Below are 69,310 nucleotides of genomic sequence, written 5' to 3'. Positions count from 1 at the left end.
GTGGCCGGCTGCCTGCTGAAATTCCGCATGCTTCAGGATATCTCCCAGATGCAAGGTGCCCCCACAGGCAACTGTGTCTGGTTTGAGAGTGCCAAGTGCCTCCTGCAAACTGACATCAGGAACCTGGCCTGGTGACTTTTGTTTCTCAGGGGAAAGGGCATGGTTCGTGTCCAGGGCCCGGTGGCCCGGAGTGGCCGGCTGCCTGCTGAAATTCCGCATGCTTCAGGATATCTCCCAGATGCAAGGTGCCCCCACAGGCAACTGTGTCTGGTTTGACAGTGCCAAGTGCCTCCTGCAAACTGAGATCAGGAACCTGGCCTGGTGAGTTTTGTTTCTCAGGGGAAAGGGCATCGTTCGTGTCCAGGGCCCGGTGGCCCGGAGTGGCCGGCTGCCTGCTGAAATTCCGCATGCTTCAGGATATCTCCCAGATGCAAGGAGCACCCACAGGCAACTGTGTCTGGTTTGGCAGTGCCAAGTGCCTCCTGCAAACTGACATCAGGAACCTGGCCTGGTGACTTTTGTTTCTCAGGGGAAAGTCCATGGTTCGTGTCCACAGCCCGGTGGCCCGGAGTGGCCGGCTGCCTGCTGAAATTCCGCATGGTTCAGGATATCTCCCAGATGCAAGGTGCAACCACAGGCAACTGTGTCTGGTTTGACAGTGCCAAGTGCCTCCTGCAAACTGACATCAGGAACCTGGCCTGGTGAGTTTTGTTTCTCAGGGGAAAGGGCATCGTTCCTGTCCAGGGCCCGGTGGCCCGGAGTGGCCGGCTGCCTGCTGAAATTCCGCATGCTTCAGGATATCTCCCAGATGCAAGGTGCCCCCACAGGCAACTGTGTCTGGTTTGAGAGTGCCAAGTGCCTCCTGCAAACTGACATCAGGAACCTGGCCTGGTGAGTTTTGTTTCTCAGGGGAAAGGGCATCGTTCGTGTCCAGGGCCCGGTGGCCCGGAGTGGCCGGCTGCCTGCTGAAATTCCGCATGGTTCAGGATATCTCCCAGATGCAAGGTGCCCCCACAGGCAACTGTGTCTGGTTTGACAGTGCCAAGTGCCTCCTGCAAACTGACATCAGGAACCTGGCCTGGTGACTTTTGTTTCTCAGGGGAAAGGGCATCGTTCGTGTCCAGGGCCCGGTGGCCCGGAGTGGCCGGCTGCCTGCTGAAATTCCGCATGCTTCAGGATATCTCCCAGATGCAAGGTGCACCCACAGGCAACTGTGTCTGGTTTGGCAGTGCCAAGTGCCTCCTGCAAACTGACATCAGGAACCTGGCCTGGTGAGTTTAGTTTCTCAGGGGAAAGGGCATCGTTCGTGTCCAGGGCCCGGTGGCCCGGAGTGGCCGGCTGCCTGCTGAAATTCCGCATGCTTCAGGATATCTCCCAGATGCAAGGTGCACCCACAGGCAACTGTGTCTGGTTTGGCAGTGCCAAGTGCCTCCTGCAAACTGAGATCAGGAACCTGGCCTGGTGACTTTTGTTTCTCAGGGGAAAGTCCATGGTTCGTGTCCACAGCCCGGTGGCCCGGAGTGGCCGGCTGCCTGCTGAAATTCCGCATGGTTCAGGATATCTCCCAGATGCAAGGTGCAACCACAGGCAACTGTGTCTGGTTTGACAGTGCCAAGTGCCTCCTGCAAACTGACATCAGGAACCTGGCCTGGTGAGTTTTGTTTCTCAGGGGAAAGGGCATCGTTCCTGTCCAGGGCCCGGTGGCCCGGAGTGGCCGGCTGCCTGCTGAAATTCCGCATGCTTCAGGATATATCCCAGATGCAAGGTGCCCCCACAGGCAACTGTGTCTGGTTTGAGAGTGCCAAGTGCCTCCTGCAAACTGACATCAGGAACCTGGCCTGGTGAGTTTTGTTTCTCAGGGGAAAGGGCATCGTTCGTGTCCAGGGCCCGGTGGCCCGGAGTGGCCGGCTGCCTGCTGAAATTCCGCATGCTTCAGGATATCTCCCAGATGCAAGGTGCCCCCACAGGCAACTGTGTCTGGTTTGAGAGTGCCAAGTGCCTCCTGCAAACTGACATCAGGAACCTGGCCTGGTGACTTTTGTTTCTCAGGGGAAAGGGCATGGTTCGTGTCCAGGGCCCGGTGGCCCGGAGTGGCCGGCTGCCTGCTGAAATTCCGCATGCTTCAGGATATCTCCCAGATGCAAGGTGCCCCCACAGGCAACTGTGTCTGGTTTGACAGTGCCAAGTGCCTCCTGCAAACTGAGATCAGGAACCTGGCCTGGTGAGTTTTGTTTCTCAGGGGAAAGGGCATCGTTCGTGTCCAGGGCCCGGTGGCCCGGAGTGGCCGGCTGCCTGCTGAAATTCCGCATGCTTCAGGATATCTCCCAGATGCAAGGAGCACCCACAGGCAACTGTGTCTGGTTTGGCAGTGCCAAGTGCCTCCTGCAAACTGAGATCAGGAACCTGGCCTGGTGACTTTTGTTTCTCAGGGGAAAGTCCATGGTTCGTGTACACAGCCCGGTGGCCCGGAGTGGCCGGCTGCCTGCTGAAATTCCGCATGGTTCAGGATATCTCCCAGATGCAAGGTGCAACCACAGGCAACTGTGTCTGGTTTGACAGTGCCAAGTGCCTCCTGCAAACTGACATCAGGAACCTGGCCTGGTGAGTTTTGTTTCTCAGGGGAAAGGGCATCGTTCGTGTCCAGGGCCCGGTGGCCCGGAGTGGCCGGCTGCCTGCTGAAATTCCGCATGCTTCAGGATATCTCCCAGATGCAAGGTGCCCCCACAGGCAACTGTGTCTGGTTTGAGAGTGCCAAGTGCCTCCTGCAAACTGACATCAGGAACCTGGCCTGGTGAGTTTTGTTTCTCAGGGGAAAGGGCATCGTTCGTGTCCAGGGCCCGGTGGCCCGGAGTGGCCGGCTGCCTGCTGAAATTCCGCATGCTTCAGGATATCTCCCAGATGCAAGGTGCCCCCACAGGCAACTGTGTCTGGTTTGACAGTGCCAAGTGCCTCCTGCAAACTGACATCAGGAACCTGGCCTGGTGAGTTTTGTTTCTCAGGGGAAAGGGCATCGTTCGTGTCCAGGGCCCGGTGGCCCGGAGTGGCCGGCTGCCTGCTGAAATTCCGCATGCTTCAGGATATCTCCCAGATGCAAGGTGCACCCACAGGCAACTGTGTCTGGTTTGGCAGTGCCAAGTGCCTCCTGCAAACTGACATCAGGAACCTGGCCTGGTGAGTTTAGTTTCTCAGGGGAAAGGGCATCGTTCGTGTCCAGGGCCCGGTGGCCCAGAGTGGCCGGCTGCCTGCTGAAATTCCGCATTCTTCAGGATATCTCCCAGATGCAAGGTGCCCCCACAGGCAACTGTGTCTGGTTTGAGAGTGCCAAGTGCCTCCTGCAAACTGACATCAGGAACCTGGCCTGGTGAGTTTTGTTTCTCAGGGGAAAGGGCATCGTTCGTGTCCAGGGCCCGGTGGCCCGGAGTGGCCGGCTGCCTGCTGAAATTCCGCATGCTTCAGGATATCTCCCAGATGCAAGGTGCACCCACAGGCAACTGTGTCTGGTTTGGCAGTGCCAAGTGCCTCCTGCAAACTGACATCAGGAACCTGGCCTGGTGAGTTTTGTTTCTCAGGGGAAAGGGCATGGTTCGTGTCCAGGGCCCGGTGGCCCGGAGTGGCCGGCTGCCTGCTGAAATTCCGCATGCTTCAGGATATCTCCCAGATGCAAGGTGCACCCACAGGCAACTGTGTCTGGTTTGACAGTGCCAAGTGCCTCCTGCAAACTGACATCAGGAACCTGGCCTGGTGACTTTTGTTTCTCAGGGGAAAGGGCATCGTTCGTGTCCAGGGCTCGGTGGCCCGGAGTGGCCGGCTGCCTGCTGAAATTCCGCATGCTTCAGGATATCTCCCAGATGCAAGGTGCACCCACAGGCAACTGTGTCTGGTTTGGCAGTGCCAAGTGCCTCCTGCAAACTGACATCAGGAACCTGGCCTGGTGAGTTTTGTTTCTCAGGGGAAAGGGCATGGTTCGTGTCCAGGGCCCGGTGGCCCGGAGTGGCCGGCTGCCTGCTGAAATTCCGCATGGTTCAGGATATCTCCCAGATGCAAGGTGCCCCCACAGGCAACTGTGTCTGGTTTGACAGTGCCAAGTGCCTCCTGCAAACTGACATCAGGAACCTGGCCTGGTGAGTTTAGTTTCTCAGGGGAAAGGCCATCGTTCGTGTCCAGGGCCCGGTGGCCCGGAGTGGCCGGCTGCCTGCTGAAATTCCGCATGCTTCAGGATATCTCCCAGATGCAAGGTGCCCCCACAGGCAACTGTGTCTGGTTTGACAGTGCCAAGTGCCTCCTGCAAACTGACATCAGGAACCTGGCCTGGTGAGTTTTGTTTCTCAGGGGAAAGGGCATCGTTCGTGTCCAGGGCCCGGTGGCCCGGAGTGGCCGGCTGCCTGCTGAAATTCCGCATGCTTCAGGATATCTCCCAGATGCAAGGAGCACCCACAGGCAACTGTGTCTGGTTTGGCAGTGCCAAGTGCCTCCTGCAAACTGACATCAGGAACCTGGCCTGGTGAGTTTAGTTTCTCAGGGCAAAGGCCATCGTTCGTGTCCAGGGCCCGGTGGCCCAGAGTGGCCGGCTGCCTGCTGAAATTCCGCATGCTTCAGGATATCTCCCAGATGCAAGGTGCCCCCACAGGCAACTGTGTCTGGTTTGACAGTGCCAAGTGCCTCCTGCAAACTGACATCAGAACCTGGCCTGGTGAGTTTTATTTCTCAGGGGAAATGGCATCGTTCGTGTCCAGGGCCCGGTGGCCCGGAGTGGCCGGCTGCCTTCTGAAATTCCGCATGCTTCAGGATATCTCCCAGATGCAAGGTGCACCCACAGGCAACTGTGTCTGGTTTGACAGTGCCAAGTGCCTCCTGCAAACTGACATCAGGAACCTGGCCTGGTGACTTTTGTTTCTCAGGGGAAAGGGCATCGTTCGTGTCCAGGGCCCGGTGGCCCGGAGTGGCTGGCTGCCTGCTGAAATTCCGCATGCTTCATGATATCTCCCAGATGCAAGGTGCCCCCACAGGCAACTGTGTCTGGTTTGAGAGTGCCAAGTGCCTCCTGCAAACTGACATCAGGAACCTGGCCTGGTGAGTTTTGTTTCTCAGGGGAAATGGCATCGTTCATGTCCAAGGCCCGGTGGCCCGGAGTGGCCGGCTGCCTGCTGAAATTCCGCATGCTTCAGGATATCTCCCAGATGCAAGGTGCACCCACAGGCAACTGTGTCTGGTTTGGCAGTGCCAAGTGCCTCCTGCAAACTGACATCAGGAACCTGGCCTGGTGACTTTTGTTTCTCAGGGGAAAGGCCATGGTTCGTGTCCACAGCCCGGTGGCCCGGAGTGGCCGGCTGCCTGCTGAAATTCCGCATGGTTCAGGATATCTCCCAGATGCAAGGTGCCCCCACAGGCAACTGTGTCTGGTTTGACAGTGCCAAGTGCCTCCTGCAAACTGAGATCAGGAACCTGGCCTGGTGAGTTTTGTTTCTCAGGGGAAAGGGCATCGTTCGTGTCCAGGGCCCGGTGGCCCGGAGTGGCCGGCTGCCTGCTGAAATTCCGCATGCTTCAGGATATCTCCCAGATGCAAGGTGCCCCCACAGGCAACTGTGTCTGGTTTGAGAGTGCCAAGTGCCTCCTGCAAACTGACATCAGGAACCTGGCCTGGTGAGTTTTGTTTCTCAGGGGAAAGGGCATGGTTCGTGTCCAGGGCCCGGTGGCCCGGAGTGGCCGGCTGCCTGCTGAAATTCCGCATTCTTCAGGATATCTCCCAGATGCAAGGTGCCCCCACAGGCAACTGTGTCTGGTTTGACAGTGCCAAGTGCCTCCTGCAAACTGACATCAGGAACCTGGCCTGGTGAGTTTAGTTTCTCAGGGGAAAGGGCATCGTTCGTGTCCAGGGCCCAGTGGCCCGGAGTGGCCGGCTGCCTGCTGAAATTCCGCATTCTTCAGGATATCTCCCAGATGCAAGGTGCCCCCACAGGCAACTGTGTCTGGTTTGACAGTGCCAAGTGCCTCCTGCAAACTGACATCAGGAACCTGGCCTGGTGAGTTTAGTTTCTCAGGGGAAAGGGCATCGTTCGTGTCCAGGGCCCAGTGGCCCGGAGTGGCCGGCTGCCTGCTGAAATTCCGCATGCTTCAGGATATCTCCCAGATGCAAGGTGCCCCCACAGGCAACTGTGTCTGGTTTGACAGTGCCAAGTGCCTCCTGCAAACTGACATCAGGAACCTGGCCTGGTGAGTTTTGTTTTTCAGGGGAAAGGCCATCGTTTGTGTCCTGGGCCCGGTGGCCCGGAGTGCCGGCTGCCTGCTGAAATTCCGCATGCTTCAGGATATCTCCCATATGCAAGGTGCCCCCACAGGCAACTGTGTCTGGTTTGACAGTGCCAAGTGCCTCCTGCAAACTGACATCAGGAATCTGGCCTGGTGAGTTTTGTTTCTCAGGGGAAAGGGCATGGTTCGTGTCCAGGGCCCGGTGGCCCGGAGTGGCCGGCTGCCTGCTGAAATTCCGCATGCTTCAGGATATCTCCCAGATGCAAGGTGCCCCCACAGGCAACTGTGTCTGGTTTGACAGTGCCAAGTGCCTCCTGCAAACTGACATCAGGAACCTGGCCTGGTGAGTTTTATTTCTCAGGGGAAAGGGCATGGTTCGTGTCCAGGGCCCGGTGGCCCGGAGTGGCCGGCTGCCTGCTGAAATTCCGCATGCTTCAGGATATCTCCCAGATGCAAGGTGCCCCCACAGACAACTGTGTTTGGTTTGAGAGTGCCAAGTGCCTCCTGCAAACTGACATCAGGAACCTGGCCTGGTGAGTTTTGTTTCTCAGGGGAAAGGGCGTCGTTCGTGTCCAGGGCCCGGTGGCCCAGAGTGGCCAGCTGCCTGCTGAAATTCCGCATGCTTCAGGATATCTCCCAGATGCATGGTGCCCCCACAGGCAACTGTGTCTGGTTTGACAGTGCCAAGTGCCTCCTGCAAACTGACATCAGGAACCTGGCCTGGTGAGTTTTGTTTCTCAGGGGAAAGGCCATCGTTTGTGTCCTGGGCCCGGTGGCCCGGAGTGCCCGGCTGCCTGCTGAAATTCCGCATGCTTCAGGATATCTCCCAGATGCAAGGTGCCCCCACAGGCAACTGTGTCTGGTTTGACAGTGCCAAGTGCCTCCTGCAAACTGACATCAGGAACCTGGCCTGGTGAGTTTTGTTTCTCAGGGGAAAGGGCATCGTTCGTGTCCAGGGCCCGGTGGCCCGGAGTGGCCGGCTGCCTGCTGAAATTCCGCATGCTTCAGGATATCTCCCAGATGCAAGGTGCCCCCACAGGCAACTGTGTCTGGTTTGACAGTGCCAAGTGCCTCCTGCAAACTGACATCAGGAACCTGGCCTGGTGAGTTTTATTTCTCAGGGGAAAGGGCATGGTTCGTGTCCAGGGCCCGGTGGCCCGGAGTGGCCAACTGCCTGCTGAAATTCCGCATGCTTCAGGATATCTCCCAGATGCAAGGTGCCCCCACAGGCAACTGTGTCTGGTTTGACAGTGCCAAGTGCCTCCGGCAAACTGACATCAGGAACCTGGCCTGGTGAGTTTTGTTTCTCAGGGGAAAGGGCATCGTTCGTGTCCAGGGCCCGGTGGCCCGGAGTGGCCGGCTGCCTGCTGAAATTCCGCATGCTTCAGGATATCTCCCAGATGCAAGGTGCCCCCACAGGCAACTGTGTCTGGTTTGACAGTGCCAAGTGCCTCCTGCAAACTGACATCAGGAACCTGGCCTGGTGAGTTTTGTTTCTCAGGGGAAAGGGCATCGTTCGTGTCCAGGGCCCGGTGGCCCGGAGTGGCCGGATGCCTGCTGAAATTCCGCATGCTTCAGGATATCTCCCAGATGCAAGGTGCCCCCACAGGCAACTGTGTCTGGTTTGAGAGTGCCAAGTGCCTTCTGCAAACTGACATCAGGAACCTGGCCTGGTGAGTTTTGTTTCTCAGGGGAAAGGGCATCGTTCGTGTCCAGGGCCCGGTGGCCCGGAGTGGCCGGCTGCCTGCTGAAATTCCGCATGCTTCATGATATCTCCCAGATGCAAGGTGCCCCCACAGGCAACTGTGTCTGGTTTGAGAGTGCCAAGTGCCTCCTGCAAACTGACATCAGGAACCTGGCCTGGTGAGTTTTGTTTCTCAGGGGAAAGGGCATCGTTCGTGTCCAGGGCCCGGTGGCCCGGAGTGGCCGGCTGCCTGCTGAAATTCCGCATGGTTCAGGATATCTCCCAGATGCAAGGTGCCCCCACAGGCAACTGTGTCTGGTTTGAGAGTGCCAAGTGCCTCCTGCAAACTGACATCAGAACCTGGTCTAGTGAGTTTTGTTTCTCAGGGGAAAGGGCATCGTTCGTGTCCAGGGCCCGGTGGCCCGGAGTGGCCGGCTGCCTGCTGAAATTCCGCATGCTTCAGGATATCTCCCAGATGCAAGGTGCCCCCACAGGCAACTGTGTCTGGTTTGACAGTGCCAAGTGCCTCCTGCAAACTGACATCAGGAACCTGGCCTGGTGAGTTTTGTTTCTCAGGGGAAAGGGCATCGTTCGTGTCCAGGGCCCGGTGGCCCGGAGTGCCGGCTGCCTGCTGAAATTCCGCATGCTTCAGGATATCTCCCATATGCAAGGTGCCCCCACAGGCAACTGTGTCTGGTTTGACAGTGCCAAGTGCCTCCTGCAAACTGACATCAGGAACCTGGCCTGGTGAGTTTTGTTTCTCAGGGGAAAGGGCATGGTTCGTGTCCAGGGCCCGGTGGCCCGGAGTGGCCGGCTGCCTGCTGAAATTCCGCATGCTTCAGGATATCTCCCAGATGCAAGGTGCCCCCACAGGCAACTGTGTCTGGTTTGACAGTGCCAAGTGCCTCCTGCAAACTGACATCAGGAACCTGGCCTGGTGAGTTTTGTTTCTCAGGGGAAAGGCCATCGTTTGTGTCCTGGGCCCGGTGGCCCGGAGCGCCCGGCTGCCTGCTGAAATTCCGCATGCTTCAGGATATCTCCCAGATGCAAGGTGCCCCCACAGGCAACTGTGTCTGGTTTGACAGTGCCAAGTGCCTCCTGCAAACTGACATCAGGAACCTGGCCTGGTGAGTTTTGTTTCTCAGGGGAAAGGCCATCGTTCGTGTCCAGGGCCCGGTGGCCCGGAGTGGCCGGCTGCCTGCTGAAATTCCGCATGCTTCAGGATATCTCCCAGATGCAAGGTGCCCCCACAGGCAACTGTGTCTGGTTTGACAGTGCCAAGTGCCTCCTGCAAACTGACATCAGGAACCTGGCCTGGTGAGTTTTATTTCTCAGGGGAAAGGGCATGGTTCGTGTCCAGGGCCCGGTGGCCCGGAGTGGCCGACTGCCTGCTGAAATTCCGCATGCTTCAGGATATCTCCCAGATGCAAGGTGCCCCCACAGGCAACTGTGTCTGGTTTGACAGTGCCAAGTGCCTCCGGCAAACTGACATCAGGAACCTGGCCTGGTGAGTTTTGTTTCTCAGGGGAAAGGCCATCGTTCGTGTCCAGGGCCCGGTGGCCCGGAGTGGCCGGCTGCCTGCTGAAATTCCGCATGCTTCAGGATATCTCCCAGATGCAAGGTGCCCCCACAGGCAACTGTGTCTGGTTTGAGAGTGCCAAGTGCCTCCTGCAAACTGACATCAGGAACCTGGCCTGGTGAGTTTTGTTTCTCAGGGGAAAGGGCATCGTTCGTGTCCAGGGCCCGGTGGCCCGGAGTGGCCGGATGCCTGCTGAAATTCCGCATGCTTCAGGATATCTCCCAGATGCAAGGTGCCCCCACAGGCAACTGTGTCTGGTTTGAGAGTGCCAAGTGCCTTCTGCAAACTGACATCAGGAACCTGGCCTGGTGAGTTTTGTTTCTCAGGGGAAAGGGCATCGTTCGTGTCCAGGGCCCGGTGGCCCGGAGTGGCCGGCTGCCTGCTGAAATTCCGCATGCTTCATGATATCTCCCAGATGCAAGGTGCCCCCACAGGCAACTGTGTCTGGTTTGAGAGTGCCAAGTGCCTCCTGCAAACTGACATCAGGAACCTGGCCTGGTGAGTTTTGTTTCTCAGGGGAAAGGGCATCGTTCGTGTCCAGGGCCCGGTGGCCCGGAGTGGCCGGCTGCCTGCTGAAATTCCGCATGCTTCAGGATATCTCCCAGATGCAAGGTGCCCCCACAGGCAACTGTGTCTGGTTTGAGAGTGCCAAGTGCCTCCTGCAAACTGACATCAGAACCTGGTCTAGTGAGTTTTGTTTCTCAGGGGAAAGGGCATCGTTCGTGTCCAGGGCCCGGTGGCCCGGAGTGGCCGGCTGCCTGCTGAAATTCCGCATGCTTCAGGATATCTCCCAGATGCAAGGTGCCCCCACAGGCAACTGTGTCTGGTTTGACAGTGCCAAGTGCCTCCTGCAAACTGACATCAGGAACCTGGCCTGGTGAGTTTTGTTTCTCAGGGGAAAGGCCATCGTTTGTGTCCTGGGCCCGGTGGCCCGGAGTGCCGGCTGCCTGCTGAAATTCCGCATGCTTCAGGATATCTCCCATATGCAAGGTGCCCCCACAGGCAACTGTGTCTGGTTTGACAGTGCCAAGTGCCTCCTGCAAACTGACATCAGGAACCTGGCCTGGTGAGTTTTGTTTCTCAGGGGAAAGGCCATCGTTCGTGTCCAGGGCCCGGTGGCCCGGAGTGGCCGGCTGCCTGCTGAAATTCCGCATGCTTCAGGATATCTCCCAGATGCAAGGTGCCCCCACAGGCAACTGTGTCTGGTTTGACAGTGCCAAGTGCCTCCTGCAAACTGACATCAGGAACCTGGCCTGGTGAGTTTTATTTCTCAGGGGAAAGGGCATGGTTCGTGTCCAGGGCCCGGTGGCCCGGAGTGGCCGGCTGCCTGCTGAAATTCCGCATGCTTCAGGATATCTCCCAGATGCAAGGTGCCCCCACAGACAACTGTGTTTGGTTTGAGAGTGCCAAGTGCCTCCTGCAAACTGACATCAGGAACCTGGCCTGGTGAGTTTTGTTTCTCAGGGGAAAGGGCGTCGTTCGTGTCCAGGGCCCGGTGGCCCAGAGTGGCCAGCTGCCTGCTGAAATTCCGCATGCTTCAGGATATCTCCCAGATGCATGGTGCCCCCACAGGCAACTGTGTCTGGTTTGACAGTGCCAAGTGCCTCCTGCAAACTGACATCAGGAACCTGGCCTGGTGAGTTTTGTTTCTCAGGGGAAAGGCCATCGTTTGTGTCCTGGGCCCGGTGGCCCGGAGTGGCCGGCTGCCTGCTGAAATTCCGCATGCTTCAGGATATCTCCCAGATGCAAGGTGCCCCCACAGGCAACTGTGTCTGGTTTGACAGTGCCAAGTGCCTCCTGCAAACTGACATCAGGAACCTGGCCTGGTGAGTTTTGTTTCTCAGGGGAAAGGGCATCGTTCGTGTCCAGGGCCCGGTGGCCCGGAGTGGCCGGCTGCCTGCTGAAATTCCGCATGCTTCAGGATATCTCCCAGATGCAAGGTGCCCCCACAGGCAACTGTGTCTGGTTTGACAGTGCCAAGTGCCTCCTGCAAACTGACATCAGGAACCTGGCCTGGTGAGTTTTATTTCTCAGGGGAAAGGGCATGGTTCGTGTCCAGGGCCCGGTGGCCCGGAGTGGCCGACTGCCTGCTGAAATTCCGCATGGTTCAGGATATCTCCCAGATGCAAGGTGCCCCCACAGGCAACTGTGTCTGGTTTGAGAGTGCCAAGTGCCTCCTGCAAACTGACATCAGGAACCTGGCCTGGTGAGTTTTGTTTCTCAGGGGAAAGGGCATGGTTCGTGTCCAGGGCCCGGTGGCCCGGAGTGGCCGGCTGCCTGCTGAAATTCCGCATGCTTCAGGATATCTCCCAGATGCAAGGTGCACCCACAGGCAACTGTGTCTGGTTTGGCAGTGCCAAGTGCCTCCTGCAAACTGACATCAGGAACCTGGCCTGGTGACTTTTGTTTCTCAGGGGAAAGGCCATGGTTCCTGTCCACAGCCCGGTGGCCCGGAGTGGCCGGCTGCCTGCTGAAATTCCGCATGGTTCAGGATATCTCCCAGATGCAAGGTGCAACCACAGGCAACTGTGTCTGGTTTGACAGTGCCAAGTGCCTCCTGCAAACTGACATCAGGAACCTGGCCTGGTGAGTTTTGTTTCTCAGGGGAAAGGGCATCGTTCCTGTCCAGGGCCGGCTGGCCCGGAGTGGCCGGCTGCCTGCTGAAATTCCGCATGGTTCAGGATATCTCCCAGATGCAAGGTGCCCCCAGAGGCAACTGTGTCTGGTTTGAGAGTGCCAAGTGCCTCCTGCAAACTGACATCAGGAACCTGGCCTGGTGAGTTTTGTTTCTCAGGGGAAAGGGCATGGTTCGTGTCCACAGCCCGGTGGCCCGGAGTGGCCGGCTGCCTGCTGAAATTCCGCATTCTTCAGGATATCTCCCAGATGCAAGGTGCACCCACAGGCAACTGTGTCTGGTTTGACAGTGCCAAGTGCCTCCTGCAAACTGACATCAGGAACCTGGCCTGGTGAGTTTAGTTTCTCAGGGGAAAGGGCATCGTTCGTGTCCAGGGCCCGGTGGCCCGGAGTGGCCGGCTGCCTGCTGAAATTCCGCATGCTTCAGGATATCTCCCAGATGCAAGGTGCCCCCACAGGCAACTGTGTCTGGTTTGAGAGTGCCAAGTGCCTCCTGCAAACTGACATCAGGAACCTGGCCTGGTGAGTTTTGTTTCTCAGGGGAAAGGGCATCGTTCGTGTCCAGGGCCCGGTGGCCCGGAGTGGCCGGCTGCCTGCTGAAATTCCGCATGCTTCAGGATATCTCCCAGATGCAAGGAGCACCCACAGGCAACTGTGTCTGGTTTGGCAGTGCCAAGTGCCTCCTGCAAACTGACATCAGGAACCTGGCCTGGTGAGTTTTGTTTCTCAGGGCAAAGGCCATCGTTCGTGTCCAGGGCCCGGTGGCCCAGAGTGGCCGGCTGCCTGCTGAAATTCCGCATGCTTCAGGATATCTCCCAGATGCAAGGTGCCCCCACAGGCAACTGTGTCTGGTTTGACAGTGCCAAGTGCCTCCTGCAAACTGACATCAGGAACCTGGCCTGGTGAGTTTTGTTTCTCAGGGGAAAGGGCATCGTTCGTGTCCAGGGCCCGGTGGCCCGGAGTGGCCGGCTGCCTGCTGAAATTCCGCATGGTTCAGGATATCTCCCAGATGCAAGGTGCCCCCACAGGCAACTGTGTCTGGTTTGAGAGTGCCAAGTGCCTCCTGCAAACTGACATCAGGAACCTGGCCTGGTGAGTTTTGTTTCTCAGGGGAAAGGGCATCGTTCCTGTCCAGGGCCCGGTGGCCCGGAGTGGCCGGCTGCCTGCTGAAATTCCGCATGCTTCAGGATATCTCCCAGATGCAAGGTGCCCCCACAGGCAACTGTGTCTGGTTTGAGAGTGCCAAGTGCCTCCTGCAAACTGACATCAGGAACCTGGCCTGGTGAGTTTTGTTTCTCAGGGGAAAGGGCATGGTTCGTGTCCAGGGCCCGGTGGCCCGGAGTGGCCGGCTGCCTGCTGAAATTCCGCATTCTTCAGGATATCTCCCAGATGCAAGGTGCCCCCACAGGCAACTGTGTCTGGTTTGACAGTGCCAAGTGCCTCCTGCAAACTGACATCAGGAACCTGGCCTGGTGAGTTTAGTTTCTCAGGGGAAAGGGCATCGTTCGTGTCCAGGGCCCAGTGGCCCGGAGTGGCCGGCTGCCTGCTGAAATTCCGCATGGTTCAGGATATCTCCCAGATGCAAGGTGCCCCCACAGGCAACTGTGTCTGGTTTGACAGTGCCAAGTGCCTCCTGCAAACTGACATCAGGAACCTGGCCTGGTGAGTTTTGTTTCTCAGGGGAAAGGGCATCGCTTGTGTCCAGGGCCCAGTGGCCCGGAGTGGCCGGCTGCCTGCTGAAATTCCGCATGCTTCAGGATATCTCCCAGATGCAAGGTGCCCCCACAGGCAACTGTGTCTGGTTTGACAGTGCCAAGTGCCTCCTGCAAACTGACATCAGGAACCTGGCCTGGTGAGTTTTGTTTCTCAGGGGAAAGGCCATCGTTCGTGTCCAGGGCCCGGTGGCCCGGAGTGGCCGGCTGCCTGCTGAAATTCCGCATGCTTCAGGATATCTCCCAGATGCAAGGTGCCCCCACAGGCAACTGTGTCTGGTTTGACAGTGCCAAGTGCCTCCTGCAAACTGACATCAGGAACCTGGCCTGGTGAGTTTTGTTTCTCAGGGGAAAGGGCATCGTTCGTGTCCAGGGCCCGGTGGCCCGGAGTGGCCGGATGCCTGCTGAAATTCCGCATGCTTCAGGATATCTCCCAGATGCAAGGTGCCCCCACAGGCAACTGTGTCTGGTTTGAGAGTGCCAAGTGCCTTCTGCAAACTGACATCAGGAACCTGGCCTGGTGAGTTTTGTTTCTCAGGGGAAAGGGCATGGTTCGTGTCCAGGGCCCGGTGGCCCGGAGTGGCCGGCTGCCTGCTGAAATTCCGCATGCTTCATGATATCTCCCAGATGCAAGGTGCCCCCACAGGCAACTGTGTCTGGTTTGAGAGTGCCAAGTGCCTCCTGCAAACTGACATCAGGAACCTGGCCTGGTGAGTTTTGTTTCTCAGGGGAAAGGGCATCGTTCGTGTCCAGGGCCCGGTGGCCCGGAGTGGCCGGCTGCCTGCTGAAATTCCGCATGGTTCAGGATATCTCCCAGATGCAAGGTGCCCCCACAGGCAACTGTGTCTGGTTTGAGAGTGCCAAGTGCCTCCTGCAAACTGACATCAGAACCTGGTCTAGTGAGTTTTGTTTCTCAGGGGAAAGGGCATCGTTCGTGTCCAGGGCCCGGTGGCCCGGAGTGGCCGGCTGCCTGCTGAAATTCCGCATGCTTCAGGGTATCTCCCAGATGCAAGGTGCCCCCACAGGCAACTGTGTCTGGTTTGACAGTGCCAAGTGCCTCCTGCAAACTGACATCAGGAACCTGGCCTGGTGAGTTTTGTTTCTCAGGGGAAAGGCCATCGTTTGTGTCCTGGGCCCGGTGGCCCGGAGTGCCGGCTGCCTGCTGAAATTCCGCATGCTTCAGGATATCTCCCATATGCAAGGTGCCCCCACAGGCAACTGTGTCTGGTTTGACAGTGCCAAGTGCCTCCTGCAAACTGACATCAGGAACCTGGCCTGGTGAGTTTTGTTTCTCAGGGGAAAGGGCATGGTTCGTGTCCAGGGCCCGGTGGCCCGGAGTGGCCGGCTGCCTGCTGAAATTCCGCATGCTTCAGGATATCTCCCAGATGCAAGGTGCCCCCACAGGCAACTGTGTCTGGTTTGACAGTGCCAAGTGCCTCCTGCAAACTGACATCAGGAACCTGGCCTGGTGAGTTTTATTTCTCAGGGGAAAGGGCATGGTTCGTGTCCAGGGCCCGGTGGCCCGGAGTGGCCGGCTGCCTGCTGAAATTCCGCATGCTTCAGGATATCTCCCAGATGCAAGGTGCCCCCACAGACAACTGTGTTTGGTTTGAGAGTGCCAAGTGCCTCCTGCAAACTGACATCAGGAACCTGGCCTGGTGAGTTTTGTTTCTCAGGGGAAAGGGCGTCGTTCGTGTCCAGGGCCCGGTGGCCCGGAGTGGCCAGCTGCCTGCTGAAATTCCGCATGCTTCAGGATATCTCCCAGATGCATGGTGCCCCCACAGGCAACTGTGTCTGGTTTGACAGTGCCAAGTGCCTCCTGCAAACTGACATCAGGAACCTGGCCTGGTGAGTTTTGTTTCTCAGGGGAAAGGCCATCGTTTGTGTCCAGGGCCCGGTGGCCCGGAGTGCCCGGCTGCCTGCTGAAATTCCGCATGCTTCAGGATATCTCCCAGATGCAAGGTGCCCCCACAGGCAACTGTGTCTGGTTTGACAGTGCCAAGTGCCTCCTGCAAACTGAGATCAGGAACCTGGCCTGGTGAGTTTTGTTTCTCAGGGGAAAGGGCATCGTTCGTGTCCAGGGCCCGGTGGCCCGGAGTGGCCGGCTGCCTGCTGAAATTCCGCATGCTTCAGGATATCTCCCAGATGCAAGGTGCCCCCACAGGCAACTGTGTCTGGTTTGACAGTGCCAAGTGCCTCCTGCAAACTGACATCAGGAACCTGGCCTGGTGAGTTTTATTTCTCAGGGGAAAGGGCATGGTTCGTGTCCAGGGCCCGGTGGCCCGGAGTGGCCGACTGCCTGCTGAAATTCCGCATGCTTCAGGATATCTCCCAGATGCAAGGTGCCCCCACAGGCAACTGTGTCTGGTTTGACAGTGCCAAGTGCCTCCTGCAAACTGACATCAGGAACCTGGCCTGGTGAGTTTTGTTTCTCAGGGGAAAGGGCATGGTTCGTGTCCAGGGCCCGGTGGCCCGGAGTGGCCGGCTGCCTGCTGAAATTCCGCATGGTTCAGGATATCTCCCAGATGCAAGGTGCACCCACAGGCAACTGTGTCTGGTTTGGCAGTGCCAAGTGCCTCCTGCAAACTGACATCAGGAACCTGGCCTGGTGACTTTTGTTTCTCAGGGGAAAGGGCATGGTTCGTGTCCACAGCCCGGTGGCCCGGAGTGGCCGGCTGCCTGCTGAAATTCCGCATTCTTCAGGATATCTCCCAGATGCAAGGTGCACCCACAGGCAACTGTGTCTGGTTTGACAGTGCCAAGTCCCTCCTGCAAACTGACATCAGGAACCTCGCCTGGTGAGTTTAGTTTCTCAGGGGAAAGGGCATCGTTCCTGTCCAGGGCCCGGTGGCCCAGAGTGGCCGGCTGCCTGCTGAAATTCCGCATTCTTCAGGATATCTCCCAGATGCAAGGTGCCCCCACAGGCAACTGTGTCTGGTTTGAGAGTGCCAAGTGCCTCCTGCAAACTGACATCAGAACCTGGCCTGGTGAGTTTTGTTTCTCAGGGGAAAGGGCATCGTTCGTGTCCAGGGCCCGGTGGCCCGGAGTGGCCGGCTGCCTGCTGAAATTCCGCATTCTTCAGGATATCTCCCAGATGCAAGGTGCCCCCACAGGCAACTGTGTCTGGTTTGACAGTGCCAAGTGCCTCCTGCAAACTGACATCAGGAACCTGGCCTGGTGAGTTTAGTTTCTCAGGGGAAAGGGCATCGTTCGTGTCCAGGGCCCAGTGGCCCGGAGTGGCCGGCTGCCTGCTGAAATTCCGCATTCTTCAGGATATCTCCCAGATGCAAGGTGCCCCCACAGGCAACTGTGTCTGGTTTGACAGTGCCAAGTGCCTCCTGCAAACTGACATCAGGAACCTGGCCTGGTGAGTTTTGTTTCTCAGGGGAAAGGACATCGTTTGTGTCCAGGGCCCAGTGGCCCGGAGTGGCCGGCTGCCTGCTGAAATTCCGCATGCTTCAGGATATCTCCCAGATGCAAGGTGCCCCCACAGGCAACTGTGTCTGGTTTGACAGTGCCAAGTGCCTCCGGCAAACTGACATCAGGAACCTGGCCTGGTGAGTTTTGTTTCTCAGGGGAAAGGGCATGGTTCGTGTCCAGGGCCCGGTGGCCCGGAGTGGCCGGCTGCCTGCTGAAATTCCGCATGGTTCAGGATATCTCCCAGATGCAAGGTGCCCCCACAGGCAACTGTGTCTGGTTTGAGAGTGCCAAGTGCCTCCTGCAAACTGACATCAGAACCTGGTCTAGTGAGTTTTGTTTCTCAGGGGAAAGGGCATCGTTCGTGTCCAGGGCCCGGTGGCCCGGAGTGGCCGGCTGCCTGCTGAAATTCCGCATGCTTCAGGATATCTCCCAGATGCAAGGTGCAACCACAGGCAACTGTGTCTGGTTTGACAGTGCCAAGTGCCTCCTGCAAACTGACATCAGGAACCTGGCCTGGTGAGTTTTGTTTCTCAGGGGAAAGGCCATCGTTTGTGTCCTGGGCCCGGTGGCCCGGAGTGCCGGCTGCCTGCTGAAATTCCGCATGCTTCAGGATATCTCCCATATGCAAGGTGCCCCCACAGGCAACTGTGTCTGGTTTGACAGTGCCAAGTGCCTCCTGCAAACTGACATCAGGAACCTGGCCTGGTGAGTTTTGTTTCTCAGGGGAAAGGGCATGGTTCGTGTCCAGGGCCCGGTGGCCCGGAGTGGCCGGCTGCCTGCTGAAATTCCGCATGCTTCAGGATATCTCCCAGATGCAAGGTGCCCCCACAGACAACTGTGTTTGGTTTGAGAGTGCCAAGTGCCTCCTGCAAACTGACATCAGGAACCTGGCCTGGTGAGTTTTGTTTCTCAGGGGAAAGGGCGTCGTTCGTGTCCAGGGCCCGGTGGCCCAGAGTGGCCAGCTGCCTGCTGAAATTCCGCATGCTTCAGGATATCTCCCAGATGCATGGTGCCCCCACAGGCAACTGTGTCTGGTTTGACAGTGCCAAGTGCCTCCTGCAAACTGACATCAGGAACCTGGCCTGGTGAGTTTTGTTTCTCAGGGGAAAGGCCATCGTTTGTGTCCTGGGCCCGGTGGCCCGGAGTGCCCGGCTGCCTGCTGAAATTCCGCATGCTTCAGGATATCTCCCAGATGCAAGGTGCCCCCACAGGCAACTGTGTCTGGTTTGACAGTGCCAAGTGCCTCCTGCAAACTGACATCAGGAACCTGGCCTGGTGAGTTTTGTTTCTCAGGGGAAAGGGCATCGTTCGTGTCCAGGGCCCGGTGGCCCGGAGTGGCCGGCTGCCTGCTGAAATTCCGCATGCTTCAGGATATCTCCCAGATGCAAGGTGCCCCCACAGGCAACTGTGTCTGGTTTGACAGTGCCAAGTGCCTCCTGCAAACTGACATCAGGAACCTGGCCTGGTGAGTTTTATTTCTCAGGGGAAAGGGCATGGTTCGTGTCCAGGGCCCGGTGGCCCGGAGTGGCCGACTGCCTGCTGAAATTCCGCATGCTTCAGGATATCTCCCAGATGCAAGGTGCCCCCACAGGCAACTGTGTCTGGTTTGAGAGTGCCAAGTGCCTCCTGCAAACTGACATCAGGAACCTGGCCTGGTGAGTTTTGTTTCTCAGGGGAAAGGGCATGGTTCGTGTCCAGGGCCCGGTGGCCCGGAGTGGCCGGCTGCCTGCTGAAATTCCGCATGCTTCAGGATATCTCCCAGATGCAAGGTGCACCCACAGGCAACTGTGTCTGGTTTGGCAGTGCCAAGTGCCTCCTGCAAACTGACATCAGGAACCTGGCCTGGTGACTTTTGTTTCTCAGGGGAAAGGCCATGGTTCGTGTCCACAGCCCGGTGGCCCGGAGTGGCCGGCTGCCTGCTGAAATTCCGCATGGTTCAGGATATCTCCCAGATGCAAGGTGCAACCACAGGCAACTGTGTCTGGTTTGAGAGTGCCAAGTGCCTCCTGCAAACTGACATCAGGAACCTGGCCTGGTGAGTTTTGTTTCTCAGGGGAAAGGGCATGGTTCGTGTCCAGGGCCCGGTGGCCCGGAGTGGCCGGCTGCCTGCTGAAATTCCGCATGCTTCAGGATATCTCCCAGATGCAAGGTGCCCCCACAGGCAACTGTGTCTGGTTTGACAGTGCCAAGTGCCTCCTGCAAACTGACATCAGGAACCTGGCCTGGTGACTTTTGTTTCTCAGGGGAAAGGGCATGGTTCGTGTCCACAGCCCGGTGGCCCGGAGTGGCCGGCTGCCTGCTGAAATTCTGCATTCTTCAGGATATCTCCCTGATGCAAGGTGCACCCACAGGCAACTGTGTCTGGTTTGACAGTGCCAAGTCCCTCCTGCAAACTGACATCAGGAACCTCGCCTGGTGAGTTTAGTTTCTCAGGGGAAAGGGCATCGTTCCTGTCCAGGGCCCGGTGGCCCGGAGTGGCCGGCTGCCTGCTGAAATTCCGCATTCTTCAGGATATCTCCCAGATGCAAGGTGCCCCCACAGGCAACTGTGTCTGGTTTGACAGTGCCAAGTGCCTCCTGCAAACTGACATCAGAACCTGGCCTGGTGAGTTTTGTTTCTCAGGGGAAAGGGCATCGTTCGTGTCCAGGGCACGGTGGCCCGGAGTGGCCGGCTGCCTGCTGAAATTCCGCATGCTTCAGGGTATCTCCCAGATGCAAGGTGCCCCCACAGGCAACTGTGTCTGGTTTGAGAGTGCCAAGTGCCTCCTGCAAACTGACATCAGGAACCTGGCCTGGTGAGTTTTGTTTCTCAGGGGAAAGGCCATCGTTTGTGTCCTGGGCCCGGTGGCCCGGAGTGGCCGACTGCCTGCTGAAATTCCGCATGCTTCAGGATATCTCCCAGATGCAAGGTGCCCCCACAGGCAACTGTGTCTGGTTTGACAGTGCCAAGTGCCTCCTGCAAACTGACATCAGGAACCTGGCCTGGTGAGTTTTGTTTCTCAGGGGAAAGGGCATGGTTCGTGTCCAGGGCCCGGTGGCCCGGAGTGGCCGGCTGCCTGCTGAAATTCCGCATGCTTCAGGATATCTCCCAGATGCAAGGTGCCCCCACAGGCAACTGTGTCTGGTTTGACAGTGCCAAGTGCCTCCTGCAAACTGACATCAGGAACCTGGCCTGGTGAGTTTTATTTCTCAGGGGAAAGGGCATGGTCCGTGTCCAGGGCCCGGTGGCCCGGAGTGGCCGACTGCCTGCTGAAATTCCGCATTCTTCAGGATATCTCCCAGATGCAAGGTGCCCCCACAGGCAACTGTGTCTGGTTTGAGAGTGCCAAGCGCCTCCTGCAAACTGACATCAGGAACCTGGCCTGGTGAGTTTTGTTTCTCAGGGGAAAGGGCATGGTTCGTGTCCAGGGCCCGGTGGCCCGGAGTGGCCGGCTGCCTGCTGAAATTCCGTATGCTTCAGGATATCTCCCAGATGCAAGGTGCCCCCACAGGCAACTGTGTCTGGTTTGAGAGTGCCAAGTGCCTCCTGCAAACTGACATCAGGAACCTGGCCTGGCGAGTTTTGTTTCTCAGGGGAAAGGGCATCGTTCGTGTCCAGGGCCCGGTGGCCCGGAGTGGCCGGCTGCCTGCTGAAATTCCGCATGCTTCAGGATATCTCCCAGATGCAAGGTGCCCCCACAGGCAACTGTGTCTGGTTTGACAGTGCCAAGTGCCTCCTGCAAACTGACATCAGGAACCTGGCCTGGTGAGTTTTGTTTCTCAGGGCAAAGGCCATCATTCGTGTCCAGGGCCCGGTGGCCCGGAGTGGCCGGCTGCCTGCTGAAATTCCGCATGCTTCTGTATATCTCCCAGATGCAAGGTGCACCCACAGGCAACTATGTCTGGTTTGACAGTGCCAAGTGCCTCCTGCAAACTGAGATCAGGAACCTGGCCTGGTGACTTTTGTTTCTCAGGGGAAAGGGCATGGTTCGTGTCCACAGCGCGGTGGCCCGGAGTCGCCGGCTGCCTGCTGAAATTCCGCATTCTTCAGGTTATCTCCCAGATGCAAGGTGCCCCCACAGGCAACTGTGTCTGGTTTTACAGTGCCAAGTGCCTCCTGCAAACTGACATCAGGAACCTGGCCTGGTGAGTTTTGTTTCTCAGGGCAAAGGGCATCGTTCGTGTCTTGGGCCCGGTGGCCCGGAGTGGCCGGCTGCCTGCTGAAATTCCGCATGCTTCAGGATATCTCCCAGATGCAAGGTGCACCCACAGGCAACTGTGTCTGGTTTGACAGTGCCAAGTGCCTCCTGCAAACTGACATCAGGAACCTGGCCTGGTGAGTTTTGTTTCTCAGGGGAAAGGGCATGGTTCGTGTCCAGGGCCCGGTGGCCCGGAGTGGCCGGCTGCCTGCTGAAATTCCGCATGCTTCAGGATATCTCCCAGATGCAAGGTGCAACCACAGGCAACTGTGTCTGGTTTGACAGTGCCAAGTGCCTCCTGCAAACTGACATCAGGAACCTGGCCTGGTGAGTTTTGTTTCTCAGGGGAAAGGGCATGGTTCGTGTCCAGGGCCCGGTGGCCCGGAGTGGCCGGCTGCCTGCTGAAATTCCGCATGCTTCAGGATATCTCCCAGATGCAAGGTGCCCCCACAGGCAACTGTGTCTGGTTTGACAGTGCCAAGTGCCTCCTGCAAACTGAGATCAGGAACCTGGCCTGGTGACTTTTGTTTCTCAGGGGAAAGGGCATGGTTCGTGTCCAGGGCCCGGTGGCCCGGAGTGCCGGCTGCCTGCTGAAATTCCGCATGGTTCAGGATATCTCCCAGATGCAAGGTGCCCCCACAGGCAACTGTGTCTGGTTTGAGAGTGCCAAGTGCCTCCTGCAAACTGACATCAGGAACCTGGCCTGGTGAGTTTTGTTTCTCAGGGGAAAGGGCATCGTTCGTGTCCAGGGCCCGGTGGCCCGGAGTGGCCGGCTGCCTGCTGAAATTCCGCATTCTTCAGGATATCTCCCAGATGCAAGGTGCACCCACAGGCAACTGTGTCTGGTTTGACAGTGCCAAGTGCCTCCTGCAAACTGACATCAGGAACCTGGCCTGGTGAGTTTAGTTTCTCAGGGGAAAGGGCATCGTTCGTGTCCAGGGCCCGGTGGCCCGGAGTGGCCGGCTGCCTGCTGAAATTCCGCATGCTTCAGGATATCTCCCAGATGCAAGGTGCCCCCACAGGCAACTGTGTCTGGTTTGACAGTGCCAAGTGCCTCCTGCAAACTGACATCAGGAACCTGGCCTGGTGAGTTTTGTTTCTCAGGGGAAAGGGCATCGTTCGTGTCCAGGGCCCGGTGGCCCGGAGTGGCCGGCTGCCTGCTGAAATTCCGCATGCTTCAGGATATCTCCCAGATGCAAGGAGCACCCACAGGCAACTGTGTCTGGTTTGGCAGTGCCAAGTGCCTCCTGCAAACTGACATCAGGAACCTGGCCTGGTGAGTTTTGTTTCTCAGGGCAAAGGCCATCGTTCGTGTCCAGGGCCCGGTGGCCCAGAGTGGCCGGCTGCCTGCTGAAATTCCGCATGCTTCAGGATATCTCCCAGATGCAAGGTGCCCCCACAGGCAACTGTGTCTGGTTTGGCAGTGCCAAGTGCCTCCTGCAAACTGACATCAGGAACCTGGCCTGGTGAGTTTTATTTCTCAGGGGAAATGGCATCGTTCGTGTCCAGGGCCCGGTGGCCCGGAGTGGCCGGCTGCCTGCTGAAATTCCGCATGGTTCAGGATATCTCCCAGATGCAAGGTGCCCCCACAGGCAACTGTGTCTGGTTTGAGAGTGCCAAGTGCCTCCTGCAAACTGACATCAGGAACCTGGCCTGGTGACTTTTGTTTCTCAGGGGAAATGGCATCGTTCATGTCCAAGGCCCGGTGGCCCGGAGTGGCCGGCTGCCTGCTGAAATTCCGCATGCTTCAGGATATCTCCCAGATGCAAGGTGCACCCACAGGCAACTGTGTCTGGTTTGGCAGTGCCAAGTGCCTCCTGCAAACTGAGATCAGGAACCTGGCCTGGTGAGTTTTGTTTCTCAGGGGAAAGGCCATGGTTCGTGTCCACAGCCCGGTGGCCCGGAGTGGCCGGCTGCCTGCTGAAATTCCGCATGGTTCAGGATATCTCCCAGATGCAAGGTGCCCCCACAGGCAACTGTGTCTGGTTTGACAGTGCCAAGTGCCTCCTGCAAACTGACATCAGGAACCTGGCCTGGTGAGTTTTGTTTCTCAGGGCAAAGGCCATCGTTCGTGTCCAGGGCCCGGTGGCCCGGAGTGGCCGGCTGCCTGCTGAAATTCCGCATGCTTCAGGATATCTCCCAGATGCAAGGTGCCCCCACAGGCAACTGTGTCTGGTTTGACAGTGCCAAGTGCCTCCTGCAAACTGACATCAGGAACCTGGCCTGGTGAGTTTTATTTCTCAGGGGAAAGGGCATCGTTCGTGTCCAGGGCCCGGTGGCCCGGAGTGGCCGACTGCCTGCTGAAATTCCGCATTCTTCAGGATATCTCCCAGATGCAAGGTGCCCCCACAGGCAACTGTGTCTGGTTTGAGAGTGCCAAGCGCCTCCTGCAAACTGAGATCAGGAACCTGGCCTGGTGAGTTTTGTTTCTCAGGGGAAAGGGCATGGTTCGTGTCCAGGGCCCGGTGGCCCGGAGTGGCCGGCTGCCTGCTGAAATTCCGTATGCTTCAGGATATCTCCCAGATGCAAGGTGCCCCCACAGGCAACTGTGTCTGGTTTGAGAGTGCCAAGTGCCTCCTGCAAACTGACATCAGGAACCTGGCCTGGAGAGTTTTGTTTCTCAGGGGAAAGGGCATCGTTCGTGTCCAGGGCCCGGTGGCCCGGAGTGGCCGGCTGCCTGCTGAAATTCCGCATGCTTCAGGATATCTCCCAGATGCAAGGTGCCCCCACAGGCAACTGTGTCTGGTTTGACAGTGCCAAGTGCCTCCTGCAAACTGACATCAGGAACCTGGCCTGGTGAGTTTTGTTTCTCAGGGCAAAGGCCATCATTCGTGTCCAGGGCCCGGTGGCCCGGAGTGGCCGGCTGCCTGCTGAAATTCCGCATTCTTCAGTATATCTCCCAGATGCAAGGTGCACCCACAGGCAACTATGTCTGGTTTCACAGTGCCAAGTGCCTCCTGCAAACTGAGATCAGGAACCTGGCCTGGTGAGTTTTGTTTCTCAGGGGAAAGGGCATGGTTCATGTCCACAGCGCGGTGGCCCGGAGTGGCCGGCTGCCTGCTGAAATTCCGCATTCTTCAGGTTATCTCCCAGATGCAAGGTGCCCCCACAGGCAACTGTGTCTGGTTTGACAGTGCCAAGTGCCTCCTGCAAACTGACATCAGGAACCTGGCCTGGTGAGTTTTGTTTCTCAGGGCAAAGGCCATCGTTCGTGTCCAGGGCCCGGTGGCCCGGAGTGGCCGGCTGCCTGCTGAAATTCCGCATGCTTCAGGATATCTCCCAGATGCAAGGTGCACCCACAGGCAACTGTGTCTGGTTTGACAGTGCCAAGTGCCTCCTGCAAACTGACATCAGGAACCTGGCCTGGTGAGTTTTGTTTCTCAGGGGAAAGGGCATGGTTCGTGTCCACAGCCCGGTGGCCCGGAGTGGCCGGCTGCCTGCTGAAATTCCGCATGCTTCAGGATATCTCCCAGATGCAAGGTGCCCCCACAGGCAACTGTGTCTGGTTTGAGAGTGCCAAGTGCCTCCTGCAAACTGACATCAGGAACCTGGCCTGGTGAGTTTTGTTTCTCAGGGGAAATGGCATCGTTCATGTCCAGGGCCCGGTGGCCCGGAGTGGCCGGCTGCCTGCTGAAATTCCGCATGCTTCAGGATATCTCCCAGATGCAAGGTGCCCCCACAGGCAACTGTGTCTGGTTTGAGAGTGCCAAGTGCCTCCTGCAAACTGAGATCAGGAACCTGGCCTGGTGAGTTTTGTTTCTCAGGGGAAAGGGCATCGTTCGTGTCCAGGGCCCGGTGGCCCGGAGTGGCCGGCTGCCTGCTGAAATTCCGCATGCTTCAGGATATCTCCCAGATGCAAGGAGCACCCACAGGCAACTGTGTCTAGTTTGGCAGTGCCAAGTGCCTCCTGCAAACTGAGATCAGGAACCTGGCCTGGTGAGTTTTGTTTCTCAGGGGAAAGGGCATCGTTCGTGTCCAGGGCCCGGTGGCCCGGAGTTGCCGGCTGCCTGCTGAAATTCCGCATGGTTCAGGATATCTCCCAGATGCAAGGTGCAACCACAGGCAACTGTGTCTGGTTTGACAGTGCCAAGTGCCTCCTGCAAACTGACATCAGGAACCTGGCCTGGTGAGTTTTGTTTCTCAGGGGAAAGGCCATCGTTCGTGTCCAGGGCCCGGTGGCCCGGAGTGGCCGGCTGCCTGCTGAAATTCCGCATGCTTCAGGATATCTCCCAGATGCAAGGTGCCCCCACAGGCAACTGTGTCTGGTTTGACAGTGCCAAGTGCCTCCTGCAAACTGACATCAGGAACCTGGCCTGGTGACTTTTGTTTCTCAGGGGAAAGGGCATGGTTCGTGTCCAGGGCCCGGTGGCCCGGAGTGGCCGGCTGCCTGCTGAAATTCCGCATGCTTCAGGATATCTCCCAGATGCAAGGTGCCCCCACAGGCAACTGTGTCTGGTTTGAGAGTGCCAAGTGCCTCCTGCAAACTGACATCAGGAACCTGGCCTGGTGAGTTTTGTTTCTCAGGGGAAAGGGCATGGTTCGTGTCCAGGGCCCGGTGGCCCGGAGTGGCCGGCTGCCTGCTGAAATTCCGCATTCTTCAGGATATCTCCCAGATGCAAGGTGCACCCACAGGCAACTGTGTCTGGTTTGACAGTGCCAAGTGCCTCCTGCAAACTGACATCAGGAACATGGCCTGGTGAGTTTAGTTTCTCAGGGGAAAGGGCATCGTTCGTGTCCAGGGCCCGGTGGCCCGGAGTGGCCGGCTGCCTGCTGAAATTCCGCATGCTTCAGGATATCTCCCAGATGCAAGGTGCCCCCACAGGCAACTGTGTCTGGTTTGAGAGTGCCAAGTGCCTCCTGCAAACTGACATCAGGAACCTGGCCTGGTGAGTTTTGTTTCTCAGGGCAAAGGCCATCGTTCGTGTCCAGGGCCCGGTGGCCCAGAGTGGCCGGCTGCCTGCTGAAATTCCGCATGCTTCAGGATATCTCCCAGATGCAAGGTGCCCCCACAGGCAACTGTGTCTGGTTTGGCAGTGCCAAGTGCCTCCTGCAAACTGACATCAGGAACCTGGCCTGGTGAGTTTTATTTCTCAGGGGAAATGGCATCGTTCGTGTCCAGGGCCCGGTGGCCCGGAGTGGCCGGCTGCCTGCTGAAATTCCGCATGGTTCAGGATATCTCCCAGATGCAAGGTGCCCCCACAGGCAACTGTGTCTGGTTTGAGAGTGCCAAGTGCCTCCTGCAAACTGACATCAGGAACCTGGCCTGGTGACTTTTGTTTCTCAGGGGAAATGGCATCGTTCATGTCCAAGGCCCGGTGGCCCGGAGTGGCCGGCTGCCTGCTGAAATTCCGCATGCTTCAGGATATCTCCCAGATGCAAGGTGCACCCACAGGCAACTGTGTCTGGTTTGGCAGTGCCAAGTGCCTCCTGCAAACTGAGATCAGGAACCTGGCCTGGTGAGTTTTGTTTCTCAGGGGAAAGGCCATGGTTCGTGTCCACAGCCCGGTGGCCCGGAGTGGCCGGCTGCCTGCTGAAATTCCGCATGGTTCAGGATATCTCCCAGATGCAAGGTGCCCCCACAGGCAACTGTGTCTGGTTTGACAGTGCCAAGTGCCTCCTGCAAACTGACATCAGGAACCTGGCCTGGTGAGTTTTGTTTCTCAGGGGAAAGGGCATGGTTCGTGTCCAGGGCCCGGTGGCCCGGAGTGGCCGGCTGCCTGCTGAAATTCCGCATGCTTCAGGATATCTCCCAGATGCAAGGTGCCCCCACAGGCAACTGTGTCTGGTTTGACAGTGCCAAGTGCCTCCTGCAAACTGACATCAGGAACCTGGCCTGGTGAGTTTTATTTCTCAGGGGAAAGGGCATCGTTCGTGTCCAGGGCCCGGTGGCCCGGAGTGGCCGACTGCCTGCTGAAATTCCGCATTCTTCAGGATATCTCCCAGATGCAAGGTGCCCCCACAGGCAACTGTGTCTGGTTTGAGAGTGCCAAGCGCCTCCTGCAAACTGAGATCAGGAACCTGGCCTGGTGAGTTTTGTTTCTCAGGGGAAAGGGCATGGTTCGTGTCCAGGGCCCGGTGGCCCGGAGTGGCCGGCTGCCTGCTGAAATTCCGTATGCTTCAGGATATCTCCCAGACGCAAGCTGCCCCCACAGGCAACTGTGTCTGGTTTGAGAGTGCCAAGTGCCTCCTGCAAACTGACATCAGGAACCTGGCCTGGAGAGTTTTGTTTCTCAGGGGAAAGGGCATCGTTCGTGTCCAGGGCCCGGTGGCCCGGAGTGGCCGGCTGCCTGCTGAAATTCCGCATGCTTCAGGATATCTCCCAGATGCAAGGTGCCCCCACAGGCAACTGTGTCTGGTTTGACAGTGCCAAGTGCCTCCTGCAAACTGACATCAGGAACCTGGCCTGGTGAGTTTTGTTTCTCAGGGCAAAGGCCATCATTCGTGTCCAGGGCCCGGTGGCCCGGAGTGGCCGGCTGCCTGCTGAAATTCCGCATTCTTCAGTATATCTCCCAGATGCAAGGTGCACCCACAGGCAACTATGTCTGGTTTCACAGTGCCAAGTGCCTCCTGCAAACTGAGATCAGGAACCTGGCCTGGTGAGTTTTGTTTCTCAGGGGAAAGGGCATGGTTCATGTCCACAGCGCGGTGGCCCGGAGTCGCCGGCTGCCTGCTGAAATTCCGCATTCTTCAGGTTATCTCCCAGATGCAAGGTGCCCCCACAGGCAACTGTGTCTGGTTTGACAGTGCCAAGTGCCTCCTGCAAACTGACATCAGGAACCTGGCCTGGTGAGTTTTGTTTCTCAGGGCAAAGGCCATCGTTCGTGTCCAGGGCCCGGTGGCCCGGAGTGGCCGGCTGCCTGCTGAAATTCCGCATGCTTCAGGATATCTCCCAGATGCAAGGTGCACCCACAGGCAACTGTGTCTGGTTTGACAGTGCCAAGTGCCTCCTGCAAACTGACATCAGGAACCTGGCCTGGTGAGTTTTGTTTCTCAGGGGAAAGGGCATGGTTCGTGTCCACAGCCCGGTGGCCCGGAGTGGCCGGCTGCCTGCTGAAATTCCGCATGCTTCAGGATATCTCCCAGATGCAAGGTGCCCCCACAGGCAACTGTGTCTGGTTTGAGAGTGCCAAGTGCCTCCTGCAAACTGACATCAGGAACCTGGCCTGGTGAGTTTTGTTTCTCAGGGGAAAGGCCATCGTTCGTGTCCAGGGCCCGGTGGCCCGGAGTGGCCGGCTGCCTGCTGAAATTCCGCATGCTTCAGGATATCTCCCAGATGCAAGGTGCCCCCACAGGCAACTGTGTCTGGTTTGACAGTGCCAAGTGCCTCCTGCAAACTGACATCAGGAACCTGGCCTGGTGACTTTTGTTTCTCAGGGGAAAGGGCATCGTTCGTGTCCAGGGCCCGGTGGCCCGGAGTGGCCGGCTGCCTGCTGAAATTCCGCATGGTTCAGGATATCTCCCAGATGCAAGGTGCCCCCACAGGCAACTGTGTCTGGTTTGAGAGTGCCAAGTGCCTCCTGCAAACTGACATCAGGAACCTGGCCTGGTGAGTTTTGTTTCTCAGGGGAAAGGGCATGGTTCGTGTCCAGGGCCCGGTGGCCCGGAGTGGCCGGCTGCCTGCTGAAATTCCGCATTCTTCAGGATATCTCCCAGATGCAAGGTGCACCCACAGGCAACTGTGTCTGGTTTGACAGTGCCAAGTGCCTCCTGCAAACTGACATCAGGAACATGGCCTGGTGAGTTTAGTTTCTCAGGGGAAAGGGCATCGTTCGTGTCCAGGGCCCGGTGGCCCGGAGTGGCCGGCTGCCTGCTGAAATTCCGCATGCTTCAGGATATCTCCCAGATGCAAGGTGCCCCCACAGGCAACTGTGTCTGGTTTGAGAGTGCCAAGTGCCTCCTGCAAACTGACATCAGGAACCTGGCCTGGTGACTTTTGTTTCTCAGGGGAAAGGCCATCGTTCGTGTCCAGGGCCCGGTGGCCCGGAGTGGCCGGCTGCCTGCTGAAATTCCGCATGCTTCAGGATATCTCCCAGATGCAAGGTGCACCCACAGGCAACTGTGTCTGGTTTGACAGTGCCAAGTGCCTCCTGCAAACTGACATCAGGAACCTGGCCTGGTGACTTTTGTTTCTCAGGGGAAAGGGCATCGTTCGTGTCCAGGGCCCGGTGGCCCGGAGTGGCTGGCTGCCTGCTGAAATTCCGCATGCTTCATGATATCTCCCAGATGCAAGGTGCCCCCACAGGCAACTGTGTCTGGTTTGAGAGTGCCAAGTGCCTCCTGCAAACTGACATCAGGAACCTGGCCTGGTGAGTTTTGTTTCTCAGGGGAAATGGCATCGTTCATGTCCAAGGCCCGGTGGCCCGGAGTGGCCGGCTGCCTGCTGAAATTCCGCATGCTTCAGGATATCTCCCAGATGCAAGGTGCACCCACAGGCAACTGTGTCTGGTTTGGCAGTGCCAAGTGCCTCCTGCAAACTGAGATCAGGAACCTGGCCTGGTGAGTTTTGTTTCTCAGGGGAAAGGGCATGGTTCGTGTCCACAGCCCGGTGGCCCGGAGTGGCCGGCTGCCTGCTGAAATTCCGCATGCTTCAGGATATCTCCCAGATGCAAGGTGCAACCACAGGCAACTGTGTCTGGTTTGACAGTGCCAAGTGCCTCCTGCAAACTGACATCAGGAACCTGGCCTGGTGAGTTTTGTTTCTCAGGGGAAAGGGCATCGTTCCTGTCCAGGGCCCGGTGGCCCGGAGTGGCCGGCTGCCTGCTGAAATTCCGCATGCTTCAGGATATCTCCCAGATGCAAGGTGCCCCCACAGGCAACTGTGTCTGGTTTGAGAGTGCCAAGTGCCTCCTGCAAACTGACATCAGGAACCTGGCCTGGTGAGTTTTGTTTCTCAGGGGAAAGGGCATGGTTCGTGTCCAGGGCCCGGTGGCCCGGAGTGGCCGGCTGCCTGCTGAAATTCCGCATTCTTCAGGATATCTCCCAGATGCAAGGTGCCCCCACAGGCAACTGTGTCTGGTTTGAGAGTGCCAAGTGCCTCCTGCAAACTGACATCAGGAACCTGGCCTGGTGAGTTTAGTTTCTCAGGGGAAAGGGCATCGTTCGTGTCCAGGGCCCAGTGGCCCGGAGTGGCCGGCTGCCTGCTGAAATTCCGCATTCTTCAGGATATCTCCCAGATGCAAGGTGCCCCCACAGGCAACTGTGTCTGGTTTGACAGTGCCAAGTGCCTCCTGCAAACTGACATCAGGAACCTGGCCTGGTGAGTTTTGTTTCTCAGGGGAAAGGGCATCGTTCGTGTCCAGGGCCCGGTGGCCCGGAGTGGCCGGCTGCCTGCTGAAATTCCGCATGCTTCAGGATATCTCCCAGATGCAAGGAGCACCCACAGGCAACTGTGTCTGGTTTGGCAGTGCCAAGTGCCTCCTGCAAACTGACATCAGGAACCTGGCCTGGTGACTTTTGTTTCTCAGGGCAAAGGCCATCGTTCGTGTCCAGGGCCCGGTGGCCCAGAGTGGCCGGCTGCCTGCGGAAATTCCGCATGCTTCAGGATATCTCCCAGATGCAAGGTGCCCCCACAGGCAACTGTGTCTGGTTTGACAGTGCCAAGTGCCTCCTGCAAACTGACATCAGGAACCTGGCCTGGTGAGTTCTATTTCTCAGGGGAAATGGCATCGTTCGTGTCCAGGGCCCGGTGGCCCGGAGTGGCTGGCTGCCTGCTGAAATTCCGCATGCTTCATGATATCTCCCAGATGCAAGGTGCCCCCAGAGGCAACTGTGTCTGGTTTGAGAGTGCCAAGTGCCTCCTGCCAACTGACATCAGGAACCTGGCCTGGTGAGTTTTGTTTCTCAGGGGAAATGGCATCGTTCATGTCCAGGGCCCGGTGGCCCGGAGTGGCCGGCTGCCTGCTGAAATTCTGCATGCTTCAGGATATCTCCCAGATGCAAGGTGCACCCACAGGCAACTGTGTCTGGTTTGGCAGTGCCAAGTGCCTCCTGCAAACTGAGATCAGGAACCTGGCCTGGTGACTTTTGTTTCTCAGGGGAAAGTCCATGGTTCGTGTCCACAGCCCGGTGGCCCGGAGTGGCCGGCTGCCTGCTGAAATTCCGCATGGTTCAGGATATCTCCCAGATGCAAGGTGCAACCACAGGCAACTGTGTCTGGTTTGAGAGTGCCAAGTGCCTCCTGCAAACTGACATCAGGAACCTGGCCTGGTGAGTTTTGTTTCTCAGGGGAAAGGGCATCGTTCGTGTCCAGGGCCCGGTGGCCCGGAGTGGCCGGCTGCCTGCTGAAATTCCGCATGCTTCAGGATATCTCCCAGATGCAAGGTGCCCCCACAGGCAACTGTGTCTGGTTTGAGAGTGCCAAGTGCCTCCTGCAAACTGACATCAGGAACCTGGCCTGGTGAGTTTAGTTTCTCAGGGGAAAGGGCATCGTTCGTGTCCAGGGCCCAGTGGCCCGGAGTGGCCGGCTGCCTGCTGAAATTCCGCATTCTTCAGGATATCTCCCAGATGCAAGGTGCCCCCACAGGCAACTGTGTCTGGTTTGACAGTGCCAAGTGCCTCCTGCAAACTGACATCAGGAACCTGGCCTGGTGAGTTTTGTTTCTCAGGGGAAAGGGCATCGTTCGTGTCCAGGGCCCGGTGGCCCGGAGTGGCCGGCTGCCTGCTGAAATTCCGCATGCTTCAGGATATCTCCCAGATGCAAGGAGCACCCACAGGCAACTGTGTCTGGTTTGGCAGTGCCAAGTGCCTCCTGCAAACTGACATCAGGAACCTGGCCTGGTGACTTTTGTTTCTCAGGGCAAAGGCCATCGTTCGTGTCCAGGGCCCGGTGGCCCGGAGTGGCTGGCTGCCTGCTGAAATTCCGCATGCTTCATGATATCTCCCAGATGCAAGGTGCCCCCACAGGCAACTGTGTCTGGTTTGAGAGTGCCAAGTGCCTCCTGCAAACTGACATCAGGAACCTGGCCTGGTGAGTTTTGTTTCTCAGGGGAAATGGCATCGTTCATGTCCAAGGCCCGGTGGCCCGGAGTGGCCGGCTGCCTGCTGAAATTCCGCATGCTTCAGGATATCTCCCAGATGCAAGGTGCCCCCACAGGCAACTGTGTCTGGTTTGACAGTGCCAAGTGCCTCCTGCAAACTGACATCAGGAACCTGGCCTGGTGAGTTTTGTTTCTCAGGGGAAATGGCATCGTTCGTGTCCAGGGCCCGGTGGCCCGGAGTGGCCGGCTGCCTGCTGAAATTCCGCATGCTTCAGGATATCTCCCAGATGCAAGGTGCACCCACAGGCAACTGTGTCTGGTTTGGCAGTGCCAAGTGCCTCCTGCAAACTGAGATCAGGAACCTGGCCTGGTGACTTTTGTTTCTCAGGGGAAAGTCCATGGTTCGTGTCCACAGCCCGGTGTCCCGGAGTGGCCGGCTGCCTGCTGAAATTCCGCATGGTTCAGGATATCTCCCAGATGCAAGGTGCAACCACAGGCAACTGTGTCTGGTTTGACAGTGCCAAGTGCCTCCTGCAAACTGACATCAGGAACCTGGCCTGGTGAGTTTTGTTTCTCAGGGGAAAGGGCATCGTTCCTGTCCAGGGCCCGGTGGCCCGGAGTGGCCGGCTGCCTGCTGAAATTCCGCATGCTTCAGGATATATCCCAGATGCAAGGTGCCCCCACAGGCAACTGTGTCTGGTTTGAGAGTGCCAAGTGCCTCCTGCAAACTGACATCAGGAACCTGGCCTGGTGAGTTTTGTTTCTCAGGGGAAAGGGCATCGTTCGTGTCCAGGGCCCGGTGGCCCGGAGTGGCCGGCTGCCTGCTGAAATTCCGCATGCTTCAGGATATCTCCCAGATGCAAGGTGCCCCCACAGGCAACTGTGTCTGGTTTGAGAGTGCCAAGTGCCTCCTGCAAACTGACATCAGGAACCTGGCCTGGTGACTTTTGTTTCTCAGGGGAAAGGGCATGGTTCGTGTCCAGGGCCCGGTGGCCCGGAGTGGCCGGCTGCCTGCTGAAATTCCGCATGCTTCAGGATATCTCCCAGATGCAAGGTGCCCCCACAGGCAACTGTGTCTGGTTTGACAGTGCCAAGTGCCTCCTGCAAACTGAGATCAGGAACCTGGCCTGGTGAGTTTTGTTTCTCAGGGGAAAGGGCATCGTTCGTGTCCAGGGCCCGGTGGCCCGGAGTGGCCGGCTGCCTGCTGAAATTCCGCATGCTTCAGGATATCTCCCAGATGCAAGGTGCACCCACAGGCAACTGTGTCTGGTTTGGCAGTGCCAAGTGCCTCCTGCAAACTGACATCAGGAACCTGGCCTGGTGACTTTTGTTTCTCAGGGGAAAGTCCATGGTTCGTGTACACAGCCCGGTGGCCCGGAGTGGCCGGCTGCCTGCTGAAATTCCGCATGGTTCAGGATATCTCCCAGATGCAAGGTGCAACCACAGGCAACTGTGTCTGGTTTGACAGTGCCAAGTGCCTCCTGCAAACTGACATCAGGAACCTGGCCTGGTGAGTTTTGTTTCTCAGGGGAAAGGGCATCGTTCCTGTCCAGGGCCCGGTGGCCCGGAGTGGCCGGCTGCCTGCTGAAATTCCGCATGCTTCAGGATATCTCCCAGATGCAAGGTGCCCCCACAGGCAACTGTGTCTGGTTTGAGAGTGCCAAGTGCCTCCTGCAAACTGACATCAGGAACCTGGCCTGGTGAGTTTTGTTTCTCAGGGGAAAGGGCATGGTTCGTGTCCAGGGCCCGGTGGCCCGGAGTGGCCGGCTGCCTGCTGAAATTCCGCATGCTTCAGGATATCTCCCAGATGCAAGGTGCACCCACAGGCAACTGTGTCTGGTTTGACAGTGCCAAGTGCCTCCTGCAAACTGACATCAGGAACCTGGCCTGGTGACTTTTGTTTCTCAGGGGAAAGGGCATGGTTCGTGTCCAGGGCCCGGTGTCCCGGAGTGGCCGGCTGCCTGCTGAAATTCCGCATGGTTCAGGATATCTCCCAGATGCAAGGTGCCCCCACAGGCAACTGTGTCTGGTTCGACAGTGCCAAGTGCCTCCTGCAAACTGACATCAGGAACCTGGCCTGGTGAGTTTTGTTTCTCAGGGGAAAGGGCATGGTTCGTGTCCAGGGCCCGGTGGCCCGGAGTGGCCGGCTGCCTGCTGAAATTCCGCATTCTTCAGGATATCTCCCAGATGCAAGGTGCACCCACAGGCAACTGTGTCTGGTTTGACAGTGCCAAGTGCCTCCTGCAAACTGACATCAGGAACCTGGCCTGGTGAGTTTAGTTTCTCAGGGGAAAGGGCATCGTTCGTGTCCAGGGCCCGGTGGCCCGGAGTGGCCGGATGCCTGCTGAAATTCCGCATGCTTCAGGATATCTCCCAGATGCAAGGTGCCCCCACAGGCAACTGTGTCTGGTTTGAGAGTGCCAAGTGCCTCCTGCAAACTGACATCAGGAACCTGGCCTGGTGAGTTTTGTTTCTCAGGGGAAAGGGCATCGTTCGTGTCCAGGGCCCGGTGGCCCGGAGTGGCCGGCTGCCTGCTGAAATTCCGCATGCTTCAGGATATCTCCCAGATGCAAGGAGCACCCACAGGCAACTGTGTCTGGTTTGGCAGTGCCAAGTGCCTCCTGCAAACTGACATCAGGAACCTGGCCTGGTGACTTTTGTTTCTCAGGGCAAAGGCCATCGTTCGTGTCCAGGGCCCGGTGGCCCAGAGTGGCCGGCTGCCTGCGGAAATTCCGCATGCTTCAGGATATCTCCCAGATGCAAGGTGCCCCCACAGGCAACTGTGTCTGGTTTGACAGTGCCAAGTGCCTCCTGCAAACTGACATCAGGAACCTGGCCTGGTGAGTTCTATTTCTCAGGGGAAATGGCATCGTTCGTGTCCAGGGCCCGGTGGCCCGGAGTGGCCGGCTGCCTGCTGAAATTCCGCATGCTTCAGGATATCTCCCAGATGCAAGGTGCACCCACAGGCAACTGTGTCTGGTTTGACAGTGCCAAGTGCCTCCTGCAAACTGACATCAGGAACCTGGCCTGGTGACTTTTGTTTCTCAGGGGAAAGGGCATCGTTCGTGTCCAGGGCCCGGTGGCCCGGAGTGGCCGGCTGCCTGCTGAAATTCCGCATGCTTCATGATATCTCCCAGATGCAAGGTGCCCCCACAGGCAACTGTGTCTGGTTTGAGAGTGCCAAGTGCCTCCTGCAAACTGACATCAGGAACCTGGCCTGGTGAGTTTTGTTTCTCAGGGGAAATGGCATCGTTCATGTCCAAGGCCCGGTGGCCCGGAGTGGCCGGCTGCCTGCTGAAATTCCGCATGCTTCAGGATATCTCCCAGATGCAAGGTGCCCCCACAGGCAACTGTGTCTGGTTTGACAGTGCCAAGTGCCTCCTGCAAACTGACATCAGGAACCTGGCCTGGTGAGTTTTGTTTCTCAGGGGAAAGGGCATCGTTCGTGTCCAGGGCCCGGTGGCCCGGAGTGGCCGGCTGCCTGCTGAAATTCCGCATGCTTCAGGATATCTCCCAGATGCAAGGTGCACCCACAGGCAACTGTGTCTGGTTTGGCAGTGCCAAGTGCCTCCTGCAAACTGAGATCAGGAACCTGGCCTGGTGACTTTTGTTTCTCAGGGGAAAGTCCATGGTTCGTGTCCACAGCCCGGTGGCCCGGAGTGGCCGGCTGCCTGCTGAAATTCCGCATGGTTCAGGATATCTCCCAGATGCAAGGTGCAACCACAGGCAACTGTGTCTGGTTTGACAGTGCCAAGTGCCTCCTGCAAACTGACATCAGGAACCTGGCCTGGTGAGTTTTGTTTCTCAGGGGAAAGGGCATCGTTCCTGTCCAGGGCCCGGTGGCCCGGAGTGGCCGGCTGCCTGCTGAAATTCCGCATGCTTCAGGATATATCCCAGATGCAAGGTGCCCCCACAGGCAACTGTGTCTGGTTTGAGAGTGCCAAGTGCCTCCTGCAAACTGACATCAGGAACCTGGCCTGGTGAGTTTTGTTTCTCAGGGGAAAGGGCATCGTTCGTGTCCAGGGCCCGGTGGCCCGGAGTGGCCGGCTGCCTGCTGAAATTCCGCATGCTTCAGGATATCTCCCAGATGCAAGGTGCCCCCACAGGCAACTGTGTCTGGTTTGAGAGTGCCAAGTGCCTCCTGCAAACTGACATCAGGAACCTGGCCTGGTGACTTTTGTTTCTCAGGGGAAAGGGCATGGTTCGTGTCCAGGGCCCGGTGGCCCGGAGTGGCCGGCTGCCTGCTGAAATTCCGCATGCTTCAGGATATCTCCCAGATGCAAGGTGCCCCCACAGGCAACTGTGTCTGGTTTGACAGTGCCAAGTGCCTCCTGCAAACTGACATCAGGAACCTGGCCTGGTGAGTTTTGTTTCTCAGGGGAAAGGGCATCGTTCGTGTCCAGGGCCCGGTGGCCCGGAGTGGCCGGCTGCCTGCTGAAATTCCGCATGCTTCAGGATATCTCCCAGATGCAAGGTGCACCCACAGGCAACTGTGTCTGGTTTGGCAGTGCCAAGTGCCTCCTGCAAACTGAGATCAGGAACCTGGCCTGGTGACTTTTGTTTCTCAGGGGATAGTCCATGGTTCGTGTACACAGCCCGGTGGCCCGGAGTGGCCGGCTGCCTGCTGAAATTCCGCATGGTTCAGGATATCTCCCAGATGCAAGGTGCAACCACAGGCAACTGTGTCTGGTTTGACAGTGCCAAGTGCCTCCTGCAAACTGACATCAGGAACCTGGCCTGGTGAGTTTTGTTTCTCAGGGGAAAGGGCATCGTTCCTGTCCAGGGCCCGGTGGCCCGGAGTGGCCGGCTGCCTGCTGAAATTCCGCATGCTTCAGGATATCTCCCAGATGCAAGGTGCCCCCACAGGCAACTGTGTCTGGTTTGAGAGTGCCAAGTGCCTCCTGCAAACTGACATCAGGAACCTGGCCTGGTGAGTTTTGTTTCTCAGGGGAAAGGGCATCGTTCGTGTCCAGGGCCCGGTGGCCCGGAGTGGCCGGCTGCCTGCTGAAATTCCGCATGCTTCAGGATATCTCCCAGATGCAAGGTGCCCCCACAGGCAACTGTGTCTGGTTTGACAGTGCCAAGTGCCTCCTGCAAACTGACATCAGGAACCTGGCCTGGTGACTTTTGTTTCTCAGGGCAAAGGCCATCGTTCGTGTCCAGGGCCCGGTGGCCCGGAGTGGCCGGCTGCCTGCTGAAATTCCGCATGCTTCAGGATATCTCCCAGATGCAAGGTGCACCCACAGGCAACTGTGTCTGGTTTGGCAGTGCCAAGTGCCTCCTGCAAACTGACATCAGGAACCTGGCCTGGTGAGTTTAGTTTCTCAGGGGAAAGGGCATCGTTCGTGTCCAGGGCCCGGTGGCCCGGAGTGGCCGGCTGCCTGCTGAAATTCCGCATTCTTCAGGATATCTCCCAGATGCAAGGTGCCCCCACAGGCAACTGTGTCTGGTTTGAGAGTGCCAAGTGCCTCCTGCAAACTGACATCAGGAACCTGGCCTGGTGAGTTTTGTTTCTCAGGGGAAAGGGCATCGTTCGTGTCCAGGGCTCGGTGGCCCGGAGTGGCCGGCTGCCTGCTGAAATTCCGCATGCTTCATGATATCTCCCAGATGCAAGGTGCACCCACAGGCAACTGTGTCTGGTTTGGCAGTGCCAAGTGCCTCCTGCAAACTGACATCAGGAACCTGGCCTGGTGAGTTTTGTTTCTCAGGGGAAAGGCCATCGTTCGTGTCCAGGGCCCGGTGGCCCGGAGTGGCCGGCTGCCTGCTGAAATTCCGCATGCTTCAGGATATCTCCCAGATGCAAGGTGCACCCACAGGCAACTGTGTCTGGTTTGACAGTGCCAAGTGCCTCCTGCAAACTGACATCAGGAACCTGGCCTGGTGAGTTTTGTTTCTCAGGGGAAAGGGCATGGTTCGTGTCCAGGGCCCGGTGGCCCGGAGTGGCCGGCTGCCTGCTGAAATTCCGCATGGTTCAGGATATCTCCCAGATGCAAGGTGCCCCCACAGGCAACTGTGTCTGGTTTGACAGTGCCAAGTGCCTCCTGCAAACTGACATCAGGAACCTGGCCTGGTGACTTTTGTTTCTCAGGGGAAAGGGCATGGTTCGTGTCCAGGGCCCGGTGGCCCGGAGTGGCCGGCTGCCTGCTGAAATTCCGCATTCTTCAGGATATCTCCCAGATGCAAGGTGCCCCCACAGGCAACTGTGTCTGGTTTGACAGTGCCAAGTGCCTCCTGCAAACTGACATCAGGAACCTGGCCTGGTGAGTTTAGTTTCTCAGGGGAAAGGGCATCGTTCGTGTCCAGGGCCCGGTGGCCCGGAGTGGCCGGCTGCCTGCTGAAATTCCGCATGCTTCAGGATATCTCCCAGATGCAAGGTGCCCCCACAGGCAACTGTGTCTGGTTTGACAGTGCCAAGTGCCTCCTGCAAACTGACATCAGGAACCTGGCCTGGTGACTTTTGTTTCTCAGGGGAAAGGGCATCGTTCGTGTCCAGGGCCCGGTGGCCCGGAGTGGCCGGCTGCCTGCTGAAATTCTGCATGCTTCAGGATATCTCCCAGATGCAAGGAGCACCCACAGGCAACTGTGTCTGGTTTGGCAGTGCCAAGTGCCTCCTGCAAACTGACATCAGGAACCTGGCCTGGTGAGTTTTGTTTCTCAGGGCAAAGGCCATCGTTCGTGTCCAGGGCCCGGTGGCCCAGAGTGGCCGGCTGCCTGCTGAAATTCCGCATGCTTCAGGATATCTCCCAGATGCAAGGTGCCCCCACAGGCAACTGTGTCTGGTTTGACAGTGCCAAGTGCCTCCTGCAAACTGACATCAGGAACCTGGCCTGGTGAGTTTTATTTCTCAGGGGAAATGGCATCGTTCCTGTCCAGGGCCCGGTGGCCCGGAGTGGCCGGCTGCCTTCTGAAATTCCGCATGCTTCAGGATATCTCCCAGATGCAAGGTGCACCCACAGGCAACTGTGTCTGGTTTGACAGTGCCAAGTGCCTCCTGCAAACTGACATCAGGAACCTGGCCTGGTGACTTTTGTTTCTCAGGGGAAAGGGCATCGTTCGTGTCCAGGGCCCGGTGGCCCGGAGTGGCTGGCTGCCTGCTGAAATTCCGCATGCTTCATGATATCTCCCAGATGCAAGGTGCCCCCACAGGCAACTGTGTCTGGTTTGAGAGTGCCAAGTGCCTCCTGCAAACTGACATCAGGAACCTGGCCTGGTGAGTTTTGTTTCTCAGGGGAAATGGCATCGTTCATGTCCAAGGCCCGGTGGCCCGGAGTGGCCGGCTGCCTGCTGAAATTCCGCATGGTTCAGGATATCTCCCAGATGCAAGGTGCACCCACAGGCAACTGTGTCTGGTTTGGCAGTGCCAAGTGCCTCCTGCAAACTGACATCAGGAACCTGGCCTGGTGACTTTTGTTTCTCAGGGGAAAGGCCATGGTTCGTGTCCACAGCCCGGTGGCCCGGAGTGGCCGGCTGCCTGCTGAAATTCCGCATGGTTCAGGATATCTCCCAGATGCAAGGTGCAACCACAGGCAACTGTGTCTGGTTTGACAGTGCCAAGTGCCTCCTGCAAACTGACATCAGGAACCTGGCCTGGTGAGTTTTGTTTCTCAGGGGAAAGGGCATCGTTCCTGTCCAGGGCCCGGTGGCCCGGAGTGGCCGGCTGCCTGCTGAAATTCCGCATGCTTCAGGATATCTCCCAGATGCAAGGTGCCCCCACAGGCAACTGTGTCTGGTTTGAGAGTGCCAAGTGCCTCCTGCAAACTGACATCAGGAACCTGGCCTGGTGAGTTTTGTTTCTCAGGGGAAAGGGCATGGTTCGTGTCCAGGGCCCGGTGGCCCGGAGTGGCCGGCTGCCTGCTGAAATTCCGCATGCTTCAGGATATCTCCCAGATGCAAGGTGCCCCCACAGGCAACTGTGTCTGGTTTGACAGTGCCAAGTGCCTCCTGCAAACTGACATCAGGAACCTGGCCTGGTGAGTTTAGTTTCTCAGGGGAAAGGGCATCGTTCGTGTCCAGGGCCCAGTGGCCCGGAGTGGCCGGCTGCCTGCTGAAATTCCGCATGCTTCAGGATATCTCCCAGATGCAAGGAGCACCCACAGGCAACTGTGTCTGGTTTGGCAGTGCCAAGTGCCTCCTGCAAACTGACATCAGAAACCTGGCCTGGTGACTTTTGTTTCTCAGGGCAAAGGCCATCGTTCGTGTCCAGGGCCCGGTGGCCCGGAGTGGCCGGATGCCTGCGGAAATTCCGCATGCTTCAGGATATCTCCCAGATGCAAGGTGCCCCCACAGGCAACTGTGTCTGGTTTGACAGTGCCAAGTGCCTCCTGCAAACTGACATCAGGAACCTGGCCTGGTGAGTTCTATTTCTCAGGGGAAATGGCATCGTTCGTGTCCAGGGCCCGGTGGCCCGGAGTGGCCGGCTGCCTGCTGAAATTCCGCATGCTTCAGGATATCTCCCAGATGCAAGGTGCACCCACAGGCAACTGTGTCTGGTTTGACAGTGCCAAGTGCCTCCTGCAAACTGACATCAGGAACCTGGCCTGGTGACTTTTGTTTCTCAGGGGAAAGGGCATCGTTCGTGTCCAGGGCCCGGTGGCCCGGAGTGGCTGGCTGCCTGCTGAAATTCCGCATGCTTCATGATATCTCCCAGATGCAAGGTGCACCCACAGGCAACTGTGTCTGGTTTGAGAGTGCCAAGTGCCTCCTGCAAACTGACATCAGGAACCTGGCCTGGTGAGTTTTGTTTCTCAGGGGAAATGGCATCGTTCATGTCCAAGGCCCGGTGGCCCGGAGTGGCCGGCTGCCTGCTGAAATTCCGCATGCTTCAGGATATCTCCCAGATGCAAGGTGCCCCCACAGGCAACTGTGTCTGGTTTGACAGTGCCAAGTGCCTCCTGCAAACTGACATCAGGAACCTGGCCTGGTGAGTTTTGTTTCTCAGGGGAAAGGGCATCGTTCGTGTCCAGGGCCCGGTGGCCCGGAGTGGCCGGCTGCCTGCTGAAATTCCGCATGATTCAGGATATCTCCCAGATGCAAGGTGCACCCACAGGCAACTGTGTCTGGTTTGGCAGTGCCAAGTGCCTCCTGCAAACTGAGATCAGGAACCTGGCCTGGTGACTTTTGTTTCTCAGGGGAAAGTCCATGGTTCGTGTCCACAGCCCGGTGGCCCGGAGTGGCCGGCTGCCTGCTGAAATTCCGCATGGTTCAGGATATCTCCCAGATGCAAGGTGCAACCACAGGCAACTGTGTCTGGTTTGACAGTGCCAAGTGCCTCCTGCAAACTGACATCAGGAACCTGGCCTGGTGAGTTTTGTTTCTCAGGGGAAAGGGCATCGTTCCTGTCCAGGGCCCGGTGGCCCGGAGTGGCCGGCTGCCTGCTGAAATTCCGCATGCTTCAGGATATATCCCAGATGCAAGGTGCCCCCACAGGCAACTGTGTCTGGTTTGAGAGTGCCAAGTGCCTCCTGCAAACTGACATCAGGAACCTGGCCTGGTGAGTTTTGTTTCTCAGGGGAAAGGGCATCGTTCGTGTCCAGGGCCCGGTGGCCCGGAGTGGCCGGCTGCCTGCTGAAATTCCGCATGCTTCAGGATATCTCCCAGATGCAAGGTGCCCCCACAGGCAACTGTGTCTGGTTTGACAGTGCCAAGTGCCTCCTGCAAACTGACATCAGGAACCTGGCCTGGTGACTTTTGTTTCTCAGGGGAAAGGCCATCGTTCGTGTCCAGGGCCCGGTGGCCCGGAGTGGCCGGCTGCCTGCTGAAATTCCGCATGCTTCAGGATATCTCCCAGATGCAAGGTGCCCCCACAGGCAACTGTGTCTGGTTTGACAGTGCCAAGTGCCTCCTGCAAACTGACATCAGGAACCTGGCCTGGTGAGTTTTGTTTCTCAGGGGAAAGGGCATGGTTCGTGTCCAGGGCCCGGTGGCCCGGAGTGGCCGGCTGCCTGCTGAAATTCCGCATGCTTCAGGATATCTCCCAGATGCAAGGTGCCCCCACAGGCAACTGTGTCTGGTTTGACAGTGCCAAGTGCCTCCTGCAAACTGACATCAGGAACCTGGCCTGGTGACTTTTGTTTCTCAGGGGAAAGGGCATCGTTCGTGTCCAGGGCCCGGTGGCCCGGAGTGGCCGGCTGCCTGCTGAAATTCCGCATGGTTCAGGATATCTCCCAGATGCAAGGTGCCCCCACAGGCAACTGTGTCTGGTTTGAGAGTGCCAAGTGCCTCCTGCAAACTGACATCAGGAACCTGGCCTGGTGAGTTTTGTTTCTCCGGGGAAAGGCCATCGTTCATGTCCAGGGCCCGGTGGCCCGGAGTGGCCGGCTGCCTGCTGAAATTCCGCATGCTTCAGGATATCTCCCAGATGCAAGGTGCCCCCACAGGCAACTGTGTCTGGTTTGACAGTGCCAAGTGCCTCCTGCAAACTGACATCAGGAACCTGGCCTGGTGAGTTTTGTTTCTCAGGGGAAAGGCCATCGTTTGTGTCCTGGGCCCGGTGGCCCGGAGTGCCGGCTGCCTTCTGAAATTCCGCATGCTTCAGGATATCTCCCAGATGCAAGGTGCCCCCACAGGCAACTGTGTCTGGTTTGACAGTGCCAAGTGCCTCCTGCAAACTGACATCAGGAACCTGGCCTGGTGACTTTTGTTTCTCAGGGGAAAGGGCATGGTTCGTGTCCAGGGCCCGGTGGCCCGGAGTGGCCGGCTGCCTGCTGAAATTCCGGATGCTTCAGGATATCTCCCAGATGCAAGGTGCCCCCACAGGCAACTGTGTCTGGTTTGACAGTGCCAAGTGCCTCCTGCAAACTGACATCAGGAACCTGGCCTGGTGAGTTTTGTTTCTCAGGGGAAAGGCCATCGTTTGTGTCCAGGGCCCGGTGGCCTGGAGTGGCCATCTGCCTGCTGAAATTCCGCATGGTTCAGGATATCTCCCAGATGCAAGGTGCCCCCACAGGCAACTGTGTCTGGTTTGACAGTGCCAAGTGCCTCCTGCAAACTGACATCAGGAACCTGGCCTGGTGAGTTTTATTTCTCAGGGGAAAGGGCATCATTCGTGTCCAGGGCCCGGTGGCCCGGAGTGGCCGGCTGCCTGCTGAAATTCCGCATGCTTCAGGATATCTCCCAGATGCAAGGTGCCCCCACAGGCAACTGTGTCTGGTTTGACAGTGCCAAGTGCCTCCTGCAAACTGACATCAGGAACCTGGCCTGGTGAGTTTTGTTTCTCAGGGGAAAGGGCGTCGTTCGTGTCCAGGGCCCGGTGGCCCAGAGTGGCCGGCAGCCTGCTGAAATTCCGCATGCTTCAGGATATCTCCCAGATGCAAGGTGCACCCACAGGCAACTGTGTCTGGTTTGACAGTGCCAAGTGCCTCCTGCAAACTGACATCAGGAACCTGGCCTGGTGAGTTTTGTTTCTCAGGGGAAAGGGCATCGTTTGGGTCCAGGGCCCGGTGGCCCGGAGTGGCCAGCTGCCTGCTGAAATTCCGCATGCTTCAGGATATCTCCCAGATGCAAGGTGCCCCCACAGGCAACTGTGTCTGGTTTGACAGTGCCAAGTGCCTCCTGCAAACTGACATCAGGAACCTGGCCTGGTGAGTTTTGTTTCTCAGGGGAAAGGGCATCATTCGTGTCCAGGGCCCGGTGGCCCGGAGTGGCCGGCTGCCTGCTGAAATTCCGCATGGTTCAGGATATCTCCCAGATGAAAGGTGCCCCCACAGGCAACTGTGTCTGGTTTGACAGTGCCAAGTGCCTCCTGCAAACTGACATCAGGAACCTGGCCTGGTGAGTTTTGTTTCTCAGGGGAAAGGCAATCGTTCGTGTCCTATGCCCGGTGGCCCGGAGTGGCCGGCTGCCTGCTGAAATTCCGCATGCTTCAGGATATCTCCCAGATGCAAGGTGCCCCCACAGGCAACTGTGTCTGGTTTGAGAGTGCCAAGTGCCTCCTGCAAACTGACATCAGGAACCTGGCCTGGTGAGTTTTGTTTCTCAGGGGAAAAGGCATGGTTCGTGTCCAGGGCCCGGTGGCCCGGAGTGGCCGGCTGCCTGCTGAAATTCCGCATGCTTCAGGATATCTCCCAGATGCAAGGTGCCCCCACAGGCAACTGTGTCTGGTTTGACAGTGCCAAGTGCCTCCTGCAAACTGACATCAGGAACCTGGCCTGGTGAGTTTTGTTTCTCAGGGGAAAGGCCATCGTTCGTGTCCAGGGCCCGGTGGCCCGGAGTGGCCGGCTGCCTGCTGAAATTCCGCATTCTTCAGGATATCTCCCAGATGCAAGGTGCCCCCAGAGGCAACTGTGTCTGGTTTGACAGTGCCAAGTGCCTCCTGCAAACTGACATCAGGAACCTGGCCTGGTGAGTTTTGTTTCTCAGGGGAAAGGGCATGGTTCGTGTCCAGGGCCCGGTGGCCCGGAGTGGCCGGCTGCCTGCTGAAATTCCGCATGCTTCAGGATATCTCCCAGATGCAAGGTGCCCCCACAGGCAACTGTGTCTGGTTTGACAGTGCCAAGTGCCTCCTGCAAACTGACATCAGGAACCTGGCCTGGTGAGTTTTGTTTCTCAGGGGAAAGGCCATCGTTTGTGTCCTGGGCCCGGTGGCCCGGAGTGCCGGCTGCCTGCTGAAATTCCGCATGCTTCAGGATATCTCCCAGATGCAAGGTGCCCCCACAGGCAACTGTGTCTGGTTTGACAGTGCCAAGTGCCTCCTGCAAACTGACATCAGGAACCTGGCCTGGTGAGTTTTGTTTCTCAGGGGAAAGGGCATGGTTCGTGTCCAGGGCCCGGTGGCCCGGAGTGGCCGACTGCCTGCTGAAATTCCGCATGCTTCAGGATATCTCCCAGATGCAACGTGCACCCACAGGCAACTGTGTCTGGTTTGAGAGTGCCAAGCGCCTCCAGCAAACTGAGATCAGGAACCTGGCCTGGTGAGTTTTGTTTCTCAGGGGAAAGGGCATGGTTCGTGTCCAGGGCCCGGTGGCCCGGAGTGGCCGGCTGCCTGCTGAAATTCCGTATGCTTCAGGATATCTCCCAGATGCAAGGTGCCCCCACAGGCAACTGTGTCTGGTTTGAGAGTGCCAAGTGCCTCCTGCAAACTGACATCAGGAACCTGGCCTGGCGAGTTTTGTTTCTCAGGGGAAAGGGCATCGTTCGTGTCCAGGGCCCGGTGGCCCGGAGTGGCCGGCTGCCTGCTGAAATTCCGGATGCTTCAGGATATCTCCCAGATGCAAGGTGCCCCCACAGGCAACTGTGTCTGGTTTGACAGTGCCAAGTGCCTCCTGCAAACTGACATCAGGAACCTGGCCTGGTGACTTTTGTTTCTCAGGGCAAAGGCCATCGTTCCTGTCCAGGGCCCAGTGGCCCGGAGTGGCCGGCAGCCTGCTGAAATTCCGCATGCTTCAGGATATCTCCCAGATGCAAGGTGCCCCCACAGGCAACTGTGTCTGGTTTGAGAGTGCCAAGTGCCTCCTGCAAACTGACATCAGGAACCTGGCCTGGTGAGTTTAGTTTCTCAGGGGAAAGGGCGTCGTTCCTGTCCAGGGCCCGGTGGTCCGGAGTGGCCAGCTGCCTGCTGAAATTCCGCATGCTTCAGGATATCTCCCAGATGCAAGGTGCCCCCACAGGCAACTGTGTCTGGTTTGACAGTGCCAAGTGCCTCCTGCAAACTGACATCAGAACCTGGCCTGGTGAGTTTTGTTTCTCAGGGGAAAGGGCATGGTTCGTGTTCAGGGCCCGGTGGCCCGGAGTGGCCGGCTGCCTGCTGAAATTCCGCATGCTTCAGGATATCTCCCAGATGCAAGGTGCCCCCACAGGCAACTGTGTTTGGTTTGAGAGTGCCAAGTGCCTCCTGCAAACTGACATCAGGAACCTGGCCTGGTGAGTTTTGTTTCTCAGGGGAAAGGCCATCGTTTGTGTCCTGGGCCCGGTGGCCCGGAGTGCCAGCTGCCTGCTGAAATTCCGCATGCTTCAGGATATCTCCCAGATGCAAGGTGCCCCCACAGGCAACTGTGTCTGGTTTGACAGTGCCAAGTGCCTCCTGCAAACTGAGATCAGGAACCTGGCCTGGTGAGTTTTGTTTCTCAGGGGAAAGGGCATGGTTCGTGTCCAGGGCCCGGTGGCCCGAAGTGGCCGGCTGCCTGCTGAAATTCCGCATGCTTCAGGATATCTCCCAGATGCAAGGTGCCCCCACAGGCAACTGTGTCTGGTTTGACAGTGCCAAGTGCCTCCTGCAAACTGAGATCAGGAACCTGGCCTGGTGAGTTTTATTTCTCAGGGGAAAGGGCATGGTTCGTGTCCAGGGCCCGGTGGCCCGGAGTGGCCGACTGCCTGCTGAAATTCCGCATGCTTCAGGATATCTCCCAGATGCAAGGTGCCCCCACAGGCAACTGTGTCTGGTTTGAGAGTGCCAAGCGCCTCCTGCAAACTGACATCAGGAACCTGGCCTGGTGAGTTTTGTTTCTCAGGGGAAAGGGCATGGTTCGTGTCCAGGGCCCGGTGGCCCGGAGTGGCCGGCTGCCTGCTGAAATTCCGTATGCTTCAGGATATCTCCCAGATGCAAGGTGCCCCCACAGGCAACTGTGTCTGGTTTGAGAGTGCCAAGTGCCTCCTGCAAACTGACATCAGGAACCTGGCCTGGCGAGTTTTGTTTCTCAGGGGAAAGGGCATCGTTCGTGTCCAGGGCCCGGTGGCCCGGAGTGGCCGGCTGCCTGCTGAAATTCCGCATGCTTCAGGATATCTCCCAGATGCAAGGTGCCCCCACAGGCAACTGTGTCTGGTTTGACAGTGCCAAGTGTCTCCTGCAAACTGACATCAGGAACCTGGCCTGGTGAGTTTTGTTTCTCAGGGCAAAGGGCATCGTTCGTGTCCAGGGCCCGGTGGCCCGGAGTGGCCGGCTGCCTGCTGAAATTACGCATGCTTCAGGATATCTCCCAGATGCAAGGTGCACCCACAGGCAACTATGTCTGGTTTCACAGTGCCAAGTGCCTCCTGCAAACTGAGATCAGGAACCTGGCCTGGTGAGTTTTGTTTCTCAGGGGAAAGGGCATGGTTCCTGTCCACAGCGCGGTGGCCCGGAGTCGCCGGCTGCCTGCTGAAATTCCGCATGCTTCAGGATATCTCCCAGATGCAAGGTGCCCCCACAGGCAACTGTGTCTGGTTTGACAGTGCCAAGTGCCTCCTGCAAACTGACATCAGGAACCTGGCCTGGTGACTTTTGTTTCTCAGGGGAAAGGCCATCGTTCGTGTCCAGGGCCCGGTGGCCCGGAGTGGCCGGCTGCCTGCTGAAATTCCGCATGCTTCAGGATATCTCCCAGATGCAAGGTGCACCCACAGGCAACTGTGTCTGGTTTGACAGTGCCAAGTGCCTCCTGCAAACTGACATCAGGAACCTGGCCTGGTGACTTTTGTTTCTCAGGGGAAAGGGCATCGTTCGTGTCCAGGGCCCGGTGGCCCGGAGTGGCTGGCTGCCTGCTGAAATTCCGCATGCTTCAGGATATCTCCCAGATGCAAGGTGCCCCCACAGGCAACTGTGTCTGGTTTGAGAGTGCCAAGTGCCTCCTGCAAACTGACATCAGGAACCTGGCCTGGTGAGTTTTGTTTCTCAGGGGAAATGGCATCGTTCATGTCCAGGGCCCGGTGGCCCGGAGTGGCCGGCTGCCTGCTGAAATTCCGCATGCTTCAGGATATCTCCCAGATGCAAGGTGCCCCCACAGGCAACTGTGTCTGGTTTGAGAGTGCCAAGTGCCTCCTGCAAACTGACATCAGGAACCTGGCCTGGTGAGTTTTGTTTCTCAGGGGAAAGGGCATCGTTCGTGTCCAGGGCCCGGTGGCCCGGAGTGGCCGGCTGCCTGCTGAAATTCCGCATGCTTCAGGATATCTCCCAGATGCAAGGTGCACCCACAGGCAACTGTGTCTGGTTTGGCAGTGCCAAGTGCCTCCTGCAAACTGACATCAGGAACCTGGCCTGGTGACTTTTGTTTCTCAGGGGAAAGGGCATCGTTCGTGTCCAGGGCCCGGTGGCCCGGAGTGGCCGGCTGCCTGCTGAAATTCCGCATGGTTCAGGATATCTCCCAGATGCAAGGTGCCCCCACAGACAACTGTGTCTGGTTTGACAGTGCCAAGTGCCTCCTGCAAACTGACATCAGGAACCTGGCCTGGTGAGTTTTGTTTCTCAGGGGAAAGGCCATCGTTCGTGTCCAGGGCCCGATGGCCCGGAGTGGCCGGCTGCCTGCTGAAATTCCGCATGGTTCAGGATATCTCCCAGATGCAAGGTGCCCCCACAGGCAACTGTGTCTGGTTTGACAGTGCCAAGTGCCTCCTGCAAACTGACATCAGGAACCTGGCCTGGTGAGTTTTGTTTCTCAGGGGAAAGGGCGTCGTTCGTGTCCAGGGCCCGGTGGCCCAGAGTGGCCGGCTGCCTGCTGAAATTCCGCATGCTTCAGGATATCTCCCAGATGCAAGGTGCCCCCACAGGCAACTGTGTCTGGTTTGACAGTGCCAAGTGCCTCCTGCAAACTGACATCAGGAACCTGGCCTGGTGAGTTTTGTTTCTCAGGGCAAAGGCCATCGTTCGTGTCCAGGGCCCGATGGCCCGGAGTGGCCGGCTGCCTGCTGAAATTCCGCATGCTTCAGGATATCTCCCAGATGCAAGGTGCCCCCACAGGCAACTGTGTCTGGTTTGACAGTGCCAAGTGCCTCCTGCAAACTGACATCAGGAACCTGGCCTGGTGAGTTTTATTTCTCAGGGGAAAGGGCATCATTCGTGTCCAGGGCCCGGTGGCCCGGAGTGGCCGGCTGCCTGCTGAAATTCCGCATGCTTCAGGATATCTCCCAGATGCAAGGTGCCCCCACAGGCAACTGTGTCTGGTTTGACAGTGCCAAGTGCCTCCTGCAAACTGACATCAGGAACCTGGCCTGGTGAGTTTTGTTTCTCAGGGGAAAGGGCGTCGTTCGTGTCCAGGGCCCGGTGGCCCAGAGTGGCCGGCAGCCTGCTGAAATTCCGCATGCTTCAGGATATCTCCCAGATGCAAGGTGCCCCCACAGGCAACTGTGTCTGGTTTGACAGTGCCAAGTGCCTCCTGCAAACTGACATCAGGAACCTGGCCTGGTGAGTTTTGTTTCTCAGGGGAAAGGGCATCGTTTGGGTCCAGGGCCCGGTGGCCCGGAGTGGCCAGCTGCCTGCTGAAATTCCGCATGCTTCAGGATATCTCCCAGATGCAAGGTGCCCCCACAGGCAACTGTGTCTGGTTTGACAGTGCCAAGTGCCTCCTGCAAACTGACATCAGGAACCTGGCCTGGTGAGTTTTGTTTCTCAGGGGAAAGGCCATCGTTCGTGTCCAGGGCCCGGTGGCCCGGAGTGGCCGGCTGCCTGCTGAAATTCCGCATTCTTCAGGATATCTCCCAGATGCAAGGTGCCCCCAGAGGCAACTGTGTCTGGTTTGACAGTGCCAAGTGCCTCCTGCAAACTGACATCAGGAACCTGGCCTGGTGAGTTTTGTTTCTCAGGGGAAAGGGCATGGTTCGTGTCCAGGGCCCGGTGGCCCGGAGTGGCCGGCTGCCTGCTGAAATTCCGCATGCTTCAGGATATCTCCCAGATGCAAGGTGCCCCCACAGGCAACTGTGTCTGGTTTGACAGTGCCAAGTGCCTCCTGCAAACTGACATCAGGAACCTGGCCTGGTGAGTTTTGTTTCTCAGGGGAAAGGCCATCGTTTGTGTCCTGGGCCCGGTGGCCCGGAGTGCCGGCTGCCTGCTGAAATTCCGCATGCTTCAGGATATCTCCCAGATGCAAGGTGCCCCCACAGGCAACTGTGTCTGGTTTGACAGTGCCAAGTGCCTCCTGCAAACTGACATCAGGAACCTGGCCTGGTGAGTTTTGTTTCTCAGTGGAAAGGCCATCGTTCGTGTCCAGGGCCCGGTGGCCCGGAGTGGCCGACTGCCTGCTGAAATTCCGCATGCTTCAGGATATCTCCCAGATGCAAGGTGCACCCACAGGCAACTGTGTCTGGTTTGAGAGTGCCAAGCGCCTCCAGCAAACTGAGATCAGGAACCTGGCCTGGTGAGTTTTGTTTCTCAGGGGAAAGGGCATGGTTCGTGTCCAGGGCCCGGTGGCCCGGAGTGGCCGGCTGCCTGCTGAAATTCCGTATGCTTCAGGATATCTCCCAGATGCAATGTGCCCCCACAGGCAACTGTGTCTGGTTTGAGAGTGCCAAGTGCCTCCTGCAAACTGACATCAGGAACCTGGCCTGGCGAGTTTTGTTTCTCAGGGGAAAGGGCATCGTTCGTGTCCAGGGCCCGGTGGCCCGGAGTGGCCGGCTGCCTGCTGAAATTCCGGATGCTTCAGGATATCTCCCAGATGCAAGGTGCCCCCACAGGCAACTGTGTCTGGTTTGACAGTGCCAAGTGCCTCCTGCAAACTGACATCAGGAACCTGGCCTGGTGACTTTTGTTTCTCAGGGCAAAGGCCATCGTTCCTGTCCAGGGCCCAGTGGCCCGGAGTGGCCGGCAGCCTGCTGAAATTCCGCATGCTTCAGGATATCTCCCAGATGCAAGGTGCCCCCACAGGCAACTGTGTTTGGTTTGAGAGTGCCAAGTGCCTCCTGCAAACTGACATCAGGAACCTGGCCTGGTGAGTTTTGTTTCTCAGGGGAAAGGCCATCGTTTGTGTCCTGGGCCCGGTGGCCCGGAGTGGCCAGCTGCCTGCTGAAATTCCGCATGCTTCAGGATATCTCCCAGATGCAAGGTGCCCCCACAGGCAACTGTGTCTGGTTTGACAGTGCCAAGTGCCTCCTGCAAACTGACATCAGGAACCTGGCCTGGTGAGTTTTGTTTCTCAGGGGAAAGGGCATGGTTCGTGTCCAGGGCCCGGTGGCCCGGAGTGGCCGGCTGCCTGCTGAAATTCCGCATGCTTCAGGATATCTCCCAGATGCAAGGTGCCCCCACAGGCAACTGTGTCTGGTTTGACAGTGCCAAGTGCCTCCTGCAAACTGAGATCAGGAACCTGGCCTGGTGAGTTTTATTTCTCAGGGGAAAGGGCATGGTTCGTGTCCAGGGCCCGGTGGCCCGGAGTGGCCGACTGCCTGCTGAAATTCCGCATGCTTCAGGATATCTCCCAGATGCAAGGTGCCCCCACAGGCAACTGTGTCTGGTTTGAGAGTGCCAAGCGCCTCCTGCAAACTGACATCAGGAACCTGGCCTGGTGAGTTTTGTTTCTCAGGGGAAAGGGCATGGTTCGTGTCCAGGGCCCGGTGGCCCGGAGTGGCCGGCTGCCTGCTGAAATTCCGTATGCTTCAGGATATCTCCCAGATGCAAGGTGCCCCCACAGGCAACTGTGTCTGGTTTGAGAGTGCCAAGTGCCTCCTGCAAACTGACATCAGGAACCTGGCCTGGCGAGTTTTGTTTCTCAGGGGAAAGGGCATCGTTCGTGTCCAGGGCCCGGTGGCCCGGAGTGGCCGGCTGCCTGCTGAAATTCCGCATGCTTCAGGATATCTCCCAGATGCAAGGTGCCCCCACAGGCAACTGTGTCTGGTTTGACAGTGCCAAGTGTCTCCTGCAAACTGACATCAGGAACCTGGCCTGGTGAGTTTTGTTTCTCAGGGCAAAGGGCATCGTTCGTGTCCAGGGCCCGGTGGCCCGGAGTGGCCGGCTGCCTGCTGAAATTACGCATGCTTCAGGATATCTCCCAGATGCAAGGTGCACCCACAGGCAACTATGTCTGGTTTCACAGTGCCAAGTGCCTCCTGCAAACTGAGATCAGGAACCTGGCCTGGTGAGTTTTGTTTCTCAGGGGAAAGGGCATGGTTCCTGTCCACAGCGCGGTGGCCCGGAGTCGCCGGCTGCCTGCTGAAATTCCGCATGCTTCAGGATATCTCCCAGATGCAAGGTGCCCCCACAGGCAACTGTGTCTGGTTTGACAGTGCCAAGTGCCTCCTGCAAACTGACATCAGGAACCTGGCCTGGTGACTTTTGTTTCTCAGGGGAAAGGCCATCGTTCGTGTCCAGGGCCCGGTGGCCCGGAGTGGCCGGCTGCCTGCTGAAATTCCGCATGCTTCAGGATATCTCCCAGATGCAAGGTGCACCCACAGGCAACTGTGTTTGGTTTGAGAGTGCCAAGTGCCTCCTGCAAACTGACATCAGGAACCTGGCCTGGTGAGTTTTGTTTCTCAGGGGAAAGGCCATCGTTTGTGTCCTGGGCCCGGTGGCCCGGAGTGGCCAGCTGCCTGCTGAAATTCCGCATGCTTCAGGATATCTCCCAGATGCAAGGTGCCCCCACAGGCAACTGTGTCTGGTTTGACAGTGCCAAGTGCCTCCTGCAAACTGACATCAGGAACCTGGCCTGGTGACTTTTGTTTCTCAGGGGAAAGGCCATCGTTCGTGTCCAGGGCCCGGTGGCCCGGAGTGGCCGGCTGCCTGCTGAAATTCCGCATGCTTCAGGATATCTCCCAGATGCAAGGTGCACCCACAGGCAACTGTGTTTGGTTTGAGAGTGCCAAGTGCCTCCTGCAAACTGACATCAGGAACCTGGCCTGGTGAGTTTTGTTTCTCAGGGGAAAGGCCATCGTTTGTGTCCTGGGCCCGGTGGCCCGGAGTGGCCAGCTGCCTGCTGAAATTCCGCATGCTTCAGGATATCTCCCAGATGCAAGGTGCCCCCACAGGCAACTGTGTCTGGTTTGACAGTGCCAAGTGCCTCCTGCAAACTGACATCAGGAACCTGGCCTGGTGAGTTTTGTTTCTCAGGGGAAAGGGCATCGTTCGTGTCCAGGGCCCGGTGGCCCGGAGTGGCCGGCTGCCTGCTGAAATTCCGCATGCTTCAGGATATCTCCCAGATGCAAGGTGCCCCCACAGGCAACTGTGTCTGGTTTGACAGTGCCAAGTGCCTCCTGCAAACTGAGATCAGGAACCTGGCCTGGTGAGTTTTATTTCTCAGGGGAAAGGGCATGGTTCGTGTCCAGGGCCCGGTGGCCCGGAGTGGCCGACTGCCTGCTGAAATTCCGCATGCTTCAGGATATCTCCCAGATGCAAGGTGCCCCCACAGGCAACTGTGTCTGGTTTGAGAGTGCCAAGCGCCTCCTGCAAACTGACATCAGGAACCTGGCCTGGTGAGTTTTGTTTCTCAGGGGAAAGGGCATGGTTCGTGTCCAGGGCCCGGTGGCCCGGAGTGGCCGGCTGCCTGCTGAAATTCCGTATGCTTCAGGATATCTCCCAGATGCAAGGTGCCCCCACAGGCAACTGTGTCTGGTTTGAGAGTGCCAAGTGCCTCCTGCAAACTGACATCAGGAACCTGGCCTGGCGAGTTTTGTTTCTCAGGGGAAAGGGCATCGTTCGTGTCCAGGGCCCGGTGGCCCGGAGTGGCCGGCTGCCTGCTGAAATTCCGCATGCTTCAGGATATCTCCCAGATGCAAGGTGCCCCCACAGGCAACTGTGTCTGGTTTGACAGTGCCAAGTGTCTCCTGCAAACTGACATCAGGAACCTGGCCTGGTGAGTTTTGTTTCTCAGGGCAAAGGGCATCGTTCGTGTCCAGGGCCCGGTGGCCCGGAGTGGCCGGCTGCCTGCTGAAATTACGCATGCTTCAGGATATCTCCCAGATGCAAGGTGCACCCACAGGCAACTATGTCTGGTTTCACAGTGCCAAGTGCCTCCTGCAAACTGAGATCAGGAACCTGGCCTGGTGAGTTTTGTTTCTCAGGGGAAAGGGCATGGTTCCTGTCCACAGCGCGGTGGCCCGGAGTCGCCGGCTGCCTGCTGAAATTCCGCATGCTTCAGGATATCTCCCAGATGCAAGGTGCCCCCACAGGCAACTGTGTCTGGTTTGACAGTGCCAAGTGCCTCCTGCAAACTGACATCAGGAACCTGGCCTGGTGACTTTTGTTTCTCAGGGGAAAGGCCATCGTTCGTGTCCAGGGCCCGGTGGCCCGGAGTGGCCGGCTGCCTGCTGAAATTCCGCATGCTTCAGGATATCTCCCAGATGCAAGGTGCACCCACAGGCAACTGTGTCTGGTTTGGCAGTGCCAAGTGCCTCCTGCAAACTGACATCAGGAACCTGGCCTGGTGAGTTTTGTTTCTCAGGGCAAAGGGCATCGTTCGTGTCCAGGGCCCGGTGGCCCGGAGTGGCCGGCTGCCTGCTGAAATTCCGCATGCTTCAGGATATCTCCCAGATGCAAGGTGCACCCACAGGCAACTGTGTCTGGTTTGAGAGTGCCAAGCGCCTCCAGCAAACTGAGATCAGGAACCTGGCCTGGTGAGTTTTGTTTCTCAGGGGAAAGGGCATGGTTCGTGTCCAGGGCCCGGTGGCCCGGAGTGGCCGGCTGCCTGCTGAAATTCCGTATGCTTCAGGATATCTCCCAGATGCAAGGTGCCCCCACAGGCAACTGTGTCTGGTTTGAGAGTGCCAAGTGCCTCCTGCAAACTGACATCAGGAACCTGGCCTGGCGAGTTTTGTTTCTCAGGGGAAAGGGCATCGTTCGTGTCCAGGGCCCGGTGGCCCGGAGTGGCCGGCTGCCTGCTGAAATTCCGGATGCTTCAGGATATCTCCCAGATGCAAGGTGCCCCCACAGGCAACTGTGTCTGGTTTGACAGTGCCAAGTGCCTCCTGCAAACTGACATCAGGAACCTGGCCTGGTGACTTTTGTTTCTCAGGGCAAAGGCCATCGTTCCTGTCCAGGGCCCAGTGGCCCGGAGTGGCCGGCAGCCTGCTGAAATTCCGCATGCTTCAGGATATCTCCCAGATGCAAGGTGCCCCCACAGGCAACTGTGTCTGGTTTGACAGTGCCAAGTGCCTCCTGCAAACTGACATCAGAACCTGGCCTGGTGAGTTTTGTTTCTCAGGGGAAAGGGCATTGATCGTGTTCAGGGCCCGGTGGCCCGGAGTGGCCGGCTGCCTGCTGAAATTCCGCATGCTTCAGGATATCTCCCAGATGCAAGGTGCCCCCACAGGCAACTGTGTTTGGTTTGAGAGTGCCAAGTGCCTCCTGCAAACTGACATCAGGAACCTGGCCTGGTGAGTTTTGTTTCTCAGGGGAAAGGCCATCGTTTGTGTCCTGGGCCCGGTGGCCCGGAGTGCCGGCTGCCTGCTGAAATTCCGCATGCTTCAGGATATCTCCCAGATGCAAGGTGCCCCCACAGGCAACTGTGTCTGGTTTGACAGTGCCAAGTGCCTCCTGCAAACTGACATCAGGAACCTGGCCTGGTGAGTTTTGTTTCTCAGGGGAAAGGGCATGGTTCGTGTCCAGGGCCCGGTGGCCCGGAGTGGCCGGCTGCCTGCTGAAATTCCGCATGCTTCAGGATATCTCCCAGATGCAAGGTGCCCCCACAGGCAACTGTGTCTGGTTTGACAGTGCCAAGTGCCTCCTGCAAACTGAGATCAGGAACCTGGCCTGGTGAGTTTTATTTCTCAGGGGAAAGGGCATGGTTCGTGTCCAGGGCCCGGTGGCCCGGAGTGGCCGACTGCCTGCTGAAATTCCGCATGCTTCAGGATATCTCCCAGATGCAAGGTGCCCCCACAGGCAACTGTGTCTGGTTTGAGAGTGCCAAGCGCCTCCTGCAAACTGACATCAGGAACCTGGCCTGGTGAGTTTTGTTTCTCAGGGGAAAGGGCATGGTTCGTGTCCAGGGCCCGGTGGCCCGGAGTGGCCGGCTGCCTGCTGAAATTCCGTATGCTTCAGGATATCTCCCAGATGCAAGGTGCCCCCACAGGCAACTGTGTCTGGTTTGAGAGTGCCAAGTGCCTCCTGCAAACTGACATCAGGAACCTGGCCTGGCGAGTTTTGTTTCTCAGGGGAAAGGGCATCGTTCGTGTCCAGGGCCCGGTGGCCCGGAGTGGCCGGCTGCCTGCTGAAATTCCGCATGCTTCAGGATATCTCCCAGATGCAAGGTGCCCCCACAGGCAACTGTGTCTGGTTTGACAGTGCCAAGTGTCTCCTGCAAACTGACATCAGGAACCTGGCCTGGTGAGTTTTGTTTCTCAGGGCAAAGGGCATCGTTCGTGTCCAGGGCCCGGTGGCCCGGAGTGGCCGGCTGCCTGCTGAAATTATGCATGCTTCAGGATATCTCCCAGATGCAAGGTGCACCCACAGGCAACTATGTCTGGTTTCACAGTGCCAAGTGCCTCCTGCAAACTGAGATCAGGAACCTGGCCTGGTGAGTTTTGTTTCTCAGGGGAAAGGGCATGGTTCCTGTCCACAGCGCGGTGGCCCGGAGTCGCCGGCTGCCTGCTGAAATTCCGCATGCTTCAGGATATCTCCCAGATGCAAGGTGCCCCCACAGGCAACTGTGTCTGGTTTCACAGTGCCAAGTGCCTCCTGCAAACTGACATCAGGAACCTGGCCTGGTGACTTTTGTTTCTCAGGGGAAAGGGCATCGTTCGTGTCTTGGGCCCGGTGGCCCGGAGTGGCCGGCTGCCTGCTGAAATTCCGCATGCTTCAGGATATCTCCCAGATGCAAGGTGCACCCACAGGCAACTGTGTCTGGTTTGACAGTGCCAAGTGCCTCCTGCAAACTGACATCAGGAACCTGGCCTGGTGACTTTTGTTTCTCAGGGGAAAGGGCATCGTTCGTGTCCAGGGCCCGGTGGCCCGGAGTGGCTGGCTGCCTGCTGAAATTCCGCATGCTTCAGGATATCTCCCAGATGCAAGGTGCCCCCACAGGCAACTGTGTCTGGTTTGACAGTGCCAAGTGCCTCCTGCAAACTGACATCAGGAACCTGGCCTGGTGAGTTTTGTTTCTCAGGGGAAATGGCATCGTTCATGTCCAGGGCCCGGTGGCCCGGAGTGGCCGGCTGCCTGCTGAAATTCCGCATGCTTCAGGATATCTCCCAGATGCAAGGTGCCCCCACAGGCAACTGTGTCTGGTTTGAGAGTGCCAAGTGCCTCCTGCAAACTGACATCAGGAACCTGGCCTGGTGAGTTTTGTTTCTCAGGGGAAAGGGCATCGTTCGTGTCCAGGGCTCGGTGGCCCGGAGTGGCCGGCTGCCTGCTGAAATTCCGCATGCTTCAGGATATCTCCCAGATGCAAGGTGCACCCACAGGCAACTGTGTCTGGTTTGGCAGTGCCAAGTGCCTCCTGCAAACTGACATCAGGAACCTGGCCTGGTGACTTTTGTTTCTCAGGGGAAAGGGCATCGTTCGTGTCCAGGGCCCGGTGGCCCGGAGTGGCCGGCTGCCTGCTGAAATTCCGCATGCTTCAGGATATCTCCCAGATGCAAGGTGCCCCCACAGACAACTGTGTCTGGTTTGACAGTGCCAAGTGCCTCCTGCAAACTGACATCAGGAACCTGGCCTGGTGAGTTTTGTTTCTCAGGGGAAAGGCCATCGTTCGTGTCCAGGGCCCGATGGCCCGGAGTGGCCGGCTGCCTGCTGAAATTCCGCATGGTTCAGGATATCTCCCAGATGCAAGGTGCCCCCACAGGCAACTGTGTCTGGTTTGAGAGTGCCAAGTGCCTCCTGCAAACTGACATCAGGAACCTGGCCTGGCGAGTTTTGTTTCTCAGGGGAAAGGGCATGGTTCGTGTCCAGGGCCCGGTGGCCCGGAGTGGCCGGCTGCCTGCTGAAATTCCGCATGCTTCAGGATATCTCCCAGATGCAAGGTGCCCCCACAGGCAACTGTGTCTGGTTTGACAGTGCCAAGTGTCTCCTGCAAACTGACATCAGGAACCTGGCCTGGTGAGTTTTGTTTCTCAGGGCAAAGGGCATCGTTCGTGTCCAGGGCCCGGTGGCCCGGAGTGGCCGGCTGCCTGCTGAAATTATGCATGCTTCAGGATATCTCCCAGATGCAAGGTGCACCCACAGGCAACTATGTCTGGTTTCACAGTGCCAAGTGCCTCCTGCAAACTGAGATCAGGAACCTGGCCTGGTGAGTTTTGTTTCTCAGGGGAAAGGGCATGGTTCCTGTCCACAGCGCGGTGGCCCGGAGTCGCCGGCTGCCTGCTGAAATTCCGCATGCTTCAGGATATCTCCCAGATGCAAGGTGCCCCCACAGGCAACTGTGTCTGGTTTGAGAGTGCCAAGTGCCTCCTGCAAACTGACATCAGGAACCTGGCCTGGTGACTTTTGTTTCTCAGGGGAAAGGGCATCGTTCGTGTCCAGGGCCCGGTGGCCCGGAGTGGCCGGCTGCCTGCTGAAATTCCGCATGCTTCAGGATATCTCCCAGATGCAAGGTGCACCCACAGGCAACTGTGTCTGGTTTGACAGTGCCAAGTGCCTCCTGCAAACTGACATCAGGAACCTGGCCTGGTGACTTTTGTTTCTCAGGGGAAAGGGCATCGTTCGTGTCCAGGGCCCGGTGGCCCGGAGTGGCTGGCTGCCTGCTGAAATTCCGCATGCTTCAGGATATCTCCCAGATGCAAGGTGCCCCCACAGGCAACTGTGTCTGGTTTGACAGTGCCAAGTGCCTCCTGCAAACTGACATCAGGAACCTGGCCTGGTGAGTTTTGTTTCTCAGGGGAAATGGCATCGTTCATGTCCAGGGCCCGGTGGCCCGGAGTGGCCGGCTGCCTGCTGAAATTCCGCATGGTTCAGGATATCTCCCAGATGCAAGGTGCCCCCACAGGCAACTGTGTCTGGTTTGAGAGTGCCAAGTGCCTCCTGCAAACTGACATCAGGAACCTGGCCTGGTGAGTTTTGTTTCTCAGGGGAAAGGGCATCGTTCGTGTCCAGGGCTCGGTGGCCCGGAGTGGCCGGCTGCCTGCTGAAATTCCGCATGCTTCAGGATATCTCCCAGATGCAAGGTGCACCCACAGGCAACTGTGTCTGGTTTGGCAGTGCCAAGTGCCTCCTGCAAACTGACATCAGGAACCTGGCCTGGTGACTTTTGTTTCTCAGGGGAAAGGGCATCGTTCGTGTCCAGGGCCCGGTGGCCCGGAGTGGCCGGCTGCCTGCTGAAATTCCGCATGCTTCAGGATATCTCCCAGATGCAAGGTGCCCCCACAGGCAACTGTGTCTGGTTTGACAGTGCCAAGTGCCTCCTGCAAACTGACATCAGGAACCTGGCCTGGTGAGTTTTATTTCTCAGGGGAAAGGGCATGGTTCGTGTCCAGGGCCCGGTGGCCCGGAGTGGCCGACTGCCTGCTGAAATTCCGCATGCTTCAGGATATCTCCCAGATGCAAGGTGCCCCCACAGGCAACTGTGTCTGGTTTGAGAGTGCCAAGCGCCTCCTGCAAACTGACATCAGGAACCTGGCCTGGTGAGTTTTGTTTCTCAGGGGAAAGGGCATGGTTCGTGTCCAGGGCCCGGTGGCCCGGAGTGGCCGGCTGCCTGCTGAAATTCCGCATGGTTCAGGATATCTCCCAGATGCAAGGTGCCCCCACAGGCAACTGTGTCTGGTTTGAGAGTGCCAAGTGCCTCCTGCAAACTGACATCAGGAACCTGGCCTGGCGAGTTTTGTTTCTCAGGGGAAAGGGCATCGTTCGTGTCCAGGGCCCGGTGGCCCGGAGTGGCCGGCTGCCTGCTGAAATTCCGCATGCTTCAGGATATCTCCCAGATGCAAGGTGCCCCCACAGGCAACTGTGTCTGGTTTGACAGTGCCAAGTGTCTCCTGCAAACTGACATCAGGAACCTGGCCTGGTGAGTTTTGTTTCTCAGGGCAAAGGGCATCGTTCGTGTCCAGGGCCCGGTGGCCCGGAGTGGCCGGCTGCCTGCTGAAATTACGCATGCTTCAGGATATCTCCCAGATGCAAGGTGCACCCACAGGCAACTATGTCTGGTTTCACAGTGCCAAGTGCCTCCTGCAAACTGAGATCAGGAACCTGGCCTGGTGAGTTTTGTTTCTCAGGGGAAAGGGCATGGTTCCTGTCCACAGCGCGGTGGCCCGGAGTCGCCGGCTGCCTGCTGAAATTCCGCATGCTTCAGGATATCTCCCAGATGCAAGGTGCCCCCACAGGCAACTGTGTCTGGTTTGACAGTGCCAAGTGCCTCCTGCAAACTGACATCAGGAACCTGGCCTGGTGACTTTTGTTTCTCAGGGGAAAGGCCATCGTTCGTGTCCAGGGCCCGGTGGCCCGGAGTGGCCGGCTGCCTGCTGAAATTCCGCATGCTTCAGGATATCTCCCAGATGCAAGGTGCACCCACAGGCAACTGTGTCTGGTTTGGCAGTGCCAAGTGCCTCCTGCAAACTGACATCAGGAACCTGGCCTGGTGACTTTTGTTTCTCAGGGGAAAGGGCATCGTTCGTGTCCAGGGCCCGGTGGCCCGGAGTGGCCGGCTGCCTGCTGAAATTCCGCATGCTTCAGGATATCTCCCAGATGCAAGGTGCACCCACAGGCAACTGTGTCTGGTTTGAGAGTGCCAAGCGCCTCCAGAAAACTGAGATCAGGAACCTGGCCTGGTGAGTTTTGTTTCTCAGGGGAAAGGGCATGGTTCGTGTCCAGGGCCCGGTGGCCCGGAGTGGCCGGCTGCCTGCTGAAATTCCGTATGCTTCAGGATATCTCCCAGATGCAAGGTGCCCCCACAGGCAACTGTGTCTGGTTTGAGAGTGCCAAGTGCCTCCTGCAAACTGACATCAGGAACCTGGCCTGGCGAGTTTTGTTTCTCAGGGGAAAGGGCATCGTTCGTGTCCAGGGCCCGGTGGCCCGGAGTGGCCGGCTGCCTGCTGAAATTCCGGATGCTTCAGGATATCTCCCAGATGCAAGGTGCCCCCACAGGCAACTGTGTCTGGTTTGACAGTGCCAAGTGCCTCCTGCAAACTGACATCAGGAACCTGGCCTGGTGACTTTTGTTTCTCAGGGCAAAGGCCATCGTTCCTGTCCAGGGCCCAGTGGCCCGGAGTGGCCGGCAGCCTGCTGAAATTCCGCATGCTTCAGGATATCTCCCAGATGCAAGGTGCCCCCACAGGCAACTGTGTCTGGTTTGACAGTGCCAAGTGCCTCCTGCAAACTGACATCAGGAACCTGGCCTGGTGAGTTTAGTTTCTCAGGGGAAAGGGCGTCGTTCCTGTCCAGGGCCCGGTGGTCCGGAGTGGCCAGCTGCCTGCTGAAATTCCGCATGCTTCAGGATATCTCCCAGATGCAAGGTGCCCCCACAGGCAACTGTGTCTGGTTTGAGAGTGCCAAGTGCCTCCTGCAAACTGACATCAGAACCTGGCCTGGTGAGTTTTGTTTCTCAGGGGAAAGGGCATTGTTCGTGTTCAGGGCCCGGTGGCCCGGAGTGGCCGGCTGCCTGCTGAAATTCCGCATGCTTCAGGATATCTCCCAGATGCAAGGTGCCCCCACAGGCAACTGTGTCTGGTTTGAGAGTGCCAAGTGCCTCCTGCAAACTGACATCAGAACCTGGCCTGGTGAGTTTTGTTTCTCAGGGGAAAGGGCATTGTTCGTGTTCAGGGCCCGGTGGCCCGGAGTGGCCGGCTGCCTGCTGAAATTCCGCATGCTTCAGGATATCTCCCAGATGCAAGGTGCCCCCACAGGCAACTGTGTTTGGTTTGAGAGTGCCAAGTGCCTCCTGCAAACTGACATCAGGAACCTGGCCTGGTGAGTTTTGTTTCTCAGGGGAAAGGCCATCGTTTGTGTCCTGGGCCCGGTGGCCCGGAGTGCCAGCTGCCTGCTGAAATTCCGCATGCTTCAGGATATCTCCCAGATGCAAGGTGCCCCCACAGGCAACTGTGTCTGGTTTGACAGTGCCAAGTGCCTCCTGCAAACTGACATCAGGAACCTGGCCTGGTGAGTTTTGTTTCTCAGGGGAAAGGGCATGGTTCGTGTCCAGGGCCCGGTGGCCCGGAGTGGCCGGCTGCCTGCTGAAATTCCGCATGCTTCAGGATATCTCCCAGATGCAAGGTGCCCCCACAGGCAACTGTGTCTGGTTTGACAGTGCCAAGTGCCTCCTGCAAACTGAGATCAGGAACCTGGCCTGGTGAGTTTTATTTCTCAGGGGAAAGGGCATGGTTCGTGTCCAGGGCCCGGTGGCCCGGAGTGGCCGACTGCCTGCTGAAATTCCGCATGCTTCAGGATATCTCCCAGATGCAAGGTGCCCCCACAGGCAACTGTGTCTGGTTTGAGAGTGCCAAGCGCCTCCTGCAAACTGACATCAGGAACCTGGCCTGGTGAGTTTTGTTTCTCAGGGGAAAGGGCATGGTTCGTGTCCAGGGCCCGGTGGCCCGGAGTGGCCGGCTGCCTGCTGAAATTCCGTATGCTTCAGGATATCTCCCAGATGCAAGGTGCCCCCACAGGCAACTGTGTCTGGTTTGAGAGTGCCAAGTGCCTCCTGCAAACTGACATCAGGAACCTGGCCTGGCGAGTTTTGTTTCTCAGGGGAAAGGGCATCGTTCGTGTCCAGGGCCCGGTGGCCCGGAGTGGCCGGCTGCCTGCTGAAATTCCGCATGCTTCAGGATATCTCCCAGATGCAAGGTGCCCCCACAGGCAACTGTGTCTGGTTTGACAGTGCCAAGTGTCTCCTGCAAACTGACATCAGGAACCTGGCCTGGTGAGTTTTGTTTCTCAGGGCAAAGGGCATCGTTCGTGTCCAGGGCCCGGTGGCCCGGAGTGGCCGGCTGCCTGCTGAAATTATGCATGCTTCAGGATATCTCCCAGATGCAAGGTGCACCCACAGGCAACTATGTCTGGTTTCACAGTGCCAAGTGCCTCCTGCAAACTGAGATCAGGAACCTGGCCTGGTGAGTTTTGTTTCTCAGGGGAAAGGGCATGGTTCCTGTCCACAGCGCGGTGGCCCGGAGTCGCCGGCTGCCTGCTGAAATTCCGCATGCTTCAGGATATCTCCCAGATGCAAGGTGCCCCCACAGGCAACTGTGTCTGGTTTGACAGTGCCAAGTGCCTCCTGCAAACTGACATCAGGAACCTGGCCTGGTGACTTTTGTTTCTCAGGGGAAAGGGCATCGTTCGTGTCCAGGGCCCGGTGGCCCGGAGTGGCCGGCTGCCTGCTGAAATTCCGCATGCTTCAGGATATCTCCCAGATGCAAGGTGCACCCACAGGCAACTGTGTCTGGTTTGACAGTGCCAAGTGCCTCCTGCAAACTGACATCAGGAACCTGGCCTGGTGACTTTTGTTTCTCAGGGGAAAGGGCATCGTTCGTGTCCAGGGCCCGGTGGCCCGGAGTGGCTGGCTGCCTGCTGAAATTCCGCATGCTTCAGGATATCTCCCAGATGCAAGGTGCCCCCACAGGCAACTGTGTCTGGTTTGACAGTGCCAAGTGCCTCCTGCAAACTGACATCAGGAACCTGGCCTGGTGAGTTTTGTTTCTCAGGGGAAATGGCATCGTTCATGTCCAGGGCCCGGTGGCCCGGAGTGGCCGGCTGCCTGCTGAAATTCCGCATGCTTCAGGATATCTCCCAGATGCAAGGTGCCCCCACAGGCAACTGTGTCTGGTTTGAGAGTGCCAAGTGCCTCCTGCAAACTGACATCAGGAACCTGGCCTGGTGAGTTTTGTTTCTCAGGGGAAAGGGCATCGTTCGTGTCCAGGGCTCGGTGGCCCGGAGTGGCCGGCTGCCTGCTGAAATTCCGCATGCTTCAGGATATCTCCCAGATGCAAGGTGCACCCACAGGCAACTGTGTCTGGTTTGGCAGTGCCAAGTGCCTCCTGCAAACTGACATCAGGAACCTGGCCTGGTGACTTTTGTTTCTCAGGGGAAAGGGCATCGTTCGTGTCCAGGGCCCGGTGGCCCGGAGTGGCCGGCTGCCTGCTGAAATTCCGCATGCTTCAGGATATCTCCCAGATGCAAGGTGCCCCCACAGACAACTGTGTCTGGTTTGACAGTGCCAAGTGCCTCCTGCAAACTGACATCAGGAACCTGGCCTGGTGACTTTTGTTTCTCAGGGGAAAGGCCATCGTTCGTGTCCAGGGCCCGATGGCCCGGAGTGGCCGGCTGCCTGCTGAAATTCCGCATGCTTCAGGATATCTCCCAGATGCAAGGTGCCCCCACAGGCAACTGTGTCTGGTTTGAGAGTGCCAAGTGCCTCCTGCAAACTGACATCAGGAACCTGGCCTGGCGAGTTTTGTTTCTCAGGGGAAAGGGCATCGTTCGTGTCCAGGGCCCGGTGGCCCGGAGTGGCCGGCTGCCTGCTGAAATTCCGCATGCTTCAGGATATCTCCCAGATGCAAGGTGCCCCCACAGGCAACTGTGTCTGGTTTGACAGTGCCAAGTGTCTCCTGCAAACTGACATCAGGAACCTGGCCTGGTGAGTTTTGTTTCTCAGGGCAAAGGCCATCGTTCGTGTCCAGGGCCCGGTGGCCCGGAGTGGCCGGCTGCCTGCTGAAATTATGCATGCTTCAGGATATCTCCCAGATGCAAGGTGCACCCACAGGCAACTATGTCTGGTTTCACAGTGCCAAGTGCCTCCTGCAAACTGAGATCAGGAACCTGGCCTGGTGAGTTTTGTTTCTCAGGGGAAAGGGCATGGTTCCTGTCCACAGCGCGGTGGCCCGGAGTCGCCGGCTGCCTGCTGAAATTCCGCATGCTTCAGGATATCTCCCAGATGCAAGGTGCCCCCACAGGCAACTGTGTCTGGTTTGACAGTGCCAAGTGCCTCCTGCAAACTGACATCAGGAACCTGGCCTGGTGACTTTTGTTTCTCAGGGGAAAGGGCATGGTTCGTGTCCAGGGCCCGGTGGCCCGGAGTGGCCGGCTGCCTGCTGAAATTCCGCATGCTTCAGGATATCTCCCAGATGCAAGGTGCACCCACAGGCAACTGTGTCTGGTTTGAGAGTGCCAAGTGCCTCCTGCAAACTGACATCAGGAACCTGGCCTGGTGAGTTTTGTTTCTCAGGGGAAAGGGCATCGTTCGTGTCCAGGGCCCGGTGGCCCGGAGTGGCTGGCTGCCTGCTGAAATTCCGCATGCTTCAGGATATCTCCCAGATGCAAGGTGCCCCCACAGGCAACTGTGTCTGGTTTGACAGTGCCAAGTGCCTCCTGCAAACTGACATCAGGAACCTGGCCTGGTGAGTTTTGTTTCTCAGGGGAAATGGCATCGTTCATGTCCAGGGCCCGGTGGCCCGGAGTGGCCGGCTGCCTGCTGAAATTCCGCATGCTTCAGGATATCTCCCAGATGCAAGGTGCCCCCACAGGCAACTGTGTCTGGTTTGAGAGTGCCAAGTGCCTCCTGCAAACTGACATCAGGAACCTGGCCTGGTGAGTTTTGTTTCTCAGGGGAAAGGGCATCGTTCGTGTCCAGGGCTCGGTGGCCCGGAGTGGCCGGCTGCCTGCTGAAATTCCGCATGCTTCAGGATATCTCCCAGATGCAAGGTGCACCCACAGGCAACTGTGTCTGGTTTGGCAGTGCCAAGTGCCTCCTGCAAACTGACATCAGGAACCTGGCCTGGTGACTTTTGTTTCTCAGGGGAAAGGGCATCGTTCGTGTCCAGGGCCCGGTGGCCCGGAGTGGCCGGCTGCCTGCTGAAATTCCGCATGCTTCAGGATATCTCCCAGATGCAAGGTGCCCCCACAGACAACTGTGTCTGGTTTGAGAGTGCCAAGTGCCTCCTGCAAACTGACATCAGGAACCTGGCCTGGTGAGTTTTGTTTCTCAGGGGAAAGGGCATCGTTCGTGTCCAGGGCCCGATGGCCCGGAGTGGCCGGCTGCCTGCTGAAATTCCGCATGCTTCAGGATATCTCCCAGATGCATGGTGCCCCCACAGGCAACTGTGTCTGGTTTGACAGTGCCAAGTGCCTCCTGCAAACTGACATCAGGAACCTGGCCTGGTGAGTTTTGTTTCTCAGGGGAAAGGGCATGGTTCGTGTCCAGGGCCCGGTGGCCCGGAGTGGCCGGCTGCCTGCTGAAATTCCGCATGCTTCAGGATATCTCCCAGATGCAAGGTGCCCCCACAGGCAACTGTGTCTGGTTTGACAGTGCCAAGTGCCTCCTGCAAACTGACATCAGGAACCTGGCCTGGTGAGTTTAGTTTCTCAGGGGAAAGGGCATCGTTCGTGTCCAGGGCCCGGTGGCCCGGAGTGGCCGGCTGCCTGCTGAAATTCCGTATGCTTCAGGATATCTCCCAGATGCAAGGTGCCCCCACAGGCAACTGTGTCTGGTTTGACAGTGCCAAGTGCCTCCTGCAAACTGACATCAGGAACCTGGCCTGGTGAGTTTTGTTTCTCAGGGGAAAGGCAATCGTTCGTGTCCAGGGCCCGGTGGCCCGGAGTGGCCGGCTGCCTGCTGAAATTCCGCATGCTTCAGGATATCTCCCAGATGCAAGGTGCACCCACAGGCAACTGTGTCTGGTTTGACAGTGCCAAGTGCCTCCTGCAAACTGAGATCAGGAACGTGGCCTGGTGAGTTTTGTTTCTCAGGGGAAAGGGCATCGTCTGTGTCCAGGGCCCGGTGGCCCGGAGTGGCCGGCTGCCTGCTGAAATTCCGCATGCTTCAGGATATCTCCCAGATGCATGGTGCCCCCACAGGCAACTGTGTCTGGTTTGACAGTGCCAAGTGCCTCCTGCAAACTGACATCAGGAACCTGGCCTGGTGAGTTTTGTTTCTCAGGGGAAAGGGCATCGTTCGTGTCCAGGGCCCGGTGGCCCGGAGTGGCCGGCTGCCTGCTGAAATTCCGCATGCTTCAGGATATCTCCCAGATGCAAGGTGCCCCCACAGGCAACTGTGTCTGGTTTGAGAGTGCCAAGTGCCTCCTGCAAACTGAGATCAGGAACCTGGCCTGGTGACTTTTGTTTCTCAGGGGAAAGGGCATCGTTCGTGTCCAGGGCCCGGTGGCCCGGAGTGGCCGGCTGCCTGCTGAAATTCCGCATGCTTCAGGATATCTCCCAGATGCAAGGTGCCCCCACAGGCAACTGTGTCTGGTTTGAGAGTGCCAAGTGCCTCCTGCAAACTGACATCAGGAACCTGGCCTGGTGAGTTTTGTTTCTCAGGGGAAAGGGCATGGTTCGTGTCCAGGGCCTGGTGGCCCGGAGTGGCCGGCTGCCTGCTGAAATTCCGCATTCTTCAGGATATCTCCCAGATGCAAGGTGCACCCACAGGCAACTGTGTCTGGTTTGGCAGTGCCAAGTGCCTCCTGCAAACTGACATCAGGAACCTGGCCTGGTGAGTTTAGTTTCTCAGGGGAAAGGGCATCGTTCCTGTCCAGGGCCCGGTGGCCTGGAGTGGCCATCTCCCTGCTGAAATTCCGCATGCTTCAGGATATCTCCCAGATGCAAGGTGCCCCCACAGGCAACTGTGTCTGGTTTGACAGTGCCAAGTGCCTCCTGCAAACTGACATCAGGAACCTGGCCAGGTGAGTTTTGTTTCTCAGGGGAAAGGGCATCGTTCGTGTCCAGGGCCCGGTGGCCCGGAGTGGCCGGCTGCCTGCTGAAATTCCGCATGCTTCATGATATCTCCCAGATGCAAGGTGCCCCCACAGGCAACTGTGTCTGGTTTGACAGTGCCAAGTGCCTCCTGCAAACTGACATCAGGAACCTGGCCTGGTGAGTTTTGTTTCTCAGGGGAAAGGGCATCTTTCGTGTCCAGGGCCCGGTGGCCCGGAGTGGCCGGCTGCCTGCTGAAATTCCGCATGGTTCAGGATATCTCCCAGATGCAAGGTGCCCCCACAGGCAACTGTGTCTGGTTTGACAGTGCCAAGTGCCTCCTGCAAACTGACATCAGAACCTGGCCTGGTGTCTTTTGTTTCTCTGGGGAAAGGGCATCGTTCGTGTCCAGGGCCCGGTGGCCCGGAGTGGCCGGCTGCCTGCTGAAATTCCGCATGCTTCAGGATATCTCCCAGATGCAAGGTGCCCCCACAGGCAACTGTGTCTGGTTTGACAGTGCCAAGTGCCTCCTGCAAACTGACATCAGGAACCTGGCCTGGTGAGTTTTGTTTCTCAGGGGAAAGGCCATCGTTCGTGTCCTATGCCCGGTGGCCCGGAGTGGCCGGCTGCCTGCTGAAATTCCGCATGCTTCAGGATATCTCCCAGATGCAAGGTGCCCCCACAGGCAACTGTGTCTGGTTTGACAGTGCCAAGTGCCTCCTGCAAACTGACATCAGGAACCTGGCCAGGTGAGTTTTGTTTCTCAGGGGAAAGGGCATCGTTCGTGTCCAGGGCCCGGTGGCCCGGAGTGGCCGGCTGCCTGCTGAAATTCCGCATGCTTCATGATATCTCCCAGATGCAAGGTGCCCCCACAGGCAACTGTGTCTGGTTTGACAGTGCCAAGTGCCTCCTGCAAACTGACATCAGGAACCTGGCCTGGTGAGTTTTGTTTCTCAGGGGAAAGGGCATCTTTCGTGTCCAGGGCCCGGTGGCCCGGAGTGGCCGGCTGCCTGCTGAAATTCCGCATGCTTCAGGATATCTCCCAGATGCAAGGTGCCCCCACAGGCAACTGTGTCTGGTTTGACAGTGCCAAGTGCCTCCTGCAAACTGACATCAGAACCTGGCCTGGTGACTTTTGTTTCTCTGGGGAAAGGGCATGGTTCGTGTCCAGGGCCCGGTGGCCCGGAGTGGCCGGCTGCCTGCTGAAATTCCGCATGCTTCAGGATATCTCCCAGATGCAAGGTGCCCCCACAGGCAACTGTGTCTGGTTTGAGAGTGCCAAGTGCCTCCTGCAAACTGACATCAGGAACCTGGCCTGGTGAGTTTTGTTTCTCAGGGGAAAGGGCATCGTTCGTGTCCAGGGCCCGGTGGCCCGGAGTGGCCGGCTGCCTGCTGAAATTCCGCATTCTTCAGGATATCTCCCAGATGCAAGGTGCACCCACAGGCAACTGTGTCTGGTTTGACAGTGCCAAGTGCCTCCTGCAAACTGACATCAGGAACCTGGCCTGGTGAGTTTAGTTTCTCAGGGGAAAGGGCATCGTTCGTGTCCAGGGCCCGGTGGCCCGGAGTGGCCGGCTGCCTGCTGAAATTCCGCATTCTTCAGGATATCTCCCAGATGCAAGGTGCCCCCACAGGCAACTGTGTCTGGTTTGACAGTGCCAAGTGCCTCCTGCAAACTGACATCAGGAACCTGGCCTGGTGAGTTTTGTTTCTCAGGGGAAAGGGCATCGTTCGTGTCCAGG

This window comes from Passer domesticus, chromosome 26, assembly GCF_036417665.1.
Source record: "Passer domesticus isolate bPasDom1 chromosome 26, bPasDom1.hap1, whole genome shotgun sequence".
NCBI lineage: Eukaryota > Metazoa > Chordata > Aves > Passeriformes > Passeridae > Passer > Passer domesticus.
The sequence above is the reverse complement of the archived record's forward strand: the minus strand, read 5'-3'. Positions refer to the sequence as shown.